Source organism: Lactuca saligna, chromosome 1 (assembly GCF_052625555.1).
Source record: "Lactuca saligna cultivar CGN05327 chromosome 1, ASM5262555v1, whole genome shotgun sequence".
Lineage (NCBI taxonomy): Eukaryota > Viridiplantae > Streptophyta > Magnoliopsida > Asterales > Asteraceae > Lactuca > Lactuca saligna.
Genome location: NC_136417.1, coordinates 162429408 through 162501496, shown reverse-complemented (window position 1 = coordinate 162501496; position 72089 = coordinate 162429408). Strand labels below are relative to the sequence as shown.

Genomic DNA, 72089 nt, shown 5'->3' with positions numbered 1-72089 from the left:
AGGCATATTGTTCATTCAATACCCTCCGGGAGTATGTTTTATTCACCTTTAGACTGAGCCAGGCGTATGGTTCATTCAATACCCTCCTGGAGTCTATGTTTCATTTGCTTTAGCCAGCAGTATTACTGCTGAGGTATATATTATTTTCCCGTATTACTTTTACTTGTGATTTTCTCCCAATCCCTTTAAAGTAAAAACTATATTTTGGTAATGATAGTATTTTGGGGAAATTACTCCTTAAAACATAAAATTGTCGGGTCTTGGAAGAAGACTGTTTTGATAAAGATACTTCTCGGTTTAAACATAGAACGATTAAGTCTTGGTAGAAGACTGCTTTTATTTAGAAAACATAGGATTTTTTGGAAAGAACTCTAATACTCTGTAGATTCTAAACTACCGTCTTTCATGAGGTTATTTTAAATAAAAATGTGTATTTATACTAATTTCATTAAATACTTATGAACTCACCAGCATTATAATAATGCTGATACTCGCTTTCAAAATAACTTGTATTCTCAGGTCATCAATAGATAGGTACATTCTGGGAGCTTTTGCGAAGTCAGCCTAGGACAAAGCTGCATCTATGATTATTCTCTGTATTTACTTTGATGATTGCTATGAAATGTAACCTATGTAAAATTATTACTATTAATGCAATGGTTGTTGTACTTTGATTACTATATTGCATATGTTGTGATACTTGACATGACGTCCTCCACCCCATAACGTTTCCGTTGTTATCGGTTTTGGGGTGTGACAGATTGCTATCAGAGCATTGTTTATAGTGAGCTAAGTATATCTAATCATAAAAGATATACAACCCATAAATACATCTGGGATAAAACACTCTGACCAAGAATTATACTTTAAAATATAACCATATTTTACCAAAGTATAAGAACATCCAGAATGTAAATACCCGAACAAAGTATCACAAGAAGAACAAGAATAAAAGTCTTTGGATGTTGACCATTACCATCAAACCTGGGCAGTTACGTAATCGTAAGCTGGAATAAATGTAATCTGATCAACTACATTTATTCGAGATGCGACTAACGTGTGTCTGGGAGTGATGGTGGTGTTGCAACAAGTTTGAAACATACCAAATAGGAATGCTAGAGCCAAACATAAAGTTTAAAATACTATAGGAGTATTTTAGGATACTAAAAGACTAACAATAAACCCAGAAGCATGCTCAGAAGTTAAGAACCAAACCTGTAATTAAAATACCATAGGGGTATTTTAGGAACTATAAATAACCTTGCGTGAATACTTAAAAGATCCTTAGTGATATACCTACGTTTACAGAGTGTATACTCCCAAGGTTATATATAATAAGGATCTCATAGGCTAAGAATGTGTGGTTTCGCCCTACTTCATTTTCCTTGTTTGGATGTGGATATAGAGTAGTATCCAATATTCGAAGGCCTATCAGATCTAAGTTATATATGATTTGTATACACTATGGAATTGTAGCAGGACTCAATATGGATCACCCAGTGAAATGTTTTAATAATCTCTTAGGATTCTTTAGACATTTCCATTCTCGCACGAAACCCTTTAGAAAACCTTATCCACTTCAGTGATCGGCAGAAGAGTCGATTCGGACCCAGAAGAGGTTCATTGAGAAGATTTCCAGTTCGGAAATAAACGAACTAGGACGTGACTATTGAAACCACCAAGTGCCTATGCCTTTTAGGGACATCAGTGGGAAATTCTCCTGAATTTCCGAGATTTCCAGCCATCCATCATGAAGCGATGACACTTAGGATCAGGATCAGAAGTAAGGTAGTGATGACACTCAGGGTCAGGATCAGAAGTAAGGCAGTGATGAAACTCAGAGTCATAATCTGAAGTAAGGCGGAGTAGAAATTCAATATGTCTACATGAGAAGAGAACCCTAGGTAACTACCCGAAGAAAACCAATGCCTGTACCAGTCAAGGATAAGAGGTAGGCAGAGGGAGCCAATACATGGAACCCGAGAAGTGTCTTTTCCTCCTTATCATCACGCTAATAAATCCATAAAATAATACAATTTAGTGAGTTAGTAATTACGCTACTCACATTATGTGCTAGGCAAACTATATTTCCCATCATCGTTAGTACGAATAGATTAGGTCTCAAAACCTCGATTGAGAGTGTTTAGCCATAAGTTTTCATGAGCCTTTTCTTCCGTGGTTTTCGTTCCGAACTTCTCTCAGATTCTTTCAAAACTGGAGAGCGAACCTCTCCAGTTTAAAGATAACTTAATAGGAACGACACCCATTTTATGGCTTTCCGATGCACTTACTCCTACCTTGTTACCCAGACTGCATCATAGGGATGTAGGTCGGCGCTCAGATAACCATAATCCGAGGCACAGAAAAATTTATGCCTATTGTAGTAAAGAAAGATACGTCTAGGGTTAACCATCGTCTCTCATCAGCTTGTTTTCCTTTTTGTGTAGGAAAAATCATGCCTCCGAAGAAACGTAACCAACCCGTTAGTAAGACACCTGTCCTTTTATTTGATGAGGCTACATTTCAAGCTGCAGTCTCAGTAGCCGTAGCAGTTGTCATGGCTCACCTAAATGCTAACAATTCCAATGTTAGCAGGAGCCCTATCGAGATCTCCGATCAAAGCAGTGAACAGCAGCAACCAGCATCGGTGTGTACAGCCACCCAAGAACCTCAACCAAATCCACTGAAGAGAAAGTTTAAGAACGAGGAAGGAAGTACCTCGACTCAAGGACCTCCTAAAGGGCCACGAGCTGAGGTAGTCAATACCCCTGGTAACCCTTCCGTCCCAACTCCAAGAAGACCCTATCTAGGGAACCTCCCCCGTTGCAGCAAGTGTAGCTACCATCATCATGGTATCTATCTAGAACTCTTTTGTGTTAGGTGCAACAGGAAGGGGCATACCTCTCGTACCTGCAGAGCCCCAATTGAGTTCATTACATCAAACACCAATGTGGGAACCAGTCCAATGTGCCACCTATGTGGTGAAATTGGACACTTCAAAAGGGACTGCCCATCTGAAAGAAACGACAAAGGCGCAAGAGGAGTCTAACCCTAATACCTAGGGAGAAGCATCAAGAAACCCGATAGAATTTTGATACGTCTCTAAATTCTAAGTAGCTAGCCGAGAACTTTAATAAGTAAATTCTAATTGTAATTACTCTCTCGTTAAGGCGAAAGTCGCAACGCTATTGTAACACTTGAAAACCCATCAGGTAAAGCTATGATGGCTTAGTATATATGTTAAGGCCATTTATAATTAAGAATGATAGACCTCAAGTGAGTGATGCTGCCTCATCTCCTGTTCCTTGTTTGGTTGTGGATTTAGGGCCGAATCACTCAGTCAACAGTCCTTTTAGTCTTAATTATACATGACTAGTGTATACTAGACAGTTATAGAGAGGCCTCGTGAGGAATCCATTCATGAAAAGTACTTATTCCGAAACATCATGACCCCCTAGAGTTTCGCATCGATTCCATCGGTTCAAGTATCCGCGACAGTGATACCATGGACGAAAACCGAGATGCTACGAACCTGTGTGCCCTGTTCAGCACATGGTCCTATCGATCTTCATTCCATATCAGGTCGATGTATGTCAACTTTGCCACATCCATCAATCATGGTTCTACTTAGTGTAAACATGTGTAAATTCCTAGTGTTGTGTAAAGAGAACTTTCACCATAGCCAATTCGTCAAATAAAGGTTCTTCCGAACCTAATAATAAAACCTAATGCAATCCGTCAGTCGTCTCTCTTATCTAAAACCTTCCGAAGTATCTAGGAGAAGGGTACCGTGCCGTGCTAACCAATCCCTCCGTAGACAGATGGAAGCCGAAGTGAAAGGCACTGCAAGTATCCCATAAGAGAATAACCACCCGAAACCTACTCAGCGGATCCCCTAGAAAGACCATTAGCACCGCACAACCAGGTTCGTGAATCAAGAGAAAGAACTCATGGGATTAACTTACTACTAACTGAGTATATGCATAAGAGTGGTATATAATTTAGATCAAAAAGATTTAAGATGTGTGCTTCCTCCCTACTCCCTGTTCTTCGTTGGGGGTTGGGGTGGGGCCGCACAATTGAACATCTCGTCGATCTCAATTATATGCGGCTTGCATATACCAAATTTTAGTGATTGAGCCGATTATGAGCTCTACCACGAACCTTGTAATAAAACCCTTCATCCTATCCCAAAGAATAGGAGTTGGAGTCAAGAGAACCACTGCGGGTTGAGCTACTAAAGTGACCACAAACTCGAAATTTGTTGTCATCCCGATTAAGCCAACCTAGTAGCTAACACCCTTAGTTAGAAAAGTAACTCGAGTCGTAAGAGTCAGATCATTGACTATGACCATCCATTCATGCTTAACCTCACGAATTAAGCATCTCAGCAGAGATCCCGGAAACCTGGAAGTTTTGATAGGCTAAACTCTGAGATGGATGGATGGGGAAAATTAGAAGTCCCGAGGGACGGAACCCTATACTCTCTAGACTTAATCTAGATCGAGGAAACTCTAAAACACTGGAAGAGTAGTTGCAAGGGATACTCGCACTACTCAAGCACTCCGTCCATCCAGTTACAAACGAGTAGTGCCTAGAAATTCACCGCCTCCTCATGCGAGGAAAGTCACCATCACTCTATAGACGAATCAACCGCATTCATCGAAGTGAATACTAGAATGCTAAGAACCACAACATAACCTCCGCAACCAAGAATACTTGAATAAAGTAAAATGGTATGTTGCGTTAAGCCTTATAACCCAGATCATGAAGAGATTGTAGACTAGACACCAGTCTAGGTGTTAGTCGATGGGTTATACAAGAACACATGCTTCCCACGAACTGGAAAGAGCCAAAACCTTAGAGAATGAGGCATGTCTTAGAGGTTCGTTAGACTACTAGGTGTTCCAAGGAATACTATCCCTACAGAGATAGTAGAACCACCTCCGGAAATAGTCCAACACTTCAGAAAATATCTAAAGGCTAAGTTAGCCCTGATCAGAGACTGATATTCAAGGAACAGTGAAGCGAGTAAGAGCATGATTCTTTCCATTTAGGAATCATACTGTGAAAGCATATGTTAGACGATGATGAAAACTAAAACTCTCTAAACATCATCTGGTAAAACCCTATATCACTGATTTTGAGATTTTCCGATAGAAACACCTCGAGAGTCAGAAGTGCAGGTCCATTTTTGCACTGAATCGAGATAGATTCCCCGTAACCAATAAATGCCAGTGTGTAGCCAATACATCCGGTGATCCAGAAAACCTCCGAGAGCCAATCAGTAGGAAATACAAATCCAAGGGTAACCTGAGCCTTCTAAGAACCAACCCTGAGAACTACACCCTCAGTATGAGAGAACTTTTAGAACTTCAGAATAGCGATCATGTCGATTGATCATCTAACCATGTAAGTACATTATGTTCTAAGTACTGAAAAGCTCTATCTTCCCAAGAGTTTAGGGCCATCCGAAATTCTTGATAAGAATTAGTCCAACCCCCGTCGGACTTCAGCTACCTTTGGAAATCTATGAAATCCACCCAAATCTAACCACATCTTAGACTTGAGAAAGTGCTTGTCCGATGCCACTCTCGAAACCCCACTCGTCAAGATCGAAATCGATGAGAGCCCAGCTTCGTAGAAAAACCTATAGGGATCATGGACCGAAAGGTCAAGCGACCGAAGCGAATCTGCATCCCGTTAGTGAAGGTTCGTTAGAACGCCAAGTGAAGACCGGAGTTCACTTGGGAGCGTGAGGACCAACCGAATAGGAAGTACCCTCATCTCTTTACTCGATTTTACATGCCTACTTCATTACCTAAACTCTAATTTCGGGACGAAATTCCCTCTAATGGGGGGATGATGTGACAACCCGAAATTTTTATTTGTATAAATTCCACATTTAAGCACTTCAAAAATTAGCCAAATTCATCTCAAAACATTTTTGGCCAGATTTAATTCCGTTGGAATATTTTAAATAATATTCGTCAAGCGAACCAAAAATAAGGAAGTATAAATTTAGAGTTGTCGTGTTTAATGTAAGTCGCGAAACTCCAAAAATTTAGAGTTCTCCCATTTTTCCAACTTCCACCTCAAGAACACTCAAGAAATCCTCTCAAGTATACTATTTCTTTTCCGTCAAATCTGCCAAAACGTAAGTGATTCTTGCCTGGATTTGTTCATATAACACTTAATCTAGTGTTTTTACAACAATTCATCCATGGATTTTTGATTTTTTGCTTAGATCATCAAGTGTTCATCAAGAACACCAAGAACACACTAGTGTTTTTGGGTCCTAAAACACCCTTGCAAGCTTCCTCTAAGTAAGTATACCATTCCTAGCTAGTTATCTTCTTATTCTGCTTACAAATCCATGAAATAAACCCAAGAACATGTGTTTACGGTTTGGGAATATCCCAAAACCGTAAAAACCACAAAAAGGGGTTTTGATGCCCCAAACTCCTTCCAATGCTTGCCTAATGAACTAGGGACTTGTATGAATGATCTAAGGACCCTGAAACACGAAATGGATGGGGTAACCATGAGTTTACTTCCGTAAACTCATGGGTTTACGGTAGTAAACTCCCAATGAATGTTCAAAAACCGTAAACACCTCCCAAAGGGTGTTTTGATGCCCTTATCACCTTATATGGCTTGTATAATGGACTAGAACTTTGCATTCTTAACCTAGAACCACCAAGACACAAGAAAAATGGAAAAACATGAGTTTACGGCTGTAAGCTCGTGTGTTTACGACCGTAAACTCCCCAAGGAGTGGTCCAAGGACCGTAAACTCTATAAAGTGTCCATTTTGAGCCCTAGTCACTTCCATAGCCCTTGATTCGAGTCTAGCATCATTCCTTGAGTGACATAAGACCATTAAACACCCCATGGCACCACTACCATGAGTTTACGTCCGTAAATTCATGGTATTTTTGGTCCAAAAACCGTAAACATCCCTAAGGGCCATCATTTGAGGAGTAAACTATAATGTGAGGCCATACTCTCTTTATATGCAACCCTCGATACTCCTAGTACTTGTGGTAAAGTGTTTCCATGCTTTAGGATGTCCTTACTTGCTTAATTAGTTATTTAATGACTAATTGGATACTTAAATGTATCATTACTTGTTCAATAGGATTCGAGTGTGTGTTCAAGTCCTCTATTGACACATAGCATCCTATATCGTCCGTCTATCCGAATCACCCACGTCAGGTGAGTTCATACCCTTGAATTCACCTTTTTAAATGATTTTAACTGCTTTTATGGGGGGTACAATTTGAACTATACAGTTACTAGATAAATCACATGTGATTAATAACTGTACAGCAAAATAGATTTTGTTTGTCAAACTGCTTTATTCAGCTGAAGGACTTCGAATCTCGTTTTCAAATCTTATTTTAAAGTATAAATTTCTCTTTTAGATTATCAAATATTTTCCAAAGGTTTTCAAGGCTTGTTTTATAAACTGACATCAAGTCATAAATTCTTAATTGTAAAGTTTTCCAAAGGTTTTACCAAAGTTTCTTTCACGCTTTTATATTGTTAAATGCATGCCTATATATGTATAGTTATATAAGCAATGTTTGAAGGACTTAGGAAGGATAACTTCGCTTAAATTCCTTTTCCTTGTTTGGATGTGGTTTAGAGTATCGGTTATTCGTCTGAAGGTCGTCTAAACATTGGTTATATATCATGTATACATACGTAGTCATAAAAGCTCTCTCAGCCAGTTCATTTCCTTTGGGTAGCAAAGTCATCCTTCCCTTCATTATTCATAGTTCTAGAAGATTAATAACTATTATAGGACTTGTTAGGAGATTCTATTTACTCTTTCTAGTACGAAGAATTCCACAAGAGTCAGTTCATTTGTGAGTCTATACTAGTACTATATTACTTTAAATAGAATGTGACACACTATTTCCCGATGCGACGCTTCATAGCGCCATCATTGTGTAACCAGAGTCTCCTGGTGGTAGAGCGAACATCATGTGTATAGATCTATACGGGACAGACACTCCCGCACCCTAACTGCTAGCTACAATCTGATCCGGTAAGGCCTATGGGTGACATAATGCCACTAACTCTACGCGGGACCTGGAGGGTCATCAGATACTCTATCATCAATCAGCATGGTTACGTACGAGTTCACATTCAACCCTTTCATTCACCTCTAGACTGAGCCAGGCGTATTGTTCATTCGATACCCTCTTAGAGTCTATGTTTTATTTACCTTTAGACTGAGCCATGCATATTGTTCCTTCAATACCCTCCTGGAGTCTATGTTTCATTTGCTTTAGCCAGCAGTATTACTGCTGAGGTATATATAATTTTCCCCTATTACTTTTACTTGAGATTTTCTCCCAATCCTTTTAAAGTAATAACTATATTTTGGTAATGATAGTATTTTGGGGAAATTACTTCTTAAAACATAAAATTGTCGAATCTTGATAGAAGACTGCTTTGATATAGATACTTCTTGGTTTAAACATAGACGATTGAGTCTTGGTAGAAGGAATATATAGGATTTTCTGGAAAGAACTCTAATACTCTGTAGATTCTAAACTACCGTCTTTCATGAGGTTATTTTGAATAAAAATGTGTATTTATACTAATGTCATTAAATACTTATGAACTCACCAGCATTATAACAATGTTGATACTCGCTTTCAAAATAACTTGTATTCTCAGGTCATCAATAGACAGGTACATCCCAGAAGCTTTTGCGAAGTCAGCCTAGTACCAAGCTGCATCTATGATTATTCTCTGTATTTACTTTGATGATTGCTATGAAATGCAACCTATGTAAAATTATTACTATTAATGCAATGGTTGTTGTACTTTGATTACTATACTACATATGTTGTGATACTTGACATGACGTCCTCTACCCCAAAACGGTTCTGCCGTTCTTGGTTTTGGGGTGTGACACTTTTGATTAAGGAATAGCCTTTCTTATCCGTGCTCTATGAAGCATTTGATGTAAGGCCTTCAGTTAGGTCATTTCCCGAACTTATCTACATCATTAATACCAGTAATTTTGGCATGTTATCTAGTCTATTCATAAACTCATACTATCACCTGTTATTGAACTATGACGATTTAGTTCATGAGACACATTCATTTTCTATATTGTTGAATTCTTAACATTGTTTTATCTTTTCAACTTATAGTTGAAAAATGCCGCCTCGTAGAACTCACATGCGTAACAATGGTGAGGAAGCACCAACACCACCACCACCGCCTCCACCTCCTCAGTTTGACGTTGCTATGTTCCAAGCGGCTGTCACTGCGGTAGTAGCGGCTGCCATATCACAAATCAATACTCATGTCCCTAGTGGATCAGGAATTAGAACACCTCTTTCTAACCATGGAAAGAGTCATGGGCATCCCAGAGAGTGCAACTACAAGGATTTTACAAATGCCAAACCCCGAAATTTCAATTGAACATGAGGGGTGATGGTTTTGAGGCAGTGGAAAGAAAAGACCGAAGTAGTCTTTAAAATCTGCACCTGCCCAGAGAACAATAAAGTCAAGTTTGCTACTTGCACCTTTTCTGACAAAGCCTTAACTTGGTGGAATGGCCATGTTAAGTCAGTGACCCTGGTGGTGGCAAACTCAATAAGCTGGGAGAACCTGAAAGTCATGCTGATGAGAGAGTACTGTCCTCGAGGGGAAGTTCAAAAGCTCGAGCAGGAACTCTGGGGTCTTAAAATGGTTGATTCTGATGTATCAGCCTATGCCAATAGATTCTGTGATCTGGCAATTCTTTGCCTAGATATGGTTGCTCCTGAGAGCAATAAGATAGAGCAGTTTATTTGGGGTTTGTCACCTCAGAAACAAGTAAGTGTGCTAGCTTCAAGGCCTGCTACTTTTGACAGTACCAAAGAACTGGCACAATCTATTATCGATCACGGAAACTACCAGAACACAACAACTGCTTCACCTGATCAACAAAAGGGAAGCAACACCAGCAGGAGGAAAGGCTGGAACAAAATGAAAAGGGGGTCTTCACAAGAATCCTCAAAGAAACAACAACTAGTTACAATAAATGTTGCTGTTGTACCTACTGCTGTTCCTACTAACCCCTACCCAGCAAAGCCTTATGTGGGTAACCTTCCGAAGTGAAACAAATGCAACTTCCACCACAATGGACCTTGCCGGGAAATTCATTGCTCCAACTACAACAGAAAGGGGCATACTGCCCATGCCTGCAGGGCTCCCGCAAATCCAAGCACTCAAGTTCCAAATGTTGGTGTGGTCCAAACTTGTTACAGTTGTGGTGAGGTAGGTCACTTCAAAAGAAACTGCCCGAAGGCAGCAAATATCGGCGGAGTGGGACCAGTTTTGGATATGGGTCACGAGGAAGCCGTAGCTGATCCTACGATAGTTACTGGTACATTTCTCCTCGATAATGCATATGCATGCATACTATTCAATGGCGGAGCAGAGAGAAGCTTCGTAAGCCAGAAATTTGTTCACTTGCTTAAACAAAAACCACGTATATAAGATGAATCATTCATTGTAGAAATGGCTAACGGGAAAATGGAAAGTACAAACTGCATATACATAGGTTGTACTCTAACTTTAGATGGTCATTCTTTCCAAATAGACCTCATGTCGGTCTCAATTAAATGTTTCGACATCATAATCGGTATGGATTGGTTAAGTCGTCTTCGCGCCGACATCATGTGCTTTGAAAAAGTAGTTCATCTTAACCTCCTTAACAACGAAACCTTAGTTATCTACGACGACAAATTTGGTACGAACCTTTGCATCATTTCGATTATTCAAGCTCGAAAGTGCTTGCGAAAGGAAAATCATGCATTCCTTGCACACATCGTAGATACGAGTCAAGAAGTAAAGGAAATTCAGAACATTCCAGAAGTACACGACTATCCCGACATCTTTCCAGAAGAACTACCAGGACCACCACCGCAACGCCAAGTCGACTTCAGAATCGACATAGTTCCAAGGGCTACACCAGTAGCCAAATCTCCTTATCGTCTGGCACCAACGGAGATGCAGGAACTTTCCTGTCAGCTTAATGAACTTCTCAAGAAGGGATTCATTAGGCCAAGCTGCTCACCATGGGGAGCACCGGTCTTGTTTGTCAAGAAGAAAGATGGATCGTTTCGTATGTGCATCGACTACAAGGAACTCAACAAACTTACCGTTAAAAATCGTTATCCTCTACCCTGAATTGATGACTTATTTGATCAACTTCAAGGATCAAATTACTTCTCAAAGATAGATCTACGATTCTGGTATCACTAATTGCGAGTGCTAGAAGAGGATGTCCCCAAAACAGCCTTCCGAACTCGCTATGGACACTACGAGTTTGTAGTGATGCCATTCGGATTAACCAACGCACCAACTGTATTCATGGACTTGATGAATAGGGTGTTTCGTCCTTACTTGGATCAGTTCGTTATCGTCTTCATCGATGACATACTTATCTACTCCCAAAGTAAGGAGGAGCATAGTCAACACCTATGAAAAGTTTTAGAAACATTACGATCAGAGAAGCTCTACGCAAAGTTCTCCAAGTGCAAGTTTTGGATTCGAAGAGTCGAATTCTTGGGCTGCGTCGTTAGCGAAAAGGAAATACACGTGGACCCTTCCAAAATTAAAGCTATTGAGAACTGGTCAGCACCAAAGACACCTACAAAAATTCGTCAATTTCTAGGTCTCGTTGGCTACTACCGCATGTTCATACAGAACTTCTCTAGTATCGCAAAACCACTTGCCACCTTGACCCAGAAAGGCGTGGCCTTTGACTGGGAAGAGAAACAACAGAAGGCGTTCCAAACGCTGAAACGAGCCTTATGCACCACACCAATGCTATCCCTCCCAGAAGGAATAGAATACTTTGTGGTCTTTTGCGATGCATCCAACCAAGGGCTCGGATGCGTTCTGATGAAACGAGGAAAGGTCATAGCCTATGCCTCGAGACAGCTGAAAACGCACGAGGTCAATTCCACCACACACGATCTTGAGTTCGAAGCAGTTGTGTTTGCTCTGAAGATCTAGAGACATTATCTGTATGGTACGAAAAGTACTATCTTCACAGACCTCAAAATCCTCCAACACATCTTCGACCAGAAGGAGCTCAACATGAGACAACAACGGTGGGTCAAGCTACTCAATGACTATGAATGCGAAATTCGTTATCATCCTGGCAAAACCAACGTAGTAGCTGACGCCCTAAGTCGGAAGGAATACTCTGGTCGTAGAGTCAAATCCTTGACTATGACTATCCATTCACACTTGCCCACACAAATTAAAGAAGCTCAGCTCGACCCTTTGAAACCTGAAAATGGGGCAAGCGAATCCCTGAGAGGAATGGATAAGAACCTAGAAAGCAAGGGTGGCGGAGCGTTATATTTCATGGACCGAATTTCGACACCGAAACACGGTGGCTTCAGAGACGTGGTCTTGAACGAGGCACTCAACACTCAGTATTTCGTTCACCTGGGTTCAGATAAGATGTACCTAGATCTTAAAAGGTTATACTGGTGGCCTAACATGAAAGCAGAAATTGCTACCTTCGTGAGCAAATCCCTTACTTGCGCAAAGGTTAAGGTCGAATACCAGAAACCGTCAGCTTTACTTCAACAACCGGAGATACCTGAATGGAAATGGGAGCGTGTTACTATGGACTTTATAACCAAGCTGCCCAAGACAACGGGTGGACTTGACACCATTTGGGTCATCGTCGATAGATTGACCAAATCCGCTCATTTCCTACCAATCAAAGAGACTGACAAGATGGAGAAGCTTACGAGAACATACATTAGGGAAATCGTACGAATGTATGGTGTTCCTATATCCATTATCTCCGATAGAGATAGTAGATTCACTTCGAGGTTCTAGCAGTCACTACAAAGTTCCTTAGGAACGAGGTTGGACATGAGTACAACCTACCATCCACAGACCGATGGGCAAAGTGAGAGGACTATCCAAACCTTGGAAGATATGTTGAGAGCTTGTGTGATCGACTTTGGGAAGGCATGGGATACTCATTTACGCCTTGTCGAATTTTCCTACAACAGCAGTTATCACACAAGCATAAAGGTTGCTCCATTTGAAGCCCTCTATGGCCGAAGCCTCTGTGCTGGGCTGAAGTGGGTGACACCCAGTTAGCTGGAGGACAAGTTCCTGACAACACTCTCACAGGTCCGGAAATTATACGGGAAACGACTGAGAAGATCGTTCAGATTCGTGAACGATTGAAAGCCTCTAAAGACCGCCAGAAAAGCTACGCAGACAACCGAAGGAAACCTTTGGAGTTCCAGGTGGGAGACCGAGTCCTTTTGAAAGTATCAACCTGGAAGGGCTTGATACGCTTCGGTAAGCGTGGAAAGCTAAATCCAAGATACATAGGGCCTTTCGAGATTCTTGCTAGAATCGACCCTGTAGCTTACAAACTCAATCTACCGCATGAACTCAGTAACGTACATCCTACTTTCCACATATCAAACTTGAAAAAGTGTCTGTCCGACGACACTCTTGTAATCCAACTGGACGAGATCGAGATCAATGAGAGCCTCAACTTCGTGGAAGAACCTGCGGAGATCATGGACCAAAGAGGTCAAGCAAACGAAACAAATCCGTATCCCGATTGTGAAGGTTCATTGGAATGCCAAGCGAGGACCAGAATTCACATGGGAGCGCTAGGATCAAATGAAATTAAAATATCCTCATCTATTCACATAGTTATTTGTAACTACCTTACTTGCTTAAACTCTAATTTCGGGACGAAATTCCCTTTAACCGGGGGGATGATGAGACAACCCGAAATTTTTATTCGTACAAACTCTAAAGTCAATCACTTCAATTCAAAGTCAATTACATTTCTGTTAATTTTTAGCCGGTTTAAAGTCCATTTGAGTAGTTTTATTAATTATTCATGAATCGAACGGATAAAAGGAAGTGATTCCGGGAATATCGAGATAGCAATGGAACAAACAACACCTTAGCTAGGTGTTCACGGGCAAATAAAGGGATTTTGGGCCATGAACTCTATCTTGTCCATGAACTCATGTCTTAGACATGAGTTTACTCCCCAATTGATTCATTTCCCACTTCCACCCTCTAGTTTACTCCCCATTCTCTCTCAACTAGCATACCGTTCTTCACCCGATCTTCTGAAAATGTAAGTGTTTCTCGACTTGATTTGTTGTTATAACCTAACATCTAGTTGTTATACATCATTTCATCCATTCATTATTTCTTTTAACGAGATCTTCAAGTGTTCTTCAAAACACCAACAACACCAAGAACACACACTAGTGTTCTTGGACCTTAAACACCCAAACAAGCTTCTATCTTGTAAGTACACTTACCCTAGCTTCTTGTGTGCTTAATATGAACTTGATAACACTTGAAAATTATCAAGAATCATAAGAACAAGGGAGTTTACGACCAAGGATGTTCTTGGGCCATAAACCCCTCTTAAGGTGGTTAAATGGACCTTAAACCCTTCCTAAGCCTTGGATGCCAACCTTGATCCTTCCTAGAAGTGTTTAAGACCTTAAACAACAATCAAAACTAGTCCCCATGAGAGTTTATGACCGTGAACACATAAGGATATGGTCCAGTGGCCATAAACTCCACAAGATGGTCTTAATGTGCCCCTAATGCTTTCCTAAGGCTTGGACTTGATCATTTGATGTGCAATCATGACTTATAAGACCTCAAAACACAAAATGGCACTTAGTACCATGAGTTTACAACCATAAACTCATGGGGAAATGGTCATGGGTCGTAAACTCCATAAGGAGTGGTCCTTGGGCCATAAACTACAATGCCATGCCATACAACCCTTAGATGCAACCCTTTGGTACCTATAGCACTTGAAGCAAAGTGTTTCCATGTCCTAGGGTGTCTTAACTTGATTAATTAGTTGTTAAATGACTAAATAGATACATATATGTTTATTATATGATAAGTAGGATCATCGTGTGTGTTCAAGTCCTTACTTGACAACTAGCACCTTGTCCGACACTTCCGAATAAGCTACTCACTGCAGGTGAGTTCATACCCCTTAAACAACATTTTAAATGCTCTTACATGCTTTTAAATACTTTTATGGGGGGGTACAAGTTGAATATCATAGTTATTATATCAATCACATGTGATTAATAACTACCAAACATATGGACTTACTATACTTTCAAACCGTTTGATCAAACAAACTACTTTTAAATCGCTTTACTAACTGACATCAAGTCATGATTATTTTCTTGTTTCAAACCCTTTAAATGGATTACAAAACCTATTTTTCACTTATGTATTCATAGAAACCATATCTATACACTTATGTAGTAAGTATATATATATATATATATATATATATATATGTGTGTATGTGTGTATTTGAATAGGATGGATGTGTTTTCAGCTCCAACACCTTGTATAGCAAAGGTGTATCAACTTACATGGACACTTCAAACTACATTACTAGCAAACTATAATAGGTATAGTTTGGGAAATACTTCCTACTATTCTCAGTACAAATGGAACATACAAGAGTCAGTTCATTCATGAGTCTATACAATTGTATTACATACTATATGAAGAGAAACTATTACTTACCATAGGAAGACATATGATTCTATATGACGAGTTACTATTACATATTATATGAGTAGATAACGTTATATAAGTAAGGGACTAACAATTCTACACCCATCTGTTAGCAACAGAGGGAAAATGCACATCGACGGATGTCTACGGTTAATACTATTCGGCAAGTTACTCTGCCGTGTTTATACTAGTACCAAAGGATAATACTTACATGTTTATATAATGTTTCCATTTTACATTTACTTTGTGATACATTCACATAAACGATGAAGTAGACTATATTTTGATAATAATAGTTACACATGGGACAATTACATACTTTTACAAGAAACAAACATACAAAACAGTCGGGTCTTGGTAGAAGACTACATTTTATACTAGTAGGAAATATAGGATTTCCTAGGGTTTTCACACTTATATGAACTGTATCATCAAACATTTACAAGTCTTTTCCTTACGGTTTTACAAATCAAAGACATTAAAGTACTTATGAATTTACCAGCTTAAATACTGATCTATGCTTTCAAAATAATTTCTATTCTCAAGTCACCAGTAGACAGGTACCGGTAGCATGTTTTTGAGAACACGGAGCACAGACAAGACTCGTCTTTTATCATTCATTTTTGGTGTCTATTACATTACACAGAACACACATGTATTAAAACTATATATTTAATGCAATGGATGATGTTTGTTTTCTTATTTACTATTACTGTGTTGTGATACTATACATGACATCCTCCGCCCCATAACGTTTCCGTCGTTCTCGGTTTTGGGGTGTAACATTAGTTGTAGTTTATCTGACTTCAAGAGGAAGGTGAGTCTTCTCACTATATTGTGTAGGATGCTAGTTGTCTTTTTGATACTTACAAGGAAGACCTCGGGGGTAGCCCAACATTTGTATGAAAGACCATGGGGGTAGCCCATGACACTTGTATATAAGATCATGGGCTAGTCATGGCAATACAAGGAAAGACTATGGTAGAAGCCCATATCAATTGTACATCAGACATTGGGGGTAACATGTGGCAATGCAATGAAAGACCATGGGGGTATCCTCTGGAACTTGTATGTGTAACATTCCGACTCTCAGGCATTTCATTTATTTATTTAATTATTTATTTTGGGATTTAATGAATGACTCGACGAATTGTGTGTCCGACTCGTCGAGTAGAGATGGATTAGTTGCGTGGGTTTAATGACCGACTCGACAAGTCAGAGAACCGACTCGCCAAGTTGGCGCTTTGTGAGGAAACCCTAAATCCTTGTGGTTGGGGCCTTTTTAAGGAAATTGATGTCCTTATTTCTGCCTCACCAGCTGCCCAACTCCCATGTGTGAAACCTTAATCGGTCATTGAGTTAAGGAAGAGTGTTTGAGCTAATATTTGAGTGTTTTGGTGAATCTTTTAGAAGGGAAGAAGTGAGATACAAGTAAGGAACAAGGAGAGGTCGTGGGATCCAACATTCTTTCACTTGGAGCTTCTATTGAGAGGTAAAAACCATCATTATGCTCATCATGTTGTTTAGATCTTGCTAATGAGGAACTTTTGGGGCTTTTTCCATATTTCCTTGAGATTTGGTATGACTTGTGCTTGCCAAGCATTAAGACATCAGATCTGAACCTTTTAAGGTCCATAGAGTCCAAAGGTCCCAACTTTATTCAGCCATATAAGTGTTATTGTGCTTAAACACCCTTATTAGAGTTGTATTGGCATTTTGGAGCAAAATATACCATGCATGAACATAAATATCAAAGCTTTGCACGACAATCAAGCCTTGGAGGCCTAGATCTAGAGTTTGGAGTGGTAGATCTGCCTTAAAACGTCTGAATGAGAAAATGACTTAAGGGACTCGACGAGTCAAAGTGCTGACTCGACGAGTCAACTATGGTTTTCCCCGATGAGTCTGGAGATGGGTAACTCAGCGAGTTGACTGGACAAATCGACGAGTTGAGTTGGGTTTTCAAAATATTCTGAAGGAATAAAGGGGACTCGGTGAGTCACAAAGATGCACTCAGCGAGTCAGGTCTATATAGACAGTTGACTCGAGTGTTGACTTTAGGGCTTGGTCAAGGTAGGGAGAATGGGAACCATGGAGGGGTAAAATGGTCTTTTTCCCATCCTAAGAGTTTGAGAGAGACAATAACCTAGTTTATTTCGAGCTGTGATTTAATTGTTAATTAGAGATTATTATTTTATGTGTTAGGCAGAGGCTAGTTCGAGATTCGTGTACGACATTATTACTTGCTAGCTTACGAGTTGAGTCTTCTCACTATACTTACCATGAGTGGTATCTATGTGTCACTGGAGGGTCTTTTATGCTTATTTGAGTTACATAATAGTATGCATTGTTTGTGTGATATGTATATGCCATATTCTGTGTTTTACTGAGATAGGATCGGATAGTCCAAACCGAGTTGTGGGACCAAAGGGTTTCCACTAAGACAGGACCGGAGGGTCCAAACCGAGTTGTGATACCGAAGGGTCCACACCGAGATGCATGAGACCGGAGGGTCCATGCCGAGTATAGCCATGAGAGGCTTATTATTTGTGCATGTGGTATTTTAGGGAACTCACTAAGCTTTGTGCTTTCCGTATTGTGTGATATGTGTTTCAGGTACTTCTCAAGACCGTAGGAAGGCGTCGGCGTGATCGTACACACCTGTTTGAGACTTTGTTGAGGATTCTAGGAGTTGACTTTCATTTTTGGATTTATGTTGACATTGAGACACTTGTGGTTTTATGAAATATAATATATGAGATTTATGTATTTTTGAAATGAAAATTTTGGTGTGAAAATTTACGGTGCTACAAGATGGTATCAGAGTCTTGGTTTGAGGGATTTAGATGCACTTATGTCTGAACTCAAACTGAGGATTTGAGAAAAATTTTCAAAAGAAATGATTTTTCCAAAACCGATTAACAGTTCTAAGAGAAAAACAAGAAGGAGCAGTGTCTACAATAAGCCAGAGCTCGAACGGTGGTTTCCTAAAATACCCTTAGTTGTTTACTTTATGAGATATTAGAAATGCATGCTATAGAATAGGATAAGTATTTCATATTCTAGGGCTAGAGTTTCCTGATTTGTGATGCCTTGGCCTAGGAGATACTATTGATCAGTGTTATCTGTTATTTCCCCTGAGTATGTGCTGAGTTCTTAGTCGAGGGATAATCTAGGAGAGATGCCTAGATTAGCATACGAGTAGTCTACAAAGAGAGAGTAGTCTGATGTTTATGAGAGATAGAGGACTTGTGAATTAGAATCCTAGGAGGAGGGGTTAGGATGACTATAGGTTTGGTGTGGAAGGTATTATTAGACCTCGTACTATTGAAAGCACCAGATCTGTATGTAATCCAAGTAAGAATCCTTAGGGTAATGAGGAGCATCTATGGGCGGCAATCGTGTGTGAGTATGTGACAACCCGATATTTCAAGTCAATGTAATGATCTAAGTCAAGGATTGCAATCTATTTTTGAATAAATAAATAAATAAAAATAGCATCAGAAATGAAATGTTTATAAGCCTCTATTGGGATACATAAAGTAATAGATATCGTAACAAGGTTTTCGGAAATGTAAAGAAAACAAAAATCCTAGTTATAACGAAGAAGTTATGACCAATCGAAAATCCGCAACAAAACTGGTAAAACACTATTAAGCGTAAAATGTGAAATCTCAATAAACTACTTTTTAGCCTTAGGTATCTAAATGAATGTCGTAGATATCATCAAACTGTGAACGTACATAAAAAGAACGTCCAAATCTGACTTCTCATGAGGAAGTTATGATTTTTATAAGTTTCAGAGTAGCGGTAGACAACTAAAAAATCGAAATAGAGATCGAGTGATATTTAGCTGACACAACCTAAACGAGAATTGAAGATCTTCAAAATAGTAGTACAACGGTAAAATGACAGACGAAAACGGACATCGGATGAAGAAGTTATGAATTTTTAATGGTATTTTCCTATCACGGCCTATTAAAAATATATAATTAAAATAAAATAAAAATTTGCCAATGGAGTCTAAATGAAAGTTGTATATTATATTCTCACCTATGCGTGGATGTAAAGAACGTCAAAAACGGAGCTCGTATGTGAAAGTTACGCATTTAGAAGATTGAGGTACAAAAACGGCGGGGAGTACGCTATAGCGTACGAGGGTACACCCAGCGTACACAGTGCGCGGCCTCGGATCGAACACGTCCCCCGCTACCCTCTATCTTGTCCCATCCGAAGTACGGAGTCCAGAGATGGCGTCATGCATGACGTACGCCCAGCGTACGAGGGCTAGTTCCACCCCTATATAAAGGGTGCGAGGCTTTCGACTTCTTTTGCTAATTCACAACATTTCTCCCACATTTTCTCACTCTCGAGCCTCCCGAAACTATCCTGGCGCCCCGCTTACGTATCTAAGCTCTGATGAAGGTCCGCAGGTCTGAAACTTCCAAGAAAATTTTCCCTTTCCGGTTGAAGTGCTGCCTGAGAAAAATCTCGATTTCTTCTAAGCATCACACTTACCAGGTGAGTTCATACTCCTATATTTTCACATTTTTACTATATTTTAGGTGGAAAAATACAAGTGAAACGCAAGAAAAACTTATGTTAAAATGCAAATCGTTACATACAGCTTCTAATGATTTATCTACATTTTGTGTATAAATGTTAAATAAGTAAAATAACGTTATTTCAAATGTTATACTTTACATGCAAAGTTGGTAAACACCCAAAAAGGTCACAAACAAAGTCTCTCTCAACCTCTACCAAATCTCTATAAGTATGTGAAATCTCTCCCAAATCTCTCTAAATATGTGAAATCTCTCCCAAATCTCTCTAAGTATGTGAAATCTCTCCCAAATCTCTCTAAGTATGTGAAATCTCTCCCAAATCTCTCTAGGTATGTGAAATCTCTCTAAGTATGTGAAATGTCTCCCAAATCGCTCTAAGTATGTGAAATCTCTCCCAAATCTCTCTAAGTGTGCAAAATCTCTCCCAAATCGCTCTATGTATGTGAAATCTCTCCCAAATCTCTCTCAAAGTCTCTCTCAACTTTTTATAGTCATCCAAGTCATCTCGACCATTATCTTAGCCAAAAACTACGCTAAACGGAGAGTTAACGCGAAAAACAGCCTCTTAGAGCCGAACCCTCTTAGGAGCCAAACATGTCAGAAGAGAACTTGTCAGAACCGAACCTCGCAGGCAGCAGCCGAGACCAAACCTTGCAGAAAGTAGCCGAGACCGAGCCTCACTTTCGGTTCCCCCTCTCTCACCTTCATTTCCCTCTCGCACTTTCGGTTCCCTCTCGCACTTCTGGTTCCCTCTTCGCACCTTCGGTTCTCAGCACTTCCAAGAACCGAACCTCGTAGGTTCGGTCCATATTGTCCGGTTTTCGACTACTTTTGCCTCCTAAGATCGTTTTTGACATGAAATTTTCACCAAAAATCATATTTTAACATATAAGACCCTAAATATTCATAATTTAAACACATTTTTAGGGAAATCTTTATCTAGGAATAAAATCTAGTGGGTGAGATATTGGAGGTGGAGTGTTGACTTTACCTTAGTGTGTAACACAAGCAACCTCCCATACTCACTCCAAGGCCATACCCAACCACTATTCCCCCATACCTGGTCATTCATTGTCCTTTTTCCCACCATTATTCTAGCCATACTCTTGAACAAAAGCTGGAAATCCTCATCTCTCTTCCCACTTCACTCCTCTTCCACCAAAGAACAAACTTCATTCTCTCCCACTTCTCTCTCTAAAGATTTCGAGATTTCAAGGCTGATTTTCAAGTTCTTCATCTACCCTTGATAAGTAAAATCACCCTTCATATGATTATTCCACCTCTTACTACTTCAATCATAGATTTCTTACACAAACTTCATCATATATATGTTAGAACTTCGAATCTTCAAACAATCTTCTAAGTGTTCTTGAGTTGAAAACTTCCATTCTTCAACATCCATCCACTGAAATCACTCAAGGTGAGTTCATACCCCCACATTTTCCTGTTTTCTTCAAGTTTTAGGGGGATAATACAAGTTAAATCACCAACAATATAATTAAACTCAAACAACAGCTTTCAACAGAAAACTTAATGTTCATTCATGAACTGTTTTGAACATCTTAAACTTTTTAGTTTTCAAAACTGTATTAGTTACAAACATTTCAGGTTTATACCTTTAAAATGACTACTTGCAAATATCCATACGATTTTTCTACAATTTATGGTGATATTTACAAAACTGCCTATCACTGTAGGTTCGAATTCGGACCAGTCTGTGAATATGGACACTTTCACACAAGTTAGAGACATCTAAAAATCATAATAAAATTTATGAACAAACTAGACATGTTTTCTAAACTCTCAGAGTTTACGGAATCAGTTTTTGACTTCGTATGATTTTGTTGTGATTTTCCCAAAACAGTGCAAAAATGTTAAAAACAAGTTAACAGCTTACAGCTTTCATCACACTTTGTAACGTGTTGAGCAAGGTCTTAATCTTTGATGATTTTATATTTTACCTTTGTTTTACCATTGTGTTATAACTATATAATATAAAATACTCACTGATTGGTAGAGTCCTTTGTCATTATAAATAATACAAGATAAGGCATGATAGACATAGTTATGTTTTTGCTCTACATTTGACTCACATAAAATGGGGTTCATTTGCATTACAAACATTTTGGATAAACTATAATAGGTATAGTTTATGTTTCATATATATTACAAATAGTTATGTTGAACTATAGGAGGTATAGTTTATGTTTCAATTACATTTCAAACTCAGTACCAAAGGTTTTCAGTTCAGTTCACGTAAATATGTTAATAAATAAATTTGTGAAATTAAAAGTCCTGCAAATTGTAACCAGAGTCTATTGTAGGGAGAACATGATAGTTTTATATAGATCTATATTGGGTCTGACAAACCCACACCTGAGTTGCATGCAATAGCTAGACCGGCAGGTCTGGGGTGACAAGTGTCATTTAACTTGCGACGCCTGAAGAACGTCGTATTACGAGGTCGTCTGAGTCATAGTATGGTTATAATAACTCACATGGGGTATTAACAAAACATAAGATTTACGGGTTTTACTTCTAAATTTAACGAGTTTATGTCGATTCAAACTTGCATAAATTTCTTTAAGTATGGTAAAATACTTGTACACTTCGTTCTTGACTTTTAAGACTACAATGCATTACATAAGGAAAATATTAGATTTTTCTCGAACAAACATCACTTTTACAAGAAGAGGATTCTAGTATCACTTTCAAAAGCTTATGAACTCACCAACTTAATTGTTGACACTTTTTAAAAACTACTTGTATTCTCAGGGAATAAATAAACAGGTAATCGGCCGCTTTTGAGGATGAAACGCTAAGGCGTCAAACATTTCATTTCTTTTTGTCAACATAATGTAATTGATTCGGAAACATGTAAACATATACTATGATGTAACTTTTTCAATTCCATTTATGTTGGTTGTCTACACTTTGAGCACTATTATAATTGTTGTTATGATACTATACATGAAGTCCTCCACCCTCGGACGTTTCCGTCATCCTTGGTTTAGGGGTGTGACATTCGCTTATAGTTTTGGGTTATGTTTCAAGTACTTCGGATAATCACGGGAAGGCAAATGTGTGATCGTACACATCCTCATGTTTTGACTTATGATTTTGGGAGACTCTGATGTTGAACATGTTTTGAAAACTATGTTTGTAAACAATTTGTGAAATTGGTGGTTTTTGAAAATTTAAATTTATCAGTATTTTTATGAGTGTTACATCTTTCTTATTAGGCAAGATGAATAAGTCATCATTCATAGGGACTTGTAAAAGAGGTGAAGGATTGTTGGATCTCATACACACTGACGTGTGTGGACCCTTCAGATCTTCCATAAGGGAAGGTAAACATTACTACATTACATTTACTGATAACTTCAGTAGATGTGATTATGTTTATCCAGTTAAACATAAGTCAGAAACTTCTGAAAAGTTCAAATAGTTTCAAAACGAAGTAAAGAATCAATTGTGCAAGAAGATAAAGATTTTGCGATCCGACAGGGGAGGAGAATACCTTAGTATCGAGTTCAATGATCATCTTATAGATTGTGGAATAGTCTCACAATTGGCTCCTCCAAGAACACCACAACTTAATGGTGTTGTTGAAAGAAGAAATCGACTTTGTTATATATTGTTCAATCTATGATGAGTCAAACTTCATTACCAATCACATTTTAGGGTTATGCACTTGAAACAACAACCCATATCTTAAACCTTGTTCTAACTAAGAAGGTGTTAAAAGACACCTCATGAGATGTGGACATAAAAAGTTCCTTCAAAAGGCTTTTAGATATTTGTTTTACACACACAGTGATATTTGGATATTTGTTTTACAGAAGCCCATATCCTAAATCCTATTCCAACTAAGAAGTTTTGCTTTGTTGGTTATCTACAAAAGGCTTTTGGATATTTGTTTTACAGACCCAACGAAAACATGGTGTTTGTATCTCGAAGAAGAATGTTCCTTGAGAGAGACCTTATATCTAAAGAAGTTAGTAGGAATCTTACTGACCTTGAAAGGATTCAAGAGTCAATAGATAATGAATCTTTAGTTAACACGAGCGCTAACATGTTGAGCCATTACCTCTTCGCATATCCGGTAGAGTTAGCAACCCTCCAAGTTTTATTGTTTCCATGTAATGACAGAAGGAAACACGTTTATTTGTGATAGGACACTAGTAAATCTGGATGAGCCAGCTAACTATAAGGAAGCGATGACAGGCCTTAAGGCTGCCCAATTGAAAGAGACAATGAACAACGAAATTTAGTCCATGATGGATAACCAACTTTGAAATTTGGTTGATCGAACACATGGTTTTAAGACATTAGGTTATAAGTAGACAGACATGGATGAAAATTTACACAAAGCCTGTATTTACTATTTTTTATTATTTTTTATTTTTTTATAAAAATTGTAAAATATTTAGTTTGTTCTATGGGTTGGTGACCCAACTCGCCGTTAAAAGCCCGTCAATTTTCTGGGTAATGAATCCTCTTATGATGCGACTTGTTGATCCTGATCTATACGAACTTCCATTCTAGGCAATGATCTAACGATAACTTGCTATCCGATTCAACTAGGAATTTTGTAATTAGTCAGTAGATCACATGCTCTTCCTATTGAGAAGGATATCATCGCTATCAATCGCAACAACATCACCCTTATCCTACTCTGCTCCCCTTTCTAGGCTCAACAACATGGCGTCGATCAACAACAACGGGAGTTCGTCGAGGTTATCGGTGTTAGCTCAGCAGCTCCGCCTTTACAAGCCGCCGCCGGGTGATGCTGAGGATGATGACGAAGTCGTTTCTCAAGTGGGTTTTGCAGAATCCGCAACCCCAGTTGGGAATCGGCCTTCGGAAAGATTTAGACCTAAAAGAGCTGCTGTTTTGATCTGCCTTTTTGAAGGGAATAACGATGGTAGTGGCGAGGATCTTCGTGTGATTCTTACTAAAAGATCTTCTAGTCTCTCTACACATTCAGGTACTTCCTGCTCTAGTAGTCTTCAACTCACCAATTTGCGAAATTGTTAACGAATACCTAGAAATTGAATTGATTAATAATTTCAGTTTTGGGGTTTATCACTTCCATTAACTATATACATTGAGTGGCATAATTAGGCATTTCTAGCATTCAATAATCTTTTCAGTTTTCGCTAACATTCTTTTGGCTTTTGATCAAGTGAATTGGGTATTTTTCATCGATATGAGGTTGTTATATCAAATTGTGTGTGTGAAATTCCTAAAAGAAGAAAACAAACACAAAATTAATCAAACGTTATGTGAGGTAATCCATAAATATTACAACTTTAGTCCTGTAAGATTGGGGCAATTTTGTAATTTTGCATTACAAATTTGAACATTTTTTAACTAATAGCTTTATTCAAATATTACAAAATATCTAATTATTAACTTTTGTAGCTACATGCTTTGATTTATTGGTGTGTTATTGCATCCTACTTTGTCATTTCTTTCTATTACAACTTTTAACTTTTAACTTTTTTCTTATTAAGGAATTGCATTTTGAAAGATCTACAAGATTATATCATTTCTTTAGAAAGAAGTGAGAAAAGAGGTTAATATATAAATTATTAATAATTAAATATAATAATAAAGAAACCAATAAAAGTAGGTTGTTATTTCTTGCATTTAAGCCTTAAATTATGAGTTTAGGCGAAGTCTCATTGCCCGGAGGGAAAGCCGAGGAAAATGATACAGATGATGCTTACACTGCAACAAGGGAAGCAAAGGAAGAGATAGGGCTCGATCCTTCACTTGTAAATGTTGTAGCTGTTCTTGAGCCATTTTTGTCCAAGGTATTCAAGGGGATTTATTTATTTATTTATTTATTTATTTATTTATTATTATTATTATTATTTTACTTAATCCGACCAAAAAAGAAAAACACAGCTTAGGTTGTGTTTGGCCGCCACAACTAGCTGATTTTTCGAACTTTTATAAGTTGTCATGTTTGGCAAACCAAAAAGTAGCTGAAAAGCTAACTTTTTAAAAAGCTACTTAGACTAGCTTTTTAGGAGCTTTATAAAATTTTTCTAAATATACACTTAATTAATTATAAAAAAAAAAAAACACACACATTCTTTTAAATGCTTATTTATGTTATTTTATTTATTTCAGCTAGCTTATCAGCTAATTTTACCAAACATTATTTTTTATCAGCTAGTTTTTCATATAACAGCTAGCTTTTTAGCTATTAGCTAGCTTTATAGCTAACTAGTTTTTCCAACTAGTACATCAAACGTAGCCTTAATGTATTAAGAGCTAAGACACTAACCCCTTAACTTTATGCCTTTCTTCTCACGTTAAAATTGATGAATATCGTGAAAATTGTGTCTTTTTAATGTAAGGGTAAAATGGTCATTTAGTTTCATTCAGACGTTCGGTTTAGAAATGAAACATGCATTATATATATAACAATGACACTTTGATGCTCCTAGATTAAGCCATGTTTCTATTTGTGAAGGTAAAATGGTCATTTACTTTGATGTAAGGGTAAAATGGTCATTTTCTTTGATGAACGCCATGTAAGGGTAAATCTGTCGCTCGCATAAATTGTCATAATAGAAACATGGCTTAATAAAAGTAAACATGGTCATTTGGTTTGTTTTTTTGGAATGTAAGGGTAAAACGGTCATTTACTTTGATGAATATTGTGAATCTTGTAAAATGGTGTGTTTTATGATATTTAAGTAACTAAAATCTAAAAATTTGAAGGTTTCATTTACAGCATCTTCTACGAGTAATTCCTGTAATTGGCATACTGTCTGATAGAAGTGCATTCAATCCAACTCCTAATGTTGATGAAGTAGATGATGTCTTTGATGCTCCTTTAGAAATGTTCTTAAAGGTAATATTTATATCCAATTCAAACCTCACACTTTGAATATGTTTACATTTTAGGCCTAAATGCAAGAAATAGCAATGTACTTTTATTTATTTATGTATTATAGCATCCTACTTTCTTTCTTTCTATTACATTATTTTGTTTTCAATTTTGTTCTTTTTAAGACATTGCATTTTGAAAAATACGCCCAATTTTTAACACTATGTTTTCAAATATTTTTTCTTATTAGAACATTATACCTTGCATTTTTCATTTTTTCCGATCTAGCCCCTGTAGTCGTTTTTCTCTAAAAAAAATTGTCAAATGTCACAGTTTTTTCTGGAAAAACAAAAAAAGTTGAGGGTTTATTTGGAAACTTATAAAAGGCTAAGTTTTTTTTTTCAGAAAAAAAAAAGGACAAAGTTGAGGGTTTTTTCGGAAAAATGAAAAAAAAAATCTAAGGTCTTTTCATGAAAAAAATAAAAATGATGTTTAATCCTGAAAAAAACACAAAGATTAACCCTATGTTTATTTGTTCATTCTCCATATAAATTCTCATACAATTCTCTAATAAGTTCCAACTTTTTCAAATTTCAATGTAGAGTTTGACTTTTTTTTTTTTTTTCTAAATTTCTTCACACAAATACAAATTTTATAATTCAGGATGAAAATCGAAGATCCGAACAACGCGAATGGATGGGAGATACGTATTTAATTCATTTCTTTGACTATAAAATAAATGGAAAAAGTTATTTAATTTGGGGTCTCACTGCTGGAATTTTAATTAGAGCCGCATCCATTGTGTACAAAAGACCACCTGCTTTTATTGAACAAAATCCGAAATTCAAAGTTCCTGAAATTGCAAATAAGGACACCACAATGCCATAAAAAAAACTCATTGAGATTAAATAAAAATTTCGGTCAAATTCAACCGTTGACCTTGAAATATTGATGGGTGGAATTGGTGGCGATGATGGAAGAATCCGGCCACCATGGTGGTGGTGGTGATTGAAGAAATGGTGAATTTCTTTGTTTACTCTTTGGCACCCTTTACTTTTATAGAGTTGCGTGTATAGTCCTTGAAGTAAGTTAAAAAATATATGTTGACACAATTGTATTGAGGTTATCTTGTTGACATGAAACAGATAGTGTTCACATATTTTTGTCATTTTAATAAATTTGATTGGTGTATTGCTGACGTGTGGCATTGTATTTGGTGTTTGAAATTGGAAAATTCCATTTACACTCTTATAAAATTATAAAACTTCAAATTAGATGTATATTCTTACAAAAACTATTAATGAATATATTCAAATACTTAACTGAATGATAATATATTTAAATATTAAAAACAATATCATTAAATTAAATAATAACTAAGTTATTAAAATACCTATTTACAATCTTTCTCATAATTGATCTTCTTCACAATATGGTTATTCACAACATGATTATTTGTCGTTTCATATTCTACATAATTGATTAGCAAAACGTATTGATTGACTGATTGCATATTCCTAATCGATTGAAAAACAGTATAGTTCATCTCTTATAATCAATTTATGAGACCCAAGTTTATTCTCTTCTAAACAATTTTATTGCATACTCATACTATTTTTTAGTATACATACATATTATTTACTTATTAATATGTATAAATAAATATTTAACAAACCGTTATGTGTAAATGAAATGTTTTTACACAAAAAGTGTATTTTATTCATAAATATGTACTTTTATATTTAAAACTTTATTTTTATGTATAAAAATGTTTTTTGATATTTAAAAATATATAAAAATAAATGTAAAAATTAATGCATTAAATTTAGAATAACTATCAAAATTGTTATTATTAAATTATTTGTGAATGGTCAATGTGCTTTAAACAAGTGGGTCTTATGATAAACTTTTTGCATGGATGGTTTTTAAGAAAATCTTTACATGATCCTTTTAATTAACATTTTTCTGTTAAATGTGGGAGTATACATATTAACCGAAAAAACGAACCAAAATCAAATTAATCGAACCATTACTAAAAAAAGTGCTACAGTTTCTATTTTTATTAACTAAATATATATGGTTCGGGTTATGGTTTTCATCCAAAACCAAACCAATAATATTAATAATTATTTTTAATACAATATAATATTAAATATATGGTATGTAATTATATTTAGAATTGAAAATTTAAAAAATAATTATTTTGAATTAAATGGGATACTTAATCTTTTATCATATTAATATAGTTATAAACACTATTGTTCACTTTTTATAACAATGTATTTTAAGTTTTTTTTTTTTTTTTTTTTTACTTTTTATAGCAAAAAACCAGCATCTCTCCCCTTCAAGTCTCGAGTTGCAAGTTTGAAGGGGAAAAAAAAAACTTGTGTCCAGTTGCAATATAAGTGACAAGTTTTGTGAAGCATTGAAAGACTTTCGATTTGTGGCTTATGTGAAAAATACATAAATAATTGGCGTAATCGTCAAGAAAAGTGTAATATTGATTTGCATAAACCAAGTTTTTAGGTCCATCCAGTGTACCATAACACGTGTATATATATATGTGTATATATATATATATATATATATATATATATATATATATATATATATATATATATATATATATATATATATATATATATATATATATATGAAATGAATACCCAACTATAAAAATATCACTATTCACTAGCTAACGCAACTTTTACCTAGAAATTTATTTAAAAAAATCTTTTACATTATCATGTACTTGAAGATTATAGAAGCTAAATCCTCCTAATTTCAGACCTATAATTATAATAAACTATTTTATCAATGTAAAGAGATCCATTTGCTAGCAAAAATTGTTCAAGAGAAACACGCCAAAGCTCAAAGCTGGGAACGTGATTAGAGCAGATGCCTGAAATATTCAATCTTTAGATAAATACGGATTTAATTCTTCGTTTAATTCATAAAGATGATTTTTTAAAATAAAGAAGACTTGTTTACATAAATGGTCCCTGTGGTTTACCAAAGGTCACAAACTCAGCCCTTACTAATTATTTTTAACAATCATGGTCCCTGTGGTTTCTAAAAGTTGCATGAATGGTCATTTTTGCTAACACCGTTAGTTTTAATCCATTAGTGTGAGGGTAATTTAGTCTTTTTAGGTACCAGGGACTGAGTTTGTGGCTTTTCCACCCCTTTACTTTTTAAATTTTCATTTTCACCCTTCACTTTGAACTTTGTAAAGTGCTATTTTTAACCATTCATTTTTTAAACATTCATTTTTCAAAATGATCCCTATGGTTTACCCATTATCACAAACTCAGTCCCTGCTACCTAAAAAGACCAAATTACCCTCACACTAACGGACTAAAACCAAAGACCAAATTACCCTCACACTAACGGACTAAAACCAACAATGTTAGCAAAAAGGACCATTCATGCAAGTTTAAAATTAGCAAGGACTGAGTTTGTAACCTTTGGTAAACCACAGGGACCATTTATGTAATTTTGTGAATAAAGAATAATGCAAAAGGAAAAGAATCTTACCAAGAAAAAGACTACTTCTTTGTTGGCATAAGCAGCAGTGTATTTCCATTTCTGCATTTCATTCTTTACAAACCATTGCAGCTGAATAAAACACACAAATGTCAATATTTTTTAATTTGAAATTCAATCAGCTACATTTACGAATATACCCCTGTGGTCATTGTACAACAGGCATTGCCCAATTGTACAACAAGGGTAAACTCGTAAGAATGTTCAAATAGTTTACAATCTCATTTTCTTCACCAAAATAGAAAGTGTGTTGGGGTGGGGTGGGTGGTTGGGTGGGTGGGGGGGGGGGGGTACCTGGTGATGATACTGTTTTACTGCTGACCAACTTCTTCCCATCATTCTCCCCAAGTCATCAACAAGACTTCCAAGTTGACTTTTGGCAAACTACAAATAATAGTTATTATTAGAGTAAATTACACGAATGGTCCCTATGGTTTGGGGTAATTTGCGCGTTTGGTCCCTAACTTATTTTTTTTAACATGTTTGACATTTACAATTGAAAGTATGAAAAATGAAGTATTATGTATGGGGTACCTTTAGAAAATAGCACCTGGTAGCATTCCTTTTGGCTTCCTGTATTTGCCTCTGTATTATAATGTAAGGGCATTCACGTCTTTTTCTTTTGCACAGACAAACTTTTGTCTCATTGAAATTACAGATAATGTAAAAGCATTAATAAGAAATAAGTCAATGGAAGAAAACAAACCTGTGAAATTTCAACAGCCTGTTCAAGATGTTGAATATGAATCCATTGTTCTGTTACAATTGCAGCCATCTGTGTTGATATTAATAAACAATTTTTTTTTTGAAAGAGATAATAATGAATTCAGTGATTTTGTAAAAGTGGTAAACAGATATTAAATAGGAAACTATAGATATGTTAAGGGATAATCAGAAACATTCTTAACCAAATACTAAAAGTTGATTATCTACAGCTTATCATGAAACACTTTCAAATTGTAACAATAGAATTAAAGAAAAGAAATCACTAACCTTTTCAACCCTTGATTTGGTTACTTTCAGCCTTTTTTCAGTATCTTGTGCTTTGGATTCCAAGTTGTGAAGCTCAAAATTGTTTCTTCTTGCAGTATCCCAAAGATGTCGAACCTGAACACAGGCATCTGATTTAGTTTAGTTACATTTGTTACAAGTGAAATAAAATGAAAAGTTTATTTATTTAATAGCATTCAACCTCTTCTTCAAGCTGAGTAACCCTTTCATTTGAACTTGATGAATCATTCTGCAAACACATGATGGGAATGAAGAGGGCATTTATGTCTTTTACACAAACGAGAGTGCAAGAGTGAGTTTCTTTCTACCTTGTTCCACCTTTTTTGGTGGAACAAAAATTGCAACTTTTGTCATGATGACATCAGTTTAGAGTCTTAATCCAATGCGTGCGAAAAATTGTACAATAGAAGAAATAAATATGAGAACCTTCATAGATAACAAAACAGATTGCAAATGATCAACTTCATTGCTCATCTCCTCAATCATCTTCTCACTTTCTTTGACATAAAGATCTTTTGAATCTACTAATGAATTGCTTTCCACAAGGATAGATTCTGCATTAATGTACACATGGACAACAATGAAAAAAGCAATATTCATGATTTTGCACAAAGTGTTTCTTTCTAAACCCTACTATTTGAAAGAACACAAATACCAAAATATATTGAGATAACATATGTAGTAATCAGAAGCAGTAGTTCTTGAGTTACTAAATATTCCTGGAAGATTTAAAGATTATGGATTTTGTAGGTTTACTTTCCATAGTGAAATGTTAGATTTGGTGCTAAACTGCTAATGTACTATTACATTACGAACTTTCAACTTAGGATCATAAAATTTAAATTTGCAAAACCTTGATAACTACATCGAAGTTAGTAAATAGCACTTCGAATAGAAGGTTTTCATCAGTTGCAGCTTCCAATTTGAAAAAGTTGACTCAGGAAGATCAATGCTCTTTCGCATATTTACAGCTAATGAGAAAGTAAACAAAAATGGATATGCTATTAAGAAATCAGTTGTGAATAATAATCCGATGCTAAAAAGAAAACAATTTCGAGATCGAAGAACAACTTACCTAATCTAACGACCTTTAGCTCCGCTTCTCGAATTTCATCGATCAAATGTCGGCGAGCATCGCTGCCAGTGCGTGAAGATTGAGGAATCACAGCCATTGAGTTGCATATTGTTAAGAGATAAACTAACAAAACGGCGGGAAGCATGGAAGGTGAGATCGCCATTGTTCTTCGTCTGCTCCCTCACAGAAACTCCGGTCAATGATTATTTTAGTTTTAAACATCAAAGAGTTTCATTGTAGTCCATATTCTTCGAGTTATGTACAGTATAGGTAGAAATGGACTTAACAATAAAAATAACTATTTTGGTAGCAATGGACTAATTCCCAAATCATAAACAAAATTAAAATTTAGGAGGACATAAAAGTGGACCAAAGCTAAGCAATAAAAGTAAAATCAATTTCGGTAGCAATAGAAACTTAGAAAGACGCCAAATTACAAAATTTATGGACCAAATAGAAAATTAAGTCATTAAGAGGACTTGAGTTGCCAAACTGAAAAAATTAGGTACCAAAGTTCCTAAATAGCAAAGTCCACCGACTTTGTTATAGAGTATAATATAAGATTAGAGGGGATGAGAGGGAAGCTTCCATCATTTTTTGGTCATACCTTTATTTTTTTCATTTTTCTTTCCCTCACCTAAAACCCAATGAATGTGGGAAGTTATTCTCTGACTTTTTTTTTTAAATATATTTCATACATATATTATACTCATTTTGTAGGAAATTAAAAACCATAAGTTTTGATATACTTTTTATATTTTTTTAGTAAGTATATAATTTTATAAATATTAAAGAAGATAAATAAATAAATAAAAACCCTGACCAATAGCATGAAGGGAGAGAGTGCGGCACCCCCTCCCCCATCTCTTTCCTGCAGCTTTTTTCCCTCACATTTCCCTCACCCACGGAGTGGTGTGCAGGAGTGAGGGAAGCTTCCCTCACCCTTTTCCCGCACCCACTCCGTCTAATTTTAAAGAATTGTAGCAATGGTTAAGTGTTTGCTTTTGTAATTATGTCTCATATTTTTGGTGAACTTTATAGATCAAGGCTATTTTTAGATAAAATATTCAACCAAGTATCTTCTCTGGTAAAGAAAACATAATGAATATTCAAAATAAAAGACGAGTCTTGACTGCTTCGTCTTCACAAAACCTGGTTTTCGTACCTGTCTATTTGTGACATGAGAATACAAGTTATTTTGAAAGTGAGTATCAGCAATAAAACTTGTGAATTCATAAGTATTTATGTGTCTTTGATTTATAAAAACTGTAAAGAAAAGACTTAGTAAATGTTTGTAGAAAAGTTTATATCATTGAAAATGTTTATAAGTAATTGTAAACGTTTGAAAACCCTAGAAAATCTCATATTTCCTACTAGTATATATAGTAGTCTTCTACCAAGACTCAATTGTTTTGAAAGTATGCATCACTGTAAATGTGACGGTTTTTCCCCTGTATAACTATTATTATTATTATAAAACTATTGTCTACCTCATCGTTTATGTGTATGTGTCAAAAAATAAGGTAATAATGAAAATAGTATATCTATATCAAATATATTTTACCTCATCGTTCATGTGAATGTGTCACAAAGTAAAGGTAAGAAGGAAGATAATATAATAACTAAAATTGCATCCTTTTGCACTAGGATATTCACGGCGTGGTAACTCGCCGAATAATACAATCGTAGACACCCGTCGATGTGCATTTTCCCTACTGTAACTAACAGCCTTGGGGGTGGAATGGTAAGTCCCGAAATGTAAGTAATAGTATTTATGTAATAGTATCTATGTAAATGTATTTATGTAATCGTATCTCTTGTAATTGTATGTCTTGTAATTGTATGTAATCATATCTCTTCATATAGTATGTAATGTATTAGTATTCTTGTAATTGTATCTCTTTATATAGTATGTAATGTATTAGTATAGACTCATGAATGAACTGACTCTTGTGTGATTCTTTGTACTTATAATAGTAAGTAGTATCTCCTAACTATACTTATTATAGTTACTAGTAATGTACGTGTATAACCGAAAGTATGCATTTGCTACCCAAAGGTACTGAACTGACTGATGGAACTTTTATGTCTATGTAGGTATACATGATATATAACTAACATTTAGACGACATTCGGACGAATAACCGATACCCTAAGGCCACATCCCAATGAGGAAAAGGAAATAAAGCGAGCTAGCCGTCCTAAGTCCTTTAAACATTACTTATATAACTATATATATAGGCATGCATTTGACAATATAAAAGTATAAAAGAAGTTTTGTAAAACCTTTGAATGCTAATTTCGACGAGCTGAGTGTTTCCAGACGCTCCAAAGGGCTCTAAACGTGATTTTCTCGATGTTTTCTGGAGTTTGAATGCGTTTTGAGTGTTTACGGTCGAGGTTCTTAGAGAGAGAAGGAGAGAGTGTGGCCAGAAACGTCCTAATGAAGTCGAATGCATCGTATTTATAGGGGTGAGGTGAGGGGCCCACTCGTCACTGACCGTAAGCAGGTTTACGGTCGTAAACGAGTTTACGGTCGTAATCCACTTCGACCAGAAATGTTTGATTTTTCCAGATTTTTGGGTTTCCACGCGATTTTTGGTTCCGATTCGTAAATAAGTTAATTAAATATAACTAGATTATTTTAATAAATCAAAGAGTTTGACGGAAAATTTAACAAATTTGAATTTTTATTAACGGAATCGCATAACGGAAACGGGATAAGTTTCGGGTTGTCACAAACATGAAGACGATGTTTGGAGGAGAAAACAAAGGATGTGGTGGAGATAAACAGAAGGAGGAGGAGGTGTCGGTGGTGGAACAGATCTGATATGTGGAGATGCTAGTGGTGGTGTTTATGGAGGAGTAGAAGCGAGAGGAGTGAAAAGAGATCGCGGTCATTGGAAAATCATAGATATAGAAGATCTGGTGCAACGATGTTCAGAAAATTGCAGATCTGAAAGATCTAGTGTTGCGACAATCAGAAAAACATTGATCTGGAGGTTATCAAATAATTATAGATATAGAGGATACAGAAAAATTACAGAGCTGGACATCGAGAGTGGCGGAGGGTGGTGGTGGTAAGGTTGTCGGCAATAGTGGCTGCAGTAGGTGGAAGGTGGTATTCAGTTCTGTCAATAATTTCCTTTAATTAGTTGGTTCTTAGGTTCTTAATCTTTTTTGGTTCTCATTTAAACATTTACTTTTATATATATATATATATATATATATATATATATATATATATATATATATGTGTGTGTGTGTGTGTGTGTGTGTGTGTGTTAGTGTGTGTGTGTTATGTATAACGTGAACGAGACAAGGAAAGCTGTATGAGAATTGGGTACATAATTCTTGACGCAATCCTGTATTTTTTTTTGTCTTACCTGTTATCTAATACATTTGCCAAAAAAATTTCTTTTTCAATTTGATTAAAGATACGCGTATACACATATTACTTCAATTGCCTTCCACTTCCCCGTTCCATATTTTATTATTATTATTTCTTTTTTTTTTTTTCATCCACTCAGCCTAGGAAAATGATAACAATTTATAAACATCCAACATAAGGACCCAAGATTGCACTTTTATGATTCCATACACACAAAAACGTTTGAAAAGGCCACTCATACGGCCGGGAGTTGCTCATACTCAATTAGACTAAAAATATGGGACAAAAGGACATAAATCTAAGGACCAACAAGATCTAATAAAACATTTATCAAGTTCTGAACTTTCTACCTCTTGGAGAATGTTTATAAGATACAAGTTCTAGATCCACAAGGCTTGAAGCTTCCCAAGTGATCTCTAATGGAATCCTTCCTTCAAAGATGAACACCAAACACTCAAAAAACTCAAAACTCACAAATGGAGACTAGAGTTTGCAAGGGGATCGGTTGGGAGGATGGAGGTTGGGGATGGAAGGGTTTCATGAAAGTTTAAGTCCTTAAATAGGGCTCAGAGCCCCGAAATTAGGGTTTTAGCTCTGGCCAAGTACACCCTGCATACTAAGATCTACGCCATACGTAGATCATTAAAGTCCAGTGTCCAAGTTTCCTTCTACACAGCACGTAAAAGGCTATCTACATCATGTAGATCAAAATTCAATACTTACACTTAACAAATAGAGAAATTAGTTTACCTGCAAGGACCAAGTGTTATAGTTTATATTCTGCCAACTATGTGAGATGAACTAAAAAACTAATTAAATTTTCACTTTAATGATTAATTTCTCATGCATCTTAAATTTGTTTTGGGCATGTGATGTACCAAAACGAAGATGCCAACTATGTGAGATGAACTAAAAAACTAATTAAATTTTCACTTTAATGATTAATTTCTCATACATCTTAAATTTGTTTTGGGCATGTGATGTACCAAAACGAAGATATCATGGAGAACATAATCGTATAATAGTTTGTCAATTTTAATGATGTTTATGATTCGGATTTCGTGTTAAAAAATTGGAAAACCCAACTTTTCCTGCCAAGAATAACTTCTACAAAATCATGACCTTCTTGCATGATTTCTATTACGATTTTTCATATATTGGCTGTATAATAAAATTTACATTGTGTTCTTTTTTTTTTTTTGATAATATGTTCCAATTTTTCATTTTAAGAAGTTAAAGATCATGATGATTTTTAATAAGTTGAGCTTTGAATTAATGTGAATAACAAATTATAAATAGTTCTCTCTTGTTCAAGCACAACACAATAACTTACAAATGGTGAATCAGTAGTAAACAAAAGATCAAAACTATAACTTTGTTTCAATATAATTTATAAAATCTTTTAAGAACCACATTTTGTTATACACGAAAAACTTTAGAATTGCAAGAACATGAACTCCTCTAAACTCATGAGAGTTAGAAATATATATTAATAATAGTAAAAGAGATATAGAATGATACATTATTGGAGTCTAGTTTGTTTATTCTCATAGACGCACAAATAAGATAAAAAAAATACTTCACATTTGTAGCAAATTTGCTACCAAGTAATTAAATTGCATTCCTTCCCTCCTTCCCTTTGCCACTTTCACCCTCATGCTGTCTTCGGATTCTGCCCATAAACAAATTAATAAAATTACACTTTCAGTCCCTGAATTTACTCAAAAGTTTCAGTTTTGCTCCCAAATAATTTTCTCTTGCAACTTTGATGCCTTTTTTCAACCGGTGTAATGATTTTGGTCCCCATATAAAAACCAAAATTTGAAGAGAAAACTATAACTTTTGAACAGACTCAGGGACCAAAAATGTAATTTTCTCCAAAACTTTTGATTTAATCACACAAAGTGAGATTTTTTTTTCCCAATTGCATCCAAACTTTTTACAAAATGGTCTTCAGTTTCTCAAATATTTTTTGAAGATCATTTAACTACACAATTTTATATGGATAGTTATTAAAACGAAAAAAAAACAGATTTGAACATACTATTAAAAAGAAAACCAAAAATACATAATAATAAAATGTGGTTTGGGTATGAAATCATAACCTCGTACTCATGTTTTAACGAAAATTCATTCAATATTTTGGTTGGATATATCTTTTAATAAAAATTCTTGTCTATTAATTAACTTTCAACATAGGTAATGAAATAAAATAAATCTCATGGACTAAAATGAATCTTTCAATCATTCAATGTCTTGTAATTATTGTTAATCAGATATAAGATAATTTTGGTTTTTGGAACAAACTTTGTTAGCGTAAAAAAAGTAAATATTGCACACTTATACAATTTTTTTCGTAACAAAATGCTTTTTTTTAATACAAAATAACATCAAACCATATTAGTAAAAGAAAAAAAAAAGTAATAATTAGAAATATTGGTGTATAAATTGGTAATAAAAAGAATATGTTTTGAAAATTGAAAATTATTACCCGTTTCTCCTCTTCTATCTTGGCCTTGACTACCGAGTAAATTGCCACACCAGCAATGGCAATGGATGTACCGATGGCTGTTTGTGTTGAAATCTTGTTACCTACAAAAAAATCATCAATTATAAAATATAAAATCTATAATAAAAAAATAATAAGTCAAATTATAAAATACTAATATAAATATATATTACCGAAGATAATGATTGAGAAACCAATGACAAACACTCGTTTTAACACATTCCCAACTGCATGCGTGAGAGGTGCCACCCTTTCAAGCGTGTTGGTTGCAAGCTGTCAACCAAAAGGCCAGAACAACACAATTAATTTATTAAATTATATATAAAAAAAATTACTTTTTTTTACACCCATAATAGCAATCTACTTGCATTTTGCTACCAATATTAGCGATTAAATATCCTTATTAAAAAAAAAAAGGGAAAAATACAAAACAACCCAACCATTTATCTACCAACATTTAAAAAAAAACCCTTATATTTTCATTTACCTTTCAGATTTACCCAAATATTCATTTTTCTTTATAGAAATCACCGATTACTTTTAGGTTGACATGGAAAAAAAAAAAAAATAAGCAACACCACTTATTTTTGTTTTCATGTTAACCTAAAAAACGAAAAAGATAAATGTCATGTCACAAAACAAGCTGTAATTTCTTAAAAAAAACCGGATATTTAGGTTTATGTGAAAGGTAACAGAGTTGTTTTTCTGCATATAAACAAAATGTAAGGGTTTTTTTTAATGGTAGTATACAAATGGTTGTGCTTTTTTTTTTTTGTCCAAAAATAAATTTCCATACCTGATTGTAGAGATGATAGAACATTCCAACCCAAAAGAGATCAGACACAAACTTAGTCATACCAACTTTAGCAATTGCATCACTAAACCCATGCTTTAGAAGTTGTGGTCCCTCCAACTTTCAAACAAACAAAAAAAAAAAAAAACATTAATCTAATTAAAAAATGTAAAAAAAAAAAGTAAATTGCTATATTGAAATTTTATATAAGATTTTATTGCTTACAATTATGGCAGGTGGAATACAGACAAAGAGGGCAATGATGGAAATGTAGGCGTACAAGTTAGTACTATCCATAGTAGTCTGCATTGTAAGTTTAAGTATAAGTATAAATATTAATTAATTATTATTATTATTAAAGGAATTGTTGAAAAAGTGACCATGGCTTTCTTTGAGTAAATACTCCTGTAAGTGAAGGAGATGTTGGAAATCATGGCACTGATAAACCCTAGCCAGTTGAATGACAGCTCAGTTAATGATGCCATTGATACACCTGCATTGAATTTGGAGAGTAATTACTCATTCCATTCCATCCTTTTGTAATTCCATTCCGTTCCTTTACAATTCCAAAACAAATATTAAAGAAAAAGATGATTACCAAGTACAACCGGTAACAAGGATAGCCATAAAGTTATGGGAATCGACTGCCCAAGGATGAATTGAGATGCAGAAGCATTGAAGAACGGTTCAAGAGCTGTTCAAAACAAAAGCAAAATTAAAAAATAATAATAATAATATGATGATGATGATGATGATGATGTCATGATGGTGATGATGATGATGTGACCTTTGATTGTGTGGGTGAATGAGACAGCGACAGCAGCAAATGAGACATTGCTTGTGACGTGGCCAAGAGCATGACAAACAGCCACTGGAATAAGAAGCTTCAGAAGGTTCGAGTCTATTGGCTACACAATAAAATCACGCAACAATTTATTTCATATTTAAAATTATAAGTCTTTCAATTTTTAACCAAAAAGTACCAATGTACTTTTTATTTATTTGTGTATTATTAGCATCTTACTTTGATTTTTTTTTTTTAATTATTTTCTTTCAAATATGATATACTTTGGAAAATTTTCCCAATTATAGGAGTGAAATTTGGTTTGAATTTGAATATTTGATGATATTGCTATAACTTGGTGGGTTTTTTGAATATTGGAATATTTTCAAGGGTTTTATGTAGAAAAGTCCCATTATTTTAAAAAACTTTTTGATAATATCCTAAAAGTTTTTTTTTTTTTTTTTCCAACAGAAAAGTCTCACTATTTTATGAAACTTTTTGATAAAGTCCTAAATGTTTTTTTTAACAAAAGAGTCTCATTATTTTGGGAAATTTTTTTGATGAAGTCCTAAATGTTTTTTTTAACAAAAAAGTCTTATTATTTTGGGAAACTTTTTGATAAAGTCGTAAATGTTTTTTTTAAAGAAAAGTCCCATTATTTTGGAAAAATCACATAATCTGTCATTTCCCGTTAAAATAAAAAAGGATTTTTTCGTTAATTTGGGCAAAATGTTAAATAATCGTGACTTTTCTGTTAAATATAAATTAGTATTTTATCAAAAAGTTTCCCAAAATAATGAGACTTTTCCGCATAAAACCGATATTTTAAACATAATAGTCGGTGCCATGTCATCGCCACATCAACAAACCAAAAACCTTAACAAACCTCCACTATAGTAAAGCTTATTTATGGGTCCCACCAATATCATTTTACAGTGTGAATAAATAAAATTAGTATTAAAAATACATGAAAAATGGAGCTTGTAAATTAACAACCAATGTGAAAAAGATCTCACAATAGCCTTTTTGACTTTACATAGCTTATTTGATCCAATAATTTCCTATTGTAGATGCTCTAAAAGTACATTGCTATTTTTGCAAAAAATAAATAAATATGAATGTAGCATGAGTTTGAGAAATTTTACTTACAGCTCTTTTGGGTAGACCAACACTCCAACTACCAAGACAATAAACCACTCCAACAGCCAAATGTATAACTGAGACAAAACTGCATAATATATAAAGAAAGTAAGGAAAGTGATTTATAATTTCTTGTTGCTGAATAACATAATTATAAAATAAATAAATAAAATCCAACAACTTACTAGGGATAAGGGAAGTAATTGTAGATTTTCTTGTTCAAGATGTTGAAGATCACATTCAGAAAGTACCTTCAAAACAAAGCACATTAAATCACTACCATATGATCATTCATTAACATTATTCAAGTTAATAATGCAAGATTTTATTAATATTATGTGAAATTCTACTATAGTTTTGTCCCAAAATAAAAATATATTCAATTTGGACATAATTTTTTGAACAAATGAATGTAGTATTATAGTATATATTCCAAGATATATTATTTTAGGTAGAAAATAATGTATAGAGTAAACAAAATATATGACGAAAAAGTTATTAGTGGAAAATCGTATAACTTGCAAATTGAGAGAGCGTAAAAGATTAATAAATCGAGTTAAATTATTCCTCACCATTAACTTGAATAAATTATTCATGCTGAAATGATTTAGTTATTTGTTAATGATCATCAAACCTCAAAACATATATGAAATAGTACTTTTTTTCACAAAATATTCGTTATAAGTAGTTAATAACAAACCAAGGAGGAGTAGTTTATTTGTTTATTAAATTAAATTATTAAATTAATACTGAATGGATTCTAGGACAAGTGTCGCTATTTTAAGTAGATTCGTGTAATAAATTTACAGGAAAATCCATTTATGCGTATTAATTAAGGCGTTGTGATTAACGTGACCTACCACATGAAGAAGAAAAATCCGGTAGTCAGAAATGGATACTTCGCCAAGAATCCGACCGGAGCAGCATCACTACAAAAATCAAATTAATCAATAAAAAGTAAGTTAAGAACAGTTTACAGTTCCGATTAAGCTAAAATCAAATTCAAATAGAGGCGAACGGATCTCACCCGGCGGAATCGCTAGCAGTGGCGGAACACGGTTTGAGAACATCACGTTTCGCCGTCGATGTAAGCAGCGGCACGGCGGAGGAGTGATCGAGGTTTAGTAGTAAGCTCGGACGAAGCTGCCTTCCGCAAACGAGATTACCTCCGTCGGCATTGAGCCTGGCTGGGAATGAGACGGCGACGGTGTTGAGCCTGGCCGCCGGTTTGGTGAGCCTGGGAATGCCGCCGGCGACGGTGGTGGTGGTGGCCCCGTAGGACAGGACTCGAGACTCCATTATAGAGAGAAAATGGTTGGTGTCGGGCTACTAGTCTACTACCTGTGGCTGTGATGGCTGGTGTCCATGTAACAGAAGGAACAGGGGATGTTATCTTAGCTTGCTCTCAGGAGTAGCAATCAGTTGTGGTTTTGTCCACCATTATGTTTCATGGACTTTCAATCCCTTCGATTGGATTTTTCTTAAATGTAAATAAAAGGGTTAAATGCTATTTAGTAATTTTTGTATTTTCAATTTAAATTACTAATTGTATTTTTTAATCAAATATATCCGGTGATATTTTATTTTAAGAAAAATATATAAGATTTTATATTTAGCAATATTTAATTGGTTGAAACTCGATAGTCTAATTCCTATTGGTTATGAAAATTGATAAAAAAAAATAGAGAAATTAAATATCCTCCTACCATTTGTTCCTACTTTTCATTCTACCGTATCAAATGTTGACATGTGTCACTTTTAATTACACATTTAATGAAATTAATAATCATTTAATCCACTTGTCAACATTTGATAAGGTAGGAGGAAAAGTAGTAACAAATGGTAGGCGGATATTTAATTTCTCAAAAAAATATCAAATAATGTTAAATAAATTACTAAAGAATCCGAAACAATCGTATATAAATTGGTAAATAAATAAAACATTCGTATATAAATTGTTCAATAAATTTGATTTAGGTTTTCGTGAATCTTTATTTTTTTTCAATAATTACTTTTAAGAATGTGATTTTTTCCATTTAAAAGTTAATTTATTTTTATAAAATATATGTTTTATTGATTTATATAATAGCCGGTGTGGTGTTATATTTTATGTGGATGAAATATTTTTTTATGTGAACTTTCCATTTTAGAACAAATACTAATTAACTAATTAAATATGTTTGCAATTTATATTATTTAAATTGATAAAGAATATTAACTATTATCGTAGATTATATGAAAAAAAAAATTGAAGTTAGAACACTATTATATTAATTAAAATATAAACGAGAACATTGTCATACAAACATATATTTAATCGGTGTCATTTTACCACATTCAAGTCATGCTAGATATTTATGTTCTAAATAAAATATAACTGTATATTACATCCAAAAACAATTTGTTATACAAATTAAAAAAAAATGATCATATAGAAAACGATTTAAGTCGATATAAAATAACAAAATGCATAAAAGCATAATGTAATGAAATCAACGGTGTAGGTGGGAGAGGTGTAGGATAGTTATGGTGGAAGTGATTAAAGAAGTATCTTGTAATGTGTGATAGAGAAATAGGAGGAGATAAAGAAAGAGATATTGTTAGAGTTACCTTATCCTGAAGAGAGGCTAAGGGCCAAACAAATGTAATATCAAATATGTCTTCACATCCATCACCCTCAAATACCCATGACTTTCCTTTATAATTCACACCTTATTGTATGATTTTTAATCAATAGATATGTAAATATGGATTGAGATCTTATTATAATACGAATCTTTACATTTTGTTACTACAACAATATTTTTTTTGATTAAGAGAATCTCTAATGATTAACCAATGGTTATGTTAATTATGACTTAAAACAAATGACAAATCATTGTTCTTTTAATTTTGAACTCTAAATAAATAAATGCTCCAATGGTTAAGCTTATTTACATAGATTTTTTCATAAATTTAACTAATTTACCCCATCTTTCTAAAATGTTGTATAAAACTTCCTCATTTAATTAGTCTATTTTAAACACAAATGATATGTTAAAAACATTAAAAATAATATATTATCATCATAAAAGTTATATTTATAAATAAGATGTTATTAAATAGTTAATAGAAATAATTAATTAGTAAAGAAATAAAAAATATTTAAAAGTAAATTAAAATTAAAAAGGTAAATTGAAATATAGTTAATGTATAAAGGGTAAAATGTATTAGTTGTGAAAGTAAATTGACCACTCAATATATATTGAATAGTCAAAATAAAAAAACAAAAAAGCTCTCTACTCCAATGGTAATAAATGGTCAAAGAAAAAAATGGATAGTAATAAGCTATATATATAAAAAAAAAAAAAAAAAACTACCATTGAAGGTGCTCTAATAGTCTTAGTATAAAAAAAAAATCACTTGATAAAAGTAACGACTTACCTCGGATCGGAAAGGTATGTTCTCCTTGCGGTAAATATTTCATGAAAAAAATGTAACTCCTCTCCGAAATTAAGTGACACTTTCACAATAACATAAAGAAAGTTTCTATCAACACATGATTCTAATTAGCATATGGTGTTACCATAAATATAATCACAATACAAATATCAATGTCTATCATTGTACAAAAGATAAACATCTAAATAGGTTTTAACTTGAAGCTAATCCCGGTAATTAAATCTAAACATCCACAAAACATCCACAAACAATAAATGTCTAAATAGGTTTAAATCGAAGCTAATTCCGATAATTAAAACTAAACTTCCATAAATGCTCATTCTTGTATGTTTGATCGAAAGAACTAACATCTAGTTAAAGTGTCTAAAGACAAAATAGAGAAAAACAAACTTTTGAGAAAGTTTAGACGTCAATCGAATTCATTTCCTAAAATTTGTATTGATATTAATCTTTAACTAGGTGAATCTGTGGTGAACCACGGGTTACCATTGTGGTTGTTCTTGTACGTTTATTAAACCGGGTATTACTGGAATACATATTGTTTTATTAACAAATGATGATGATGAGAAACCATGACAAAACGAAGCCCAAAACGGTAGACAGAAAATTGATAAAAGGAATGTCAAAATTGTTTAAGGGACTGAAAGTGAGAAATATTAATATACGTGTGACCAATCTGTAATGAAAAATAAGTAGTTAGACGAAAAAATTGACAAAAGGAAGGCGAAAATGGTGAAAGGGACTTCAAGTGACAAATATTGAAAGACGTGTTGTCAATCTATAATTACAACACTCAGTGTAATAAAATTATCGAACTATACAAAGTATCGTGACAAAGTCTTGAAACATACAAAATGCATTACTCCTAATGACCATGGCTATTAATATCGAATATAAATTCTATGTTATTTTGGACTTTTGAATGATGTTATAAATGTCGGTTGAATTCCTTTCTTCGAGTTACAAGGTTTTTCTAAAGTCTTTTGTAATACCCATTTCTTATAACTAATATTATTAGAGGGGTGTAATATATATATATATATATATATATATATATATATATATATATATATATATATATATATATATATATATATATATATATAATGTTAAGACATGTATTTTGCTAGAGTATGCGAAAGGCAAGTGTAAAGTACGTGTTTTTGTAGTTTCAAGGATGGATGACATGTATCCTTTGGTATATGAGATTAAAAATAAAAGCATAATCCTATTTGGACTTCCTTTGTGCCTTTGAGCCATTTGGGCACTAATTAGTCTTGGGCTTGAATTTATTAGAGTATTTGGGCCCTTTAACTTGTTATTGGTCCGTAGGGGGCATGGGTGTGACTAGGGATGCCCAAAAAAACCGGTTCACAAACCAAACCGGTTAGTGAACCGGAAACCGGTTTATCTCCGAACCGGTTCAGGCATGAACCGAACCCCCGAAGAACCGAACCTACGGACCGAACCAATTCGCCCTTTTTAATGTGTGATCCGGTTTCGAACCGGTTTGTTAAGAACCGGTTTTTTGAACCTATCTGTAAACCGATTTTGAACCGGTTTGAACCGGTTTTTTGCATATTACCGTTTTTTTGTCTTATTCTAACAGCTATATAGCCGTTTATGGCTGTTAGATACTCGTTTTTTGGTCCCTTTTGGCCATATTCCCCAATATTTGATAGTATAAATACCTATTACATGTTTTGGGTTAACCAAACCTCAAAAAACCTCTCTTACTTCAAAAAATGCTCTTAATTCAAACAATGGATTCGGCTTCCGTTGGTATTGGAGACTCATCAAACAATCTTACCGTTGTTAGCATCAAAGAAACAAATAGAAATCCGGCTATTTGGTGCAACTATGATTTGTGTGTAATGTCGAACGGTATAAAAAGAGCGCGATGCAAGAAATGTGGTGCTTTTTTTAATGAAGAAGGGAATTCGACATTGAAAACTCATATGACAAAAAGATGCCCCGCGGTGAAATTTGGGCTGGGTCATAATCAAACAACAATGGCGAATGATGCAACATTGTGGAGTTACGATTTGAGTAAAGTTCGAGATAGGATGGCGAAGTTCGTGATTCAAGAATGTTTGCCTTTTGACTACTTCGACAACAAACGATTGACTTCACTCATCCAAGATACTCTCCAACCACGATATTGCCATATGAGTCGTACTTCTATTAGACGTGATTGTATTGAAATGTGGCAACTTGCAAAAAATGAATTGATTTTAGGATTTCAATCTTTAGAAACCGGTGTGAATTTAACTTGTGATGTTTGGACGGCTCCTTACGGTTCACCGGATGCGTACCTTTGTGTTACCGCTCATTGGATTAATCCAACTAATTGGGTAATGATGAAGCGTACGATTACGTTTGAATTGTTTGAGTACCCGCACACCGGTAGAAATTTATTTAAAATTTTAGATTGTGTGATCAAAACTTATAAACTTGAAGGAAAGATTTTTTCTATATCTTTTGATAATGCTTCAAACAACACCGTCGCGGTTGGACAACTAAAACTAAAATATAAACCAATTTGCGATGGTGTTTTTTTTCATAGTCGATGTGTTGCACATATCATTAATTTGGTTGTGCAAGATGGACTAACTAGCATTGAAACTATAAAAGATGGTTTCAAAGACCTGCTAAAAGATATTTTTAGTTCTAGTAACGCTCGATATCATAATTATATGCAATTTTGTGTCGATGCGAATGCCCTCTTTTTAGGTCCGAATTGGGAAAATAACACCCGATGGAACTCCACTTGCAAAATGTTTGAATGTGCCTTACGTCAAAAAGATACTTTAAAAATGTTCCATGACAACCTTGCGGACCGTAATAAGGTTACGGCTTATCCGGAATCAAGTTGGGATACTATCAAACTTGTTACGGACATGCTTGATGTTTTTAAAAAAGCAACTACTTTTTTATCGGGTGTTTATTATCCTACAAGTTGTTTAGTTTTAAACCAAATATTTTTAATGTGTGCGAAAATAAATGAGTTTGAAATGAGGAGCACAATGTTTGCTAATATGATGAAACCGATGAAAGCAAAGTTAAAAAAATATTTTCAAGAAATGCCTCCCATTATTACTTGTTCCGCCGCTTTGAATCCAGCTCTAAATGTTGGGGGGGGGGGGGGGGGGGGGATTGAGACTTTAATTGAAAATATTTGTTACGATTTGGGTTTAATGGATGATGACATGGATTATGCATCAAAGGAAGTTTCAAAATTTAACAAAGTTTTTCAAAATTTGTTTGAAGTTTATTTAACAAAATATGGTTCAACAAACATTCATGACATGATGCAAAATACGGGGGCATCCGGATCCACTTCTCACCAAAATAACGAAACAATTAGGCTTTATAATACTTTGAGGAATGAAAATTCCAAACGAGCTCGGTCTAACACCCCAAGTAGCGAGCTCGGGAGGTACATTGGTTCCGATTTCTTGTCTCAAATGAGTATTCAAGAGTTTGAAAATTTTGATATCTTGGCTTGGTGGAAAGGAAAGGAAACCCAATTTCCGATTCTAGCCGCTATGGCCCGTGATCTACTAAGCTCCCAAGCTTCTACGGTAGCTTCGGAATCGGCTTTTTCTGTTAGTGGCAGGGTAATATCACCAAGAAGAACAAAATTAACCCCTTTGTCGGTGGAAGTGTGCATTTGCTTGAAATGCTACCTTGATGGCGTGGAAAGGATACAAGACATTGAACTACTAGAAGGCACATCGTTACATGCCGAACCACAAGTACATGAGGAAGAAGTAGCGATGGGAATGTCGGTGCCACTCACCCTAGAAGAGATCGAGTATGAGAGAGGATTACGCAATGACATGGCGGATGACGAATAAAAAAACAAAATAGGTTGAAGATGTATTAGTTTGACAATTTGGATGTTTTGTGTTTTTATGTATGAAGTTGTATTATGTATTTCCAATATAAAAAAAAACAAAAAAAAATGAAAAATAGGTTGAAAATTGCTCCAAAAAATGTGTTGATTCAAGTTGAACAATTTTTTACATACATTATGTTTTTCTACATATACACAAACATAAAATTTAAAACCAAAATAAAAGTTAATACATGAAAAGATATGTATATTATTAAACAAGAAAAAAAAAACTTTTGGACATGGTCCATAACTCCATATGGACGTGTATATGTAATGTAAGGCTTATAAGCCTTTGCCTTCCCAATCACCCAAACCACCTACTGTGAAGCCAAAAAAATTTATGATTTAAGACAATTTAGAGCTTTATACTCTAAACAAAAAAAAAACTCATTCCTATTTTACACTTATTAGCCCAAAAACAAAAGAAAAAAAAAATTAGAAAACCTTATTTGCGTCGAACCGGTTTTGAACCGGTTTTTTGATCCTTTTCTGAACCGGTTTTTTGAACCGGTTTTCGTTGAACCAGTTTTGAACAAACCGAACCGGTTTAAATATGTTCGAATATTTTTTGGGGTGAACCGGATTGGAACCGAACCGGTTTTGACTTGTTGGACTTGAACCGAACCGGTTTTCTGAACCGGTCCGGTTCATAAAAAAACCGGTTTTTGCACTCCTAGGTGTGACCGATTATTATTCTTAGACTTTGGATGTAAGGCCCATTAATGAAGAAAGCCTTTTGGGCCTTATTGGAAGAGTTTAGACTTAGGGTTTTGGCATATGGCTTGAGTTGTGACTTAATTCAAATTAGGTTAATTTGTGTATATGCAGTGTGAGAATTCCGAACTGGTAGTCGAGCAGTATTTTTATCAGCAGATTGAGGTGAGTCTTTCCACCATATCAATGGATCGAAGGCACCAATTTCGGCCCATTACCTGATTGTGGATTGTTAGTTGTTATGCATTGACTGTATGAAGACCCCGAGGTAGCCCGTGACACTTGTGTGAAGACCATGGGGGTAACCCATGACACTTGGATATCAAACCATGGGGGTAGCCCATGGCATTCCAGGTAAAAAAGACCATGGCGGTAGCCCATGGCACTTGGATATCAAACCATGGGGTAGCCTATGGCAGTCTAGGTAAAAACCATGGGGGGTAGCACATGGCAACTTTATGTATGTTGCATGGTATTCTGTTGTTGTATGTTATGTGATGTTTTATGAACTCCTTAAGCTCTTGCTTACAGTTTATTTGCGTGTCTTCAGGTACTTTTGGTACTAAGAGGAAAGGCCCGACTTGATGGCGCAACATTGACTCTTCAACACTTTCCGCATTTATCTATTTTAATACTATGATATTTGATATGATATGATGTAATGGATTTTTAGGAATAAATTATGATTGTATTTAGATTTTCAAAAATGAAAAATTTTATCTGGTTTTTGGGTTGTTATAGTTTCAACATCAAAACGATAAAAACTTGAGAAAACATATAATAGAGGATTTTAAATTGTAACCAAGTGTCGCCTATTGGTTCTATACCCAATTCATCACTAGAAAGTTTCTCCGGTCCTTTGCTAATCGGAGCTAAAAGTTCCGAAATAAAAAAAATACCAAAATAGGAATAAGACTTTATATGATTAGAAATGCCCAAAAAATATCATAGTCATAAAGCATAAACATAGAGGCACTCCTATGAACGTGGAAAATATATACGAATGCATGGATATAAATAACACCAAAATATGAGTTCGTATGAAGAAGTTATGGTTATACGAAGTTGAGATGAAAATCTATACGTGAACGCCTGAATGCAACACTAATGTGCATTAGAAATTAAAAAATAAGGTTCTAAAAGCTAAAGTCAATCCTTTTTAGCCCATATTTTTTAGGTACATTCCAGAGAGCATGGGAGTGAGATTTTGGAGTTCTAGATGCTTGGGTGATCAATTTCTCTTACTTGTGATAAGATAATCATTCTCCTTCCTTGATAAAACCATTTTAATTGATTGGGAGTTCATGAACCCAAAAATATATATGTTCTTGGATGACGAAATTATTGGAAAATTTGACACAAATAGACTGTTAATAACTTATTATGATGATCAAATTCATGAGTACGAGATTGTAATGTAAAGAACCCATGAACTTTGTTTGAGTTGGCATAAGGATAATAAAGAACCCTAATTTATGGAATGTTAATTTAGTTCTAGTTGAAATGATAATTGGTGAATTATGTGACAACCCGAAATTTCTATCTTGTACATCCATTCGATTCAATCAAAGTCAAACTTGTTTTTGACTATCTTTTAGCCCTGTTAAAGGTAGGTTTGGAGTGTTTTAAGCCTAGTACCTTAAAGGATAAAGCATTGGGAAGTGTCGTATGAGTTCAGTGTGCCACATACAAGCCGGAAACTCCACCACATGGAGTTTACAACCGTAAACCCCTCCTTGGTGGTGAACTCACCTCCTCAAGTATGATATTCATCCTTCCTTCACCATTTTTTCGACCTCTAACCTCAAGAACTCGGATTTTCTCTCAACATTCTTCAAGTGTTCACCTAGATCTTCAAAAGAGTAAGTATTCCTATCTTTGCCTTGTTGATTGTAACATCCCGAAATATCAAGAGTAGAGTTGAAGGGCTAAAAGTGTAAAATTGAAGGTCAACTCGGCGAGTCCATGGGTGGACTCGGCGAGTAGGGTCGCGACTCAGGTCGCGTGTTAAGTGGCCAACTCGACGAGTCCAAGGCTGGACTCGGCGAGTAGGCGCTGTGTATAGAAAACCCTGATTTCAAGGGTTGAGCCCTATATAAAGAACATCATATCTTCTCCCCAGCCTCCTTATCATTCCTTGAGTTCCAGAAGCCCTAAATTCGTGAGGAGACCCCATTATCGAGTGAATTAGAGCTTGGAGAATGATATTTGGTGCTTTAAGCTTGAAGATTGGAGGCTTGTATTAGGAAGCTTGGGGGAGATCAGGAATCTACAGTTGGTTGGGCTCATTCTAGGGGGTAAGGAACCATTTCCTTAAGCTATTTTCTTCATGGGTTCATGTGTGGTGCTTGATATGACATCTAAATTGAGATAGAAGCTTGGATCTGAGGATGCTACTTCATATCTAGGTTTGGAATGGTCTTATATGTCATAAAGTCCCTGTTGATGAGTGATTGGTGAAGCTACCTTGTCCCAAACCCTAGCCCTAGAGAGTAAATGTCTAGATCTCCTTGGATTCATGTAAAGATTGCCACTTTACGTGATGGATGGCTTGTAAAATAGTAGATCTATGGTTTAGAGCTTCTGCATGGCTTGGAAAGCCTCTGTATGGATTCAGATCTAGGAGTACTCGGCGAGTCACAAGGGTGTACTCGGCGAGTAGCTTGAAGATAGGCTGGAACTCGACGAGTTGGAAGAACAACTCGGCGAGTTGGATGAAGATGGCCTGGAACTCGGCGAGTTGGAAGAACAACTCGGCGAGTAGGTTGAAGATAGTCGTAGACTCGACGAGTCTGGTTGTGGGGTTCACGTTTCTTTTGGGAAGGCTGTGACTCGGTGAGTCAAGGGATGACTCGGCGAGTTAAGTCGCGAATTAAAGGAGGTTCTGTGTATGGGGACTCGGCGAGTCATCGGGTTGACTAGGCGAGTAGAGTCAGTCAGGGGTAGACTTTGACTTTGACTTTGACCAAGGGTTGACCAGTTGACTTCCAGGGGTAATTTGGTAATTATTGGTATTTATTGGTTTCAGTCTTTTGGGTATTAACAGTATTGGAGTTCGGGTCGGAGATTTCAGCAGAGTGATCTTACCCTTTCAGTTAGCAGTTGCGAGGTGAGTTATCCTCACTATATCACCAGGGTCTAAGGCACCAAGGCTGGCCCTTTATCGGATTGAGATCTGGGTATCTGTTGTTATGTTATTGCTTTGATATGTTTGCATCCGGGTAGTTAGGATGGTATTCGTTAGAGACCTGGTTAAGGTCGGTATCCTGGTAGATAGGATGATGCTATGCTAGTGATCGGTTAGGTCGGTATTCTGTTAGAGTATGTTGTGTTATGTGATCTACTAGATGGGTTTGACTGAATATGAATTATTATGTGATTGTATGTTTATGTGCACATGGTTGTTTGGACTGGAGTTGGGTTGAGGCGGGTCCTGCTTCGTGCTGTAGGCCAAGATACCCAGGGCGGACTAGTTGTTCCGAAGGCCCAGCGAGCGGTCCGGATAGGTTGTAGGCCCCTCAAGGGCAGACCAGACGTGCCGAGGCTCGGAGAGTGGACCAGGCCGACTGAAGGCCCGATGCGGGCGGACCAGTCATACTGTAGACTCAAAGAGTGTACCAGGTGGGTTGAAGGCCCGGTGCGGGCTGACCAACCACACTGCAGACTCGAGGGATATGACTAGACTCGGAGGGTGGACCAGGTGGACTGAAGGCCCGACACAGCGGACCAGTCCCACAACAGACCCGATATGCATGGCTGTTCTGCGATTCGTTATGATATAGCATGTTATGTGTATGGTATATGTAGTTGGTATTTTGGGGGTATCTCACTAAGCTTTCGGGCTTACAGTTGTGGTTTAATGTTTTTCAGGTTCTTCAGGAGACTGTGGCAAGGCGAATGCATGATCGTACCGCTCCTCGTGTTTATGTTTTTATGAATGGGATATGGGAATACTCTGATAATAAATGTAATGAAAACCTTTTTGTAATAACTTAATGAATTCGGATGTTTTTGAAAAGTTTAAATTTTATTGAAATTTTGGGTCGTTACAAGTTGGTATCAGAGCCTTGGTTTGAGTGAATTGGAGGAACACTTGTGTGACTTTAGTCTCAAATCGAGGAGGGTTTTCAAAAGAGAAATTAAAACAGTTTTCAAAATAAGTAAAGGAGTACGCGAACGTACTATCAGCCGGAGACAGTAAGTAACCCAAAGTACCATGCATGATATTTGTTTGATTGAGCTTTGATAGAACAACATGCTAGTGTTAGGCTAGGGATCTTCAGGATTTCATGATGTGTTGCCTGATTTATGATGCCTGTTAGCCTAGGGTTTTCCTTGAGAGAGATTACTAGTGTTCCTCTAGTGGTGAGGGTAGAGCGTTGTTGTGCATGTTTTCACTAGGGTGTTGTGGTAGTACTTCATACAAATATGGGTAGGTGTGGAAGGTAGTATGGGCCCGTACTACTGAAAGCACAGGACCCATACGCGTATCAGGGAAACCATGACCTATAGGGTCGGGTTGAGAGTTGGTTCCCGGGATATTGGGAAGTGTCTGAGATTTTGGTGGTTTATTTTTAGTATGGAAATTTCAGGGCATGCTGGGAGTGGATCCGGGTCAGGATCGGGAGCAGGAGAGGGAGTTGCGGGCGGGTCCGTACCGCCTGAGGTTGTTGGTCAGATGAGCACAGGCGATTTGGATGCGAGGATTCGTGAGATCCTGCATGATGAGGTTGCTGCGTTGTTCCGGGCCGAGCTGCCAGATCTGTTTGGGTCGATCAAGACCGCCATGGTGGAGTATTTTGATGAGCGCTATGCGGCTCTCACTGAGACGGCTGCCGCGGCGGCTACAACGGCTGTAGCAGCGGTAGGGGGAGGAGCTAGTAGAGGTTTTCAGTATTGGGACTTCGATAATACGAAGCCTCCCACCTTTGATGGAGTTCAGGATCCGATCGTTGCTATGAGATGGTTATCAGACGTGGAGGGGTGTTTCTTCACGTGTTCATGCCCTGTTGATCAGAGGGTGAGGTGTGCTCTGAACCCGTTAAGGCTCGGGGCAAAGGATTGGTGTAGATTGACCACGGTGTCATATTCGGATGCGCAGAGGGCTGCGATTTCATGGGATCAGTTCAGAGAGATGTTCAGCACTCGTTATGTTCCGCAGGTTGAGAGGGAAAGGTTGGCTCAGGAGTTCCTTGAGCTGAAGCATGATTCGGAGTCGGTGACGGAAATCACCAGGATGTTTACTGAGAGGGAGATGTTTTGCCCTGAGTTCGCTTCGGAGCAGGCTTAGATGTCCCGATATCTGAATATGCTAAAGAGAGATATCAAACAATTTATGTCCACGCAGAGGTGCGAGACTTTGTTGGAGTTACAGGAGGCCGCCAGGCGGCGTGAGTTAGAGATTGAGTTGCACTTGCGTGAGTTGAGGCAAGCTCCGGTGCAGTCGCAGCTGGCGACGAAACGGTCTAAGACCGTTGATTCCAAGATGGGAGATCAAGGCAGCCACATTTTTGGAAAGTGTGGGAGGGGTCACGCTGGTGTTTGTCGGTCCGGTGGTGCATGTCGCAAGTGCGGAAAGGAGGAGCACTATGCGAGGGATTGTCGGCAGTCAGTGCCGGTTCGGGATTTGAGGATCTGTTATCATTGTCATCAGGCTGGGAACTTGAGGGTCAACTGCCCACAGCTTGTTGTAGGACAGGTGCAGGCTCCAGCATCGGCCACTTTGAGGATCACAGGAGGAGATTAGGGTGGAGCGGAGCCCCCAAGGGCTTAGGGTCGCGCTTTTCAGCTTTCAGTAGAGGAGGTCAGAGCAGTGTCAGATGCAGCTGCGGGTATGTTCCTTTCTTGATGTCTTATTATTTTATGATTATGGTGGAGTATTGTTTTTCTGCTAGTATTGTTGCGTGGATCTCGTTGTTGTATTCTTGGTTTTGAGGGTTATGGCTTGGTTATGGGTTAGTGTATCGAGTTTTCGCTGGATATCTTTTGTGAGGGTTATTAGTAAATGCGACACTGGTTTGAATGTCGGGTAGCATCTGCAGTCTGAGGAGTGGATAATTGAAGATTGGGTTCCTTTCGAGCGGGTTGATCAGTGTGGGAATGTGTTTTTGCGAAGGTTGCTAGTGCTAGTGGGAATCAGTTCGCGTGTATATGTTGGGTTTGGTGCAAAGTTATTTTGGGAGGCCGGTGATAGCGACCAGTGGTTGATAGTCAGTGCCCTAAGTGGGGGAGAGTTGGAAATTTTCCGGATGATCGATAGGCTTGAGAGATTGTTTAGCTGCTTGGGTTTCGGAGGTATTTCTTTCAGCCGAGAGCAGGCTGGTATAGGTGAGTAGCGGGCGTGCGGGGCGGGATACAGACCTGGCATTGATTGTGAAGGGTCTGGGATCAGGCTGGGATCGCGCATGTATGATGGGGATAGAGTTCGGAACCCCTGGGGGGGGGGGGGGGGCTAGAACAGTATGCATGGGAGGATTCCCCAGAGAGGTAACTCGGAATGTTGATGGTTAATTGAGCAGTCCGGATAGACTGAAGGCCAGTAGGTGTACCAGTCAGGCCGAAGGCTCGGAGGGCGGTCCAGCTAGACTGAAGGCCCTGGAGGGCGGTCCAGGTCTGCTGAAGATTACGAGAGTGGTCCAGTTGGCTGAAGGCCGGGTAAGGCGGTCCAGTCATGCTGAAGACTCTGCAGGTGTTGTTAGATCGGTGCGAGGAAATGGTTTGAGTATGCCGCGTCATGTTAGTGTTAGAAGGTCTGGCCCCGGATAATGATCATGATAGGAAGTCGAGCGTGGACTCGAGAGTGTTCGCGAGTGGATTCAGAGTATGTATGGTGCATGGGATGACGGTTATGCCATAAGGAAATAGTGTATTATTAGGTGAGCACCGTGGCATTTGTGGTGGTGTCAAGACTGCCAAGTGGATCTCCTTGGGAAGGAAAAAGGGAAAGGAATGTAGCTCCGAGAGGGGATGTAAGTCACGGAAGTGAATTAGTAGTGCGAAGTTATGATTGGGGTGTTTCAATTATGGTTACGGCGCAGTGTGTGCAGCGGTGGTATGGAATCACATCCGGTTTGGATGTTTGACGAGGTTACGGAAGGAAATTTCGAGGGTGTAAATGTTGGATAAGGTGTCTAAGTCCATAACTTATTTGGTATATACTTGACCCGACCGGCATGGTCCATTTGGGTTGCATCTCATCCAAACTATTATGGATAATTTTATGAGAGTTATACACATATGTTTATTAATATATTATAAGTTATAATATATTAATATGAAGTTATGTTATTTAATTAGTTTTAGTCTTAAATTAATTATGAATTAATTTAGAGATTAAAAGGAAGACTAATTAGATTATGGGCTATTTGTTTTATATAGTGTGGGCTAATACTCATTTGTTAATGGGCTAGGCTTATGTGGAAGTCCATGGATGATCCATGGAGCTTTTAACCCATGGATCCTTGGAAAGGAAAAGACATAACCATGCACACTATATAAGCATGCTTATGGAGCATGAAATGGAGCCTAAGGAAAGACTAGTGAACTAGTGTGTGTGTGCTTGTGTGTGGCCGAATTTATACAAGTGTGTATACTCTCTCAAAGTTTTCCAAGAGTTTGTGGTGTTTTGTGATTCCATTTGAGGCATTCACACTATTGGTGCTTGGCCCTCAAACTCCTTAGAACCAAACTCATCAAAAGGTATGTAATCTCTTCTAACTCTTTTATGTTGAAATGTTCCCCATGCCATGTTAGATAGGTTATAAACCATGGAAAATTATTATTTTGCATGTATTTAGACAAACATAGATCCAAGGTTTATTAGGGTTGCATTCACACTTAGGAAGTGTTAGATTGCTCAAAACCCAACAGTGGTATCAGAGCCTAGGCTTGCTTGTTTGATACTTGATGCAAAATAGTGAAAAAATTCGAAATCGTTGCTGTCTGCATGATGGACTCACCGAGTCCATGAGGGGGGGGGGGGGACTCGACGAGTCCAAGGCAAACTTCAACCTACTCGTCGACTAGGTTCATGCACTCGACGAGTAGGATCGAAAGAGTGCATTTTTCCGACTTTTGCTGCTGGAAATGGACTAGAAACATTACCCTAAACTGTTTTGGTGTTTTAAAACTTATTTTAGTTGGTGTAATGGTTGTTCTAATCCATTTACAATAGCATATATCAAAATTCCATGATTTTATGTGTTCATATAATTCTTGAAATTTTTGATGATCATGTTCATGTTCTTATGAATTTAGATAATGATAGGAATTATTTGCTGAATTGTTTAGAATTAATTCTTGATCATTTATGTGTTTTAATGGAGTCCATAATTTGTCCTCAAGTTATGGATTTCCAAAGGTCACTCTTATTTAACACACACTTAAAACACATAAGTTACATGAAAATGAAGAGTCTTCATTTTTATGAACCTTCTAATTCATAAGTTATGAAATGAAGAGTTTTGCATAGTTACAAAACTTGCCCTCAAGTTTTGGAATTTGTAAAGTTTCACACACTTTAATAAACTTTAATTCCAACCCTTAGAGTTTTAATAGTTAAAATTCAACCCTTATACTATTTATAACATTAATGGTTAATTACTATATATATATGTATAAGAATAAGTCGTTTTACCGTTAGTAGGCCTCATTCACGAAGCCGGTCTATAAGGTGGGTATAAGGTTGTTGCCTATAAAATGGCGACTTAATGGGTGTCCATTCTCACCCACCGCTTGCTTGATCGGTGGAGGGTCGTTAGCCGAATGGGTAGAACAATGACTTTAAATCCTCATTAAAAGTATAATGAATATTATAAAGTAACTAAACTCTTTTAATTCCCAATCTTAGTTACCTTAGAAAAATGTGAACATGGTGCTAGTCCATGGAATTCACACTTTGTACCTTACCAAGTCGTTGGTGGAGCGTGTGTGGTTAACCGACACACTAACTAGGACTAGTAAGGATCACGAAGGGTGACTTAATATTTGTCATAGATCAATGGAGCGTGTGTGGTTAACCGGCACATTGATTAGGTGATAATATTAAGGGTACCAAGTGAATTAGCATGGTTATTCACACCTTGTTTTGTGATCCTCGGCATCCCAGTCACAAAACTTGAAGGGCACAATCGAGATTGAAACATGCCATTGAAAAGTTCAATGAATCTCAAAAGAATCTAGGAATTTCAAATCCAATTAAACCTAATAAATCATTTCGTTTTCATGGTGGAAATTGGTGAATCGTCATTCACCTACCTTTCAAATATATTATTACTTAGATTACGGCATCCCTCTTCTAAGTATAATATATTGTGATTTAGTCCTAGCCTTAATATTACATTTGGGTGTTTTATTAAGGATTCTATATATCTAATCTAAACTTACTCTCTTCTTTCAGATGTCTTCCAACACTAATGCTTCGGGCTCTAACCCAACTGGTTCTTTCTCTCTCATGAATCTTTGTGGGAGGGTCATCATTGATGGTTCCAATTTCATGGATTGGATTAGGAACATCAGGATGGTTACTCATTATGAGGAAAAAGAATATGTCCTCGATAAGGAGTTAAAAGAACTTGATGAGTCTACTGCTACTCCTGAGGAGATCGCTGAATTCAGGACTCATGAGAGAGATGCTACTAAGGTGGCATGTATCATGATGGCCACGATGACAGTCGAGCTCCAAAAGTCGTATGAAGATTTCTACCCTTTTGAGATGCACCAAGACCTGATGGAAAGGTACCATCAGAGTGCTCGTCAGGAGCGGTATGAAATAATCTCCTCCATAATAACTACCCGCATGAAGGACGGTGAATCCATCACGGGCCACATACAAAAGATGCAAAGGTATGTGGACCGTTTGCTGAAGCTGAATGTTAACATCCCTGAGGAGTTGGCAATTGACATCATTTTGCACTCCTTGCCTTCTTGTTATGAACATTTTCATATGACATATCATATGAACAAGGAGGAAGTTACTCTCAGCAAGCTTCAAGGACTCTTGAAGACCGCGGAATCCGGTCTTAAGGGTAAAGCGGTTGTTACCTCTACTACTCCTACTCCAACATCTACCCCTATTTTGGCTATTGGGCAAGGCAAAGGGAAGAAGAGGAAGCACCCTTCGAAGGGTACCAAGGGAAAGTCTCTTGAAGGCTCCTCATCAAAGACTAAGAACGGTTCTATCACTCCTTCTGCCATTCCCAAGGATGCTGAATGCTTTTATTGCCATGAAAAGGCACACTGGAAGCGAAACTGCCCTAAGTTCTTGCAGGATCTAAAGGATGGGAAAGTGAAACCCACCCATGCAGGTATTTACACTATATTGTCTAATTACTCAACATATTCTAACTCTTGGGTGCTTGATACATGATGTGGTATTCACATATGTTCTGATTTGCAGGGCCTAAGAAGAAGTGAGGATGTGAAGCACTGGAAGATAAACTTAATCATGGGGAATAGGAAGGCTTCACCTGTTTCCAAGATTGGAGTTTATACTTTGTTGCTTAATAATGGGTTAAAATTAGATTTGAATAAATGTGTGTGCTCGTCTGAAATGGCGAGGAATATTATTTCTTTTCATGCTTTGTACAAACAAGGTTTTACCTTTTTGTTTGATAATGAATGTGGTGGTATTAATGCTTTCTTTAATAATGTATTTTATTTTAAAGCATTACCTTGTGATGGTGTGTATGAAACTGTGTCGATTGTAGACAACTTAGGAAATAACGTGTTGTATATTGATTCTTCTACTAGCCTAGATAAAGCATCATTGTGGCATTGTTGTCTTGGACATGTAAACAAGAAACGCATAGGCCAACTCCAAAAGAGTGGAGTCTTGGAATCATTTGACCTTAAATCGGATGATAGTTGTGAATCTTGTCTACTTGGAAAGATGACAAAATCACCTTTCACTGGAACTTGTGAGAAGGGTGAGGCTTTGTTGGACCTAATACATACTGATGTATATGGGCCATTCAAAACCGCCACAAGGGATGCTAATCGGTATTATGTGACTTTTATTGATGATTTTAGTAGATATGGGTATGTCTACTTAATCAAACATAAGTCAGAAACCTTTGAAAGGTTTAAGGAATTCAAACAGAAAGTAGAAAATCAATTGGGCAGGAACATTAAGATGCTTCGATCCGATCGAGGTGGTGAGTATCTTAGTATCGAGTTCCTTGACTATCTTAAGGAGTGTGGGATTGTCTCACAATTGACTCCTCCCAGGACACCACAGCTGAATGGTGTAGCTGAGAGGCGTAATCGAACTTTGTTGGACATGGTTCGCTCTATGATGAGTCGAGTTTCGTTACCAATCTCTTTTTGGGGGTATGCCTTAGAGACTGCCGCCCATATAATCTAGTCCTTACAAAGAAGGTTACCAAAACACATCATGAGATGTGGACTGGGAAGGTTCCCAATTTGGACCACATCAAGATTTAGGGTTGCGAGGCTTTCGTGAGACGTGAGACTCATGATAAGCTTGAACCCCGAAGTGAAAGGTGTATTTTCATCGACTACCCACAAAAATCCTTTGGTTACCTCTTCTACAGACCCAGTGAGAATGTGGTCTTTGTAGCACGAAGAAGGGTCTTTCGTGAGAGAGAATTTATAAGCCAAGGAGACAGTGGGAGGCAAATTGATCTTGAAGAAATTCAAGAATCAATTGGTGAAGGAACCTCAAACACTAGCAATCAACCTGAGGAGGAAACTCCTGTTGATCCAGCTGACGAGTCTGTACCTCCGAGGCGTTCCACACGGGTTAAGAACACACATTCGTTTTATTATGGCTTTCATATTACTACGGAAGGTGATATGTTTATCAGTGATAGTACATTGGTAAATTTGGATGAACCTAGCAGTGTTAAGGAAGCCATGGTAGGCCCGGAGTCTGCTAAATGGAAGGAGGCTATGGACAGCGAGATACAGTCCATGTATGACAATCAAGTTTGGAACTTGGTTGACCATGTACCAGGCCGTAAAACAGTCGGGTGCAAATGGATCTTCAAGAAGAAGACAGACATGGAAGGAAAAGTGCATACATATAAGGCTCGACTGGTTGCGAAGGGTTTTACTCAAACTCAAGGTATTGATTATGATGAAACCTTCTCGCCGGTAGAAAAGATTAAGTCTATTAGGGTTATGCTAGCCATCGCAACATTTCATGATTATGAAATATGGCAAATGGATGTCAAAACCTCTTTCCTTAACGGAAAGTTGGCTGAGGATGTGTACATGAATCAGCCAGAGGGTTTTGTTAGTGCAGAGTACCCCAATAGAGTATGCAAGCTTGAGAAATCCATTTATGGATTAAGACAAGCATCTCGTAGCTGGAATCTTTGTTTTGATGAGAAGGTAAAAGGGTTTGGCTTCTCGAGAAGCGAAGATGAGTCTTGCGTGTATGTCAGAGCTAGTGGGAGTATAGTTAGCTTCTTGGTACTGTATGTGGATGACATACTACTTATAGGAAATGACATCCCAACCTTGCAGGAGGTTAAGTCCTAGCTTGGGAAGTGCTTTGCTATGAAGGACCTAGGGGAGGCTGCCTATATCCTAGGGATAAGGATATTAAGAGAAAGGAGTAGAAGACTAATTGGACTTAGTCAGAGTACCTACTTGGATAAGGTGTTGAAAAGGTTCAACATGGAGAATTCCAAGAAAGGAGATTTACCGATCCAAAGCAATACCAAATTGAGTAAGACTCAGAGTCCGAGTACAGAGGCAGAGATAGTTGAGATGAGCCAACTACCGTATGCTTCCGCTGTTGGCTCGATCATGTATGCTATGACTTGTACCCGTCCTGATGTGGAATTTGCTTTGAGCATGGTCAGCAGGTATCAGGGGAACCCTGGCAAGGCTCGTTGGACTACGGTAAAGAACATTCTCAAGTACCTGCGGAGGACTAAGGATTGGGTCCTTACCCTTGGTGGGAGTGATGACTTGAGAGTATTAGAGTATAGTGATGCTAGTTTTCAGACTGATAGGGATAACTTCCGCTCTCAGTCAGGCTGGATCTTTACCTTAAATGGAGGGGCAATCTCTTGGAAGAGTTCCAAGCAGGAGACGGTGGCTGATTCGACTTGTGAATCAGAGTATATCGCAGCGAGTGAAGCAGCGAAGGAGGCGATATGGCTAAAGAACTTCATCGGAGACCTTGGAGTTGTACCAGCTATTAAGGAACCTATAGAGATTTTCCGTGACAACAATGGTGCGGTTATCTTAGCCAAGGAACCAAGAGATCATGGCAGATCCCGACACATTGACAGAAAATATCACTTCATAAGACACAAGATTGAAGAAGGACTCCTTGTGACAAGAAGGATATCGTCGGATGAGAATCCTGCAGATCCCCTTACGAAGGGACTGACGAGGGTTAAGCATTTTCAGCATGCGAGACGCATCGGGCTGAGGGACGATATTAGTTTTACAGATTAGATAGTTTTCCTGAAACTTGTAAAATGTAATCGACGTTTGATGATGAATAAAATTTGTGATTTATTTATGAGTAAAGTGTTACTATCATTGTCAATTATTTACTATTGTTTCAGTTTTGCATGTTTTGACTTCCAGAATAATTAATTTATTCAAACCTCCACAATCGATCATACGTCGGAAGTAGGTATGAATCAAGATTGTCATGAATTGGGTTTGTAGATGGCTAAAAGGTGTTTAGACATGGCAATGGTTGCTGCAACATTCATGAGTACTCATAAGTTATGAGTATTGGTAAAAACCCACGCTCACTTGTATCACTTCATGGAATTTATCTCGAGTGATCGTGAGACGATAATATCATATAAATCTTCAAACCTAGAGATATGAGTTGTTTCCTATGAGTTGGTTGTGCATTGATTGCACGTAAACGCATCAGTAACTTGATGTTGTAAAACGTGCCTTTGTGTACAATTCAATAAGTAGTAGAACAAGCATATCAGTCGAAGTTTATCTGTTCCTTCTAGAAATAGAAGCGATATTTGGGCCCCACGATGATTTTGTGTTGACCCATGTACCGGGCCCGGTCAGAACTAAACCGATGTGTTCAGTGAAGTTCTTCGTCAAACAAATCGGAAAATCGAGAAACAACTGCTAGACAATAAGCAAGACATAGTTCCATGTGTTTGTCCGGCTGATATCATGAGAACAGAGGATTATGTGATCACTTTTCTTAAAATGGCGCTTCATAGTTCGACGGAGTTTTCGAGAGCTACGATTGTTGGTTAGTTCCTAAAGTTATAGGCAAATACAGTTAGTAGACTTATCCAAGTGGGAGTCTGTTGGATAAGGTGTCTAAGTCCATAACTTATTTAGTATATACTTGACCCGACCGGCATGGTCCATTTGGGTTGCATCTCATCCAAACTATTATGGATAATTTTATGAGAGTTATACACATATGTTTATTAATATATTATAAGTTATAATATATTAATATGAAGTTATGTTATTTAATTAGTTTTAGTCTTAAATTAATTATGAATTAATTTAGAGATTAAAAGGAAGACTAATTAGATTATGGGCTATTTGTTTTATATAGTGTGGGCTAATACTCATTTGTTAATGGGCTAAGCTTATGTGGAAGTCCATGGATGATCCATGGAGCTTTTAACCCATGGATCCTTGGAAAGGAAAAGACATGGGTTATTAGGGTTTCACCCTAACCATGCACACTATATAAGCATGCTTATGGAGCATGAAATGGAGCCTAAGGAAAAACTAGTGAACTAGTGTGTGTGTGTGTGCTTGTGTGTGGCCGAATTTACACAAGTGCGTATACTCTCTCAAAGTTTTCCAAGAGTTTGTGGTGTTTTGTGATTCCATTTGAGGCATTCACACTATTGGTGCTTGGCCCTCAAACTCCTTAGAACCAAACTCATCAAAAGGTATGTAATCTCTTCTAACTCTTTTATGTTGAAATGTTCCCCATGCCATGTTAGATAGGTTATAAACCTTGGAAAATTATTATTTTGCATGTATTTAGACAAACATAGATCCAAGGTTTATTAGGGTTGCATGCACACTTAGGAAGTGTTAGATTGCTCAAACCCCAACAGTAAAGTCAAGAGGCTCATAAGGGATGCAGGGATGGAGTTTTGGATTCCCAGCTTGATTTTGGTGAAGGAATTGCGTAGCAGTGGTTCATCCTGAGGGATGTTTTGAGGGTCGTCAGTGGATGGGTTTTCCTAACCCTAGGGTGCCAGAGCTAGTTCAGCACGTGCATGTGATTGGAAGAGGAGAAATCATGGGAGTTGCCCTGAAGAATGCGTTTTCCTGTCAGTCGGGAATGGATAGAGTTGGACCCGGATCGGGAATACGGTGGTGTATAGTTATTTTTAGCTCATATGGGTCGAGTGATGGATGTGATTTGGAGCAGTGTTGCGTCATGGGTGGTACTTAGTTGTTTTGTGTGGTTATTAGAGGGTAAAGCCGGTGGCCGGTTTGTGACGGTGGTTAGGACACCGCGAGCAAGGAGAAAGTGAGTTTATGGGTTCCATGGTTGTGCTTTGAGGAGCCTGGTTGGGTTAATGCCAGGAGTTGTAATGCGAGAGAATTTCTAGAGTTGAGTTACTGCAGGCTTCGAGGATGAAGCCTAATTTAAGTGGGGGAGAATTGTAACATCCCGAAATATCAAGAGTAGATTTGAAGGGCTAAAAGTGTAAAATTGAAGGTCAACTCGGCGAGTCCATGCGTGGACTCGGCGAGTAGGGTCGCGACTCAGGTCGCGTGTTAAGTGGCCAACTCGGCGAGTCCAAGGCTGGACTCGGCGAGTAGGCGCTGTGTATGGAAAATCCTGATTTCGAGGGTTGAGCCCTATATAAAGAACATCATATCTTCTCCCCAACCTCCTTATCATTCCTTGAGTTCCAGAAGCCCTAAATTCGTGAGGAGACCCCATTATCGAGTGAATTAGAGCTTGGAGAAAGATATTTTGTGCTTTAAGCTTGAAGATTGGAGGCTTGTATTAGGAAGCTTGGGGGAGATCAGGAATCTACAATTGGTTGGGCTCATTCTAGGGGGTATGGAACCATTTCCTTAAGTTATTTTCTTCATGGGTTCATGTGTGGTGCTTGATATGACATCTAAATTGAGATAGAAGCTTGGATCTGAGGATGCTACTTCAGATCTAGGTTTGGAATGGTCTTATATGTCATAAAGTCCCTGTTGATGAGTGATTGGTGAAGCTACCTTGTCCCAAACCCTAGCCCTAGAGAGTAAATGTCTAGATCTCCTTGGATTCACGTAAAGATTGCCACTTTACGTGATGGATGGCTTGTAAAATAGTAGATCTATGGTTTAGAGCTTCTGCATGGCTTGGAAAGCCTCTTTATGGATTCAGATCTAGGAGTACTCGGCGAGTCACAAAGGTGTACTCGGCGAGTAGCTTGAAGATAGGTTGGAACTCGGCGAGTTGGAAGAACAACTCGGCGAGCAGGTTGAAGATAGTCGTAGACTCGACGAGTCTGTTCTTGGACTCGGCGAGTCTGGTCGTGGGGTCCAAGTTTCTTTTGGGAAGGCTGTGACTCGGTGAGTCAAGGGATGACTCGGCGAGTTAAGTCGCGAATTAAAGGAGGTTCTGTGTATGGGGACTCGGCGAGTCATCGATTTGACTCGGCGAGTAGAGTCATTCAGGGGTAGACTTTGACTTTGACTTTGACCAAGGGTTGACCAGTTGACTTCCAGGGGTAATTTGGTAATTATTGGTATTTATTGGTTTCAGTCTTTTGGGTATTGACAATATTGGAGTTCGGGTCGGAGATTTCAGCAGTGTGATCTTACCCTTTCAGTCAGCAGTTGCGAGGTGAGTTATCCTCACTATATCAACAGGGTCTAAGGCACCAAGGCCGGCCCTTTATTGGATTGAGATCCAGGTATCTGTTGTTATGTTATTGCTTTGATATGTTTGCATCCGGGTAGTTAGGATGGTATTCGTTAGAGACCTGGTTAAGGTCGGTATCCTGGTAGATAGGATGATGTTATGCTAGTGACTGGTTAGGTCGGTATCCTGTTAGAGTATGTTGTGTTATGTGATCTGCTAGATCGGTTTGACTGAATATGAATTGTTATGTGATTGTATGTTTATGTGCACATGGTTGTTTGGACTGGAGTTGGGTTGAGGTGGGTCCTGCTTCGTGCTGTAGGCCAAGATACCCAGGGCAGACTGGTTGTTCCGAAGGCCCAGCGAGCGGTCCGGATAGGCTGTAGACCCCTCGAGGGCGAACCAGACGTGCCGAGGCTCGGAGAGTGGACCAGATCGACTGAAGGCCCGATGCAGGCGGACCAGTCATACTGTAGACTCAGAGAGTGGACCAGGTGGGTTGAAGGCCCGGTGCGGGCGGACCAACCACACTGTAGACTCGAGGGATATGACTAGAATCGGAGGGTGGACCAGGTGGACTGAAGGCCCGATGCGGCGGACCAGTCCCGTAGCAGACCCGATATGCATGGCTGTTCTGCGATTCGTTATGATATAGCATGTTATGTGTATGGTATATGTGGTTGGTATTTTGGGGGTATCTCACTAAGCTTTCGGGCTTATAGTTGTGGTTTAATGTTTTTCAGGTTCTTCAGGAGACTGTGGCAAGGCGAAGGCATGATCGTACCGCTCCTCGTGTTTATGTTTTTATGAAAGGGATCTGGGAATACTCTGATAATAAATGTAATGAAAACATTTTTGTAATAACTTAATGAATTGGGATGTTTTTAAAAAGTTTATATTTTATTGAAATTTTGGGTCGTTACAATTGTTGATACATTGCTTAACCTAGTAAAGATCCATGAAATTTTCTTTATGTTGATAGATCTTCAAGTCTTCTTCATCTTTCACCAAGAACACACTAGTTCTTGGGCCGTGAACCCCCTTCAAGCCTCCAAAAGTGTAAGTATCTCTTCCATCTTCTATTTAGGCTTGATAAACACTTGATTCCTTTCCTTAAAACATCATTTAGAGCATGAACACCAAGAGTTTACAGCCATAAACCCTTGTGTTGGTTCATGTTTTGGCCTCCAAACTCATCGAAGTCCAAACCTAGGACCAAGAAGACTTAGGGAATTCTTGTTAGGGCCTTGGAATACCTCGTTTGCAAGCTTTTCAATGAGTGTACAGCCGTAAACTCCATGACTGTACACTCATTGGCCGAAAACTCCCTTTGGTTGTACACTCTTTTGTGTGGCCTTAAACCCCTTAGATGCAATCCTTTGTAGGTATAACACTTCAATATATGTGTTTCCTAGTCCCTAAGGTAGTTTCCTTGCATGATTAGTTGCTTATACATTAATTATATTCATATATGTGTTATTATATGCTTAATAGGATCCGTTTGTGCCCGAGATTTCACTTAACACTCAACATCCTTTGCCAAACATATGTTCAATCCAATCACTACAGGTGATTTCATACTCCTAACAAACCTTTTAAATGATTTTAAATGCTTTTAGGGGGGGGGGATACAAGTTGAAACATTATAGTTATTATATCAATCGCATATGATTAATAACTATCAAATAGATGGATTTCTTTACTTCAAAACTATGTTATCAAACAACTATTTCAAAACATTTTATCAAACTCTTTTATATGTTACAACTCTTATTCAAACTCTTTTAAACTTATATATAGTCAAAATCATGTCTATTCATATATAGTTATAAAAATAAGGTTGAAAGGACTTATGACTGATAACTCGCTTTATTTCGTGTTCCTTGTTTGGTTGTGGACTTAGGGTATCAGTTGTTTGTTCGAATATCATTTGAATATCAGTTATATATATATATATATATATATATATATATATATATATATATATATATATATATATATAATATGTGTAAAGATAATAAATCTTTTACCTCAGTTTCATCACCTTTGAGTAGCATAGATGTACAGTCATTCTCAGTCATTCAAACAACATTACTAATAAGCTATTATAGGTATAGTTTAGAGGTCTACTACTCGCTAATTCTAGTACAATGAAACATACCATAGTCATTTCAAACATACTATAACGAGAAACAGAAAGAACATACTATAATGAGAAACAAGGAGGAACATGCTATACACTATACAAAGAGAACATACTACATACTATACAAAGAGAACATACTACATACTATACAAAGAGAACAAACTACACACTACAAAAAGAGAACATACTACATACTATACAAAGAGAACATACAATACACTTGAATAGATAGGGCATACTATACAAATACAATAATACTATAACATACTGCTGTGTCTCGTTTCATAACTACTTCGGGGCATGGCATCATACTACTGTGTCTCGTTTCATAACTAGAGTCTCCTGGAGGGAGAGCGTGAATTTGTGTATAGATCTATACTGGATTGACCATCCTACACCTTGCTGCTAGCTATAGTGGGACCTGCAGGTCTACGGGTGACGAAGGTCATAACTTTTCGACGTCTTCGAGCGTCGTGTTTACCACTAGTCGATCAAGCATGGTTACGATTATATCAAAATTTACCTTAATTAACAATTGATTTAAGGTAGTTAGTATAATAGTAGTTACTATATACAATACTACAGTACTTTATTATTTTCCTATTGCATTCACTTTGTGATCTTCACACATAAACGGTAATGTAAAACTATATATTGGTAATGATAGTGACTTGGGACAAACATCCACTTTTATAAGAAACAAACACTCAGAATATTCGAGTGTTGGTAGAAGGCTGCATTTTAGTAACAAATATAGGATTTTCTAGGAGCTTTCAAACATTTACTACAAATATTTACAACAAAATTTCATTACAAACATTTTCATACATTTACAACATTTACAAACACTTTTCTTCAAACTTATACAACATTTGACACTAAATACTTATGAACTCACTAGCTAAAATGTTGATCCTCTGTTTCAAAATAACTTGTATTCTCAAGTCACCAGTAGACAGGTACATATCACAGGTTTTGAGAAGACGGAGCACTTTCAGAGTCATCTCTATTTTTGATTATTCATTTTTGGTGTCTTATTATTCTCTGAAGATGGTGTTTCTAAGATATGTCGTAGATGTTTACTATGCTCCTCCTTACTACGAGAGGAGATAAGTATATCGTCGATGGATACAATGACAAACTGATCCAAGTAAGGATGGCACACCCTATTCATTAAGTCCATGAATACTGCGGGTGCATTAGTCAATCCGAACGACATCACTATAAACTCGTAGTGTCTGTAACGAGTTCGGAAGGCTGTCTTCGAAACATCCTCCTTCAGCGCCCGTAATTGGTGATACCCGGATCTCAGATCAATCTTTGAAAAGTAATTCGCCCCTTGCAGCTGGTTGAACAAATCATCTATGCGAGGTAGTGGGTAACGATTCTTGACGGTAAGCTTGTTGAGTTCCCTGTAGTCGATATACATTGGGAACGATCTGTCTTTCTACTTCACAACTAAGATCAGTGCTCCCTAAGGTGAGAAGCTTGGTCTTATAAACCCCTTGCTGAGTAGTTCGTTAAGTTGACCGGATAGTTCCTACATGTCAACTGTTGCTAGACGATAAGACGATTTCTCTAGTGGGGTAGCCCCTGGAACTAAGTCGATTCTGAACTCGACTTGTCGTTGTGGGGGCAATCCCAGGAGTTCCTCTAGGAAGATATCAGGAAAGTCGCATACTTATGGGATGCTCTTTAGGTCTTTTGTATTTTGGATCGTATTGACCACATGATCAAGGAATGCATGACATTCCTTTCGCAGGAACTTCTGGGCTTGAATAGTCAAGATGATAAGAAGGTTCGTGTCGGGTTTGTCGCCGTAGATAATCAGGGCTTCGCTAGACGGAAGGTTAAGACGAATGGCTTTTTCATAACACATGATGTCGGAACGATGAAGACTCAACCAATCTATGTCAATTATGATGTCGAAACTTTTAATTGAGACCGACATGAGGTCGATTGGAAAAGAATGGCTATCTAGCGCTAGAGTACATCCTATGTATATACTGCTAGTGCTCTCAGTTTTCTCGTTAGCCATTTCTACAGTGAATGGCTCTTTAAGTGCACGTGATTGTTGTTTGAGTAAGTGAGCAAATTTCTGATTCACGAAACTCCTCTCCGCTCCACTATCAAACAGTATGCTTGCATAAGAGTTATCGAGGAGAAACACACCAGTGACCACAGTAGGGTCGGCTACTGCTTCCTCGTGGCCTATAGCCAAAACGCTTCCTACACCTCCCGCGCTCCCTGCCTTTGGGCAGTTTCTTTTGTAATGGCCCACCTTGCCACATCCGTAGCAAGCCTGGCCCACACTAGTGCTAGGGACTTGGTTAAGTGGCCTTGCCGGAGTCTTGCAGACACGGGCAATGTGCCCCTTCCTATTGCAGTTAGATCACTGCATTTCCCGGCAGGTTCTAGTGTGGTGGAACCTACACTTGTTGCACTTAGGCAAGCTCCCATCATACTGCTTTATAGGCACAGTAGCAGTAGATGTTATCGCAACATGAACAACCACGACCTGCTGCTTTTTGACAGAGTTCTGCGCCGCTTTTCCTTCTTGTTACCCCAGAATTTCCGCTTGTGGTCAGCAGTCTTGGAAGGTTCTGCGATGGCTAGGGTTATTGTTATTGACGGGGTGCCGACTCCGTGATCCACAAGCCGCTGTTCCAATCGCTTGGCACTGTCGAAGGTATTGGGGTTTGAAGCTAGTACATTCCCCTGCAATGGAGGCATTAGCCCTCAAATGTACCTCTCAATCTTCTTTCCCTCAGCAAGGACCACTATGTCGGAGCCCTTCATGGTTAGGCTCCACAGTTCCTGTTATGTTTCTGAACCTCTCCCCTCGGGCAGTATTCCTCGATCATGAGCTCCTTCATAGCTTCCTAGCCCATAGCATTAGCCACTATTAGAGTTAGTGACTTAACATGACTATTCCACCATGTGAGGGCTCTGTCCAAGAAGGTGCGGCAACAAATTTAACCTTACTCCCTTCCGGGCAGGAGCAAATCTCAAAGATTGAATTCTTCTTCTCGAACCATTACGAGAGGGCAATGATTCCACCGGTCCCGTTAAAGGACCTGGGCTTGCAGTTGGTGAAATCCTTATATGAACACTCCCTAGAGCGTACATGAGCATCACCTTGAACAGATTGAGCAGCAGCATTACACATGATCTGGGGTTAGGAGCAGTCGTATTTACTCTAAAGATCTGGAGACACTACATGTATGGTACAAAAGTACCATCTTTACAGACCACAAAAGCCTACAACATATATTCAACCAGAAGGAGCTCAATATGAGACAACGACGGTGGGTCAAGCTACTCAATGACTACGAAAGCGAACTTCTTTATCATCCGGGTAAAGCCAACATAGTAGCTGATGTGACAACCCGATATTTTCGAATCAGTGTAATGACCTAAAAAGTCAAGAATTTTTAATCTCTTTTAATGTAATGAAATTCGCATCAAAATTTTGAATTTTCAAAAGTCTCTATTAGGTTACATAAAATGATAAACATCATATCAAGGGTTTCAGAAATATAAAGAACACTAAAATCCGAGTTATAACGAAGAAGTTATGACCAATCTAAGAGTCACAGTAAAAAATGGCAATACTGATAAACGTAAAACGCAAAGTTTTAATACATTTATATTTAACCTTAAGTATCTAAATGAAAGTTGTAGATAGGGGTGCAAACGAGTCAAGCTACTCGTGAGCTACTCGGGATCGGATCGTTAAAAGCTCGACTCGAAATCGATTTTAAACGAGCTCGAGCCGAGCTCGAGCTTAATATTAAGCTCGTTTATTAAACGAGC

The 72089-nt window shown here is 37.1% G+C and overlaps 3 protein-coding genes across 5 annotated transcripts; 1 reads left to right on the top strand and 2 right to left on the bottom strand.

Moving 5' to 3' along the window:
- Positions 1 to 24607: 24607 nt before the first annotated feature.
- Positions 24608 to 28207, top strand: NUDX15 (nudix hydrolase homolog 15). Its single transcript, XM_078994153.1, has 4 exons — positions 24608 to 25149; positions 25839 to 25981; positions 26914 to 27033; positions 27673 to 28207. Exons 1-4 carry the CDS (start codon positions 24774 to 24776, stop codon positions 27895 to 27897), a joined length of 864 nt encoding a protein of 287 aa, XP_078850279.1. The 5' UTR covers positions 24608 to 24773; the 3' UTR covers positions 27898 to 28207.
- Positions 28208 to 29696: 1489 nt separating this feature from the next.
- Positions 29697 to 32892, bottom strand: LOC145001291 (myosin heavy chain-like protein). 3 transcript variants are annotated; one of them, XM_078960678.1, is made up of 9 exons: positions 32642 to 32892; positions 31993 to 32120; positions 31748 to 31795; positions 31549 to 31662; positions 31262 to 31311; positions 31090 to 31174; positions 30850 to 30939; positions 30547 to 30627; positions 29697 to 29925 (listed from the first exon to the last, which is right to left on the bottom strand). In XM_078960678.1, exons 1-9 carry the CDS (start codon positions 32802 to 32804, stop codon positions 29899 to 29901), a joined length of 786 nt encoding a protein of 261 aa, XP_078816804.1. In that variant the 5' UTR covers positions 32805 to 32892; the 3' UTR covers positions 29697 to 29898. The 3 variants fall into 3 exon arrangements, with proteins under 3 accessions (XP_078816804.1, XP_078816792.1, XP_078816798.1); XM_078960666.1 differs by having other exon boundaries at positions 29697 to 29911; positions 32642 to 32889; XM_078960672.1 differs by having other exon boundaries at positions 29697 to 29911; positions 31090 to 31140; positions 31262 to 31330; positions 32642 to 32884.
- A 4594-nt stretch (positions 32893 to 37486) lies between these two features.
- APE2 (Glucose-6-phosphate/phosphate translocator-like protein) lies at positions 37487 to 42646 on the bottom strand. The gene is made up of 12 exons (XM_078994149.1): positions 42286 to 42646; positions 42119 to 42187; positions 41444 to 41509; positions 41268 to 41346; positions 40122 to 40242; positions 39933 to 40028; positions 39715 to 39827; positions 39560 to 39637; positions 39338 to 39454; positions 38715 to 38814; positions 38524 to 38624; positions 37487 to 37704 (listed from the first exon to the last, which is right to left on the bottom strand). The coding sequence occupies exons 1-12, from the start codon at positions 42555 to 42557 to the stop codon at positions 37687 to 37689; spliced, it is 1230 nt and encodes a 409-aa protein (XP_078850275.1). The 5' UTR covers positions 42558 to 42646; the 3' UTR covers positions 37487 to 37686.
- Positions 42647 to 72089: the final 29443 nt, after the last annotated feature.

Coding starts and splice junctions, on each gene's coding strand:
- NUDX15 (XM_078994153.1), top strand. CDS start 24,774: ATGCTCTTCCTATTGAGAAGGATATCATCGCTATCAATCGCAACAACA. Junction 25,150..25,838: donor TAGTCTCTCTACACATTCAG/GTACTTCCTGCT, acceptor TTATGAGTTTAG/GCGAAGTCTCATTGCCCGGA. Junction 25,982..26,913: donor TTGAGCCATTTTTGTCCAAG/GTATTCAAGGGG, acceptor TTTCATTTACAG/CATCTTCTACGAGTAATTCC.
- LOC145001291 (XM_078960666.1), bottom strand. CDS start 32,804: ATGGCGATCTCACCTTCCATGCTTCCCGCCGTTTTGTTAGTTTATCTC. Junction 32,121..32,641: donor GCTAAAGGTCGTTAGATTAG/GTAAGTTGTTCT, acceptor ACATTAATGCAG/AATCTATCCTTGTGGAAAGC. Junction 31,663..31,747: donor TTACTCAGCTTGAAGAAGAG/GTTGAATGCTAT, acceptor GCCTGTGTTCAG/GTTCGACATCTTTGGGATAC.
- APE2 (XM_078994149.1), bottom strand. CDS start 42,557: ATGGAGTCTCGAGTCCTGTCCTACGGGGCCACCACCACCACCGTCGCC. Junction 41,347..41,443: donor AATTACTTCCCTTATCCCTA/GTAAGTTGTTGG, acceptor TATATTATGCAG/TTTTGTCTCAGTTATACATT. Junction 40,029..40,121: donor ATTCACCCACACAATCAAAG/GTCACATCATCA, acceptor TGTTTTGAACAG/CTCTTGAACCGTTCTTCAAT.